Source organism: Arachis hypogaea, chromosome 9 (genome assembly GCF_003086295.3).
Source record: "Arachis hypogaea cultivar Tifrunner chromosome 9, arahy.Tifrunner.gnm2.J5K5, whole genome shotgun sequence".
NCBI classification, from domain to species: domain Eukaryota; kingdom Viridiplantae; phylum Streptophyta; class Magnoliopsida; order Fabales; family Fabaceae; genus Arachis; species Arachis hypogaea.
This window is the reverse complement of record NC_092044.1, coordinates 114,458,076-114,527,371: the sequence shown is the minus strand read 5'-3', so window position 1 is coordinate 114,527,371 and position 69,296 is coordinate 114,458,076. Positions and strand designations below refer to the sequence as shown.

The window sequence follows — 69,296 nt, the reverse complement described above, 5'->3', positions numbered from 1 at the left end:
TAGTGTGGTCTTGTAACATTCATTTATACTGTGTATGTGGTACTGCTGTACGTTACTAACGTTTGCATTTCGGACCAAAAAGCAAAGGCAGCCACAAATTCCATTAATAGTGGTTCTTGCTAACTTGGGTTCGCTACTGGGTTGTCAGATTCAAAATTGAACTACGCAGCCTTTGAAGAAAAGAAAATTAAAGGGTGGTTGACCTTTATAATAAATTTAAAGGGTGGTTGATCTATAGAGTATAGAGTATAGAGAACTGCATGTTGTTCTTACTAGCTAGTAGTGCTAGCTAGCTTGGTGCCTTTGAATTTTTAGTATGCTATATCGTGTCTCATTGGATTTGTCCCCTATTTGGATATTAACAATTGAAGTTGGTAGGTTAGGTTTAATTTCAGCCTTTTCATTTAGTGCTTGTCTTGATTGCTTACTATGCAATTATCATTTTGTCAAAGTACCTTCAAGAATGAATATAAAAAAAATCATCATCTAAGGTAAGGAGATTTGGGAAGGGAATGATGTGAAGGCAGTGAAGTGTACACTAAGACTACGTTTCATTTCTGTCTCTAAAAAATTGAGATAGAGACACAAAGACAAAAATAATAAGACATGTATATTATACATAAATAAGACTTTTTTGCGCGCATGCACACATACAAACACATATATATATAACATTTATGAAAGGAAAAATATTAAAAATAAAAACGGAAAATGATGAACAAAGAAAAAAAAAGAGCAGATCTATAAGGTGGAGTACATCATTGACATTGTTGCAAGTCAGAGGTGGCGAATGAAGACAAAGCTGGCGGCAACGTCATTGGCATTGATGGAGGGAGAACGGGCGAAACAAAAAATGGAAAAGAAGAGGACGAAGAGAGGACTGAGGAGGATGCAATGGTGGCGCTAGCGTCGGCGATGGAAAGAGAGCCGGGGGACAATGTTAGAGAGAGAGAGGGACAAGGGAGGTGGGAAGAAAGAGAAAGAAGGAACACCAAAGGATAAAAGAGGGGTTAGGATTAAGATAAATTTCATATTTAAAAAAATAATTGAAGGTAAAAGTATAAATATTTGTGTCTCTTAGATTGTGTCTCATTTTTTAGGAGAGATACTAAATACATGTATTTTGTGTGTTAGCGTGTCCATCAAAATTGTATTTTATGAAACAAACAGTAAACGTGTATCATCGTATCTATGTTTCTAACCAAAAGCAGCCTAAAGGATGAATTTTTAGGAAGCACAGAGTGAAAAATAGATATTAAGATTTGATGTTATTTTATTTGAAATATATATTTTTTAAGTTGACTATGCAACTTTATTAATTAGAGATATGTAACAACCTACTACACAAACCTTTACGCTTAAGCCGTAAAACAGAGGTGGTGTGGTATTATGACCTCCAAAACAAAATATATACATAATAGTATCTGAAATAGAATAATATACGAGGAGCCTTGGAAAACAGATAAAACAAAATCGCAAAATAAAAAGCGCATCGCTCAGAAAACGAGATTACTTGCGTGCTAAGAAACCTAGAGATCATAGGTGTAACTAAGTAGAAAGTGGGAATGGAGGGTCAAAAGATTTGGATCCTCTAAAGTTTGAATTTTACTTTAGAGAGTAAAGTATAATCTTCTATCCTTGAATAGTTTCTCTTTCATATTTATTCTTGATCCCACCTATGAAATCAATGGTGAGAGATCACACTTTACTCTCTAAAGTGAAATTCAAACTTTAGAGGATCCAAATCTGAGGGTCAAAAGTACAGAATAACAAGCTCCTAACTTAGCTTGCGAAGCTAAGGCTGGCGGAAGAATATTTACATATATATACATATCCCGAAAACGCAAAATACATAACTGAAAACTTAACTCTCCTCAACCTTCTAGGAGGGACAAAATAAACAAGTTTCTTTGAGAGAAAGCTAAGTACATATATATAAAGTTGTACATCAAAATAAACCCAGAGACTACTCCACTTTAGAAGTCCAGACGCCTAGCGAGGAACCTCTCGACCTGCAAATAATATATAAGGTCCGGGGAATGCAAGAGGCAATCCTTGAACGCCGACACTCAGATTATAAAACTTAATTTATCAAACAGATACCATAAAAAGTGGGGTAGGGGTTCTAAGGAGTTCCAAACTCAACTTAAACCTATCTTTAACACTAAACCTGTCCACCTTTCCTTCGTTCTTCCATCTCTAATGATATTTCACAGACAAACAAACAGACAAGTTCAAGCACAAGTAGAAGGCAGGTAGTGCAAATAACAAGTATAACAATTAGCATAATATATATATTCAGTTAAGCAATCTCAAGTAATGCATAACAGACAAAACAAACAGAATGCACATGATGTATGCCTGTCCTATGGATGATGAGGCTCATCTGTCAGTTATCAAGCCAATCCGACAAGTCCGGTTTGCTAAACCATGGATTGTCCCCCGACGCGCATCCTCAAGAGTCTATTCATTGTTTTTTCTCAATTATATATATAAAATTGCTCAATGGGGGTTAACTTTTCCGGGAATTTAGAGTGCACGGTTACATCTTACGTCATAGGGTCAACAGAGTATCGAGTGTCGACCTGAAACATGTGGTGGCAAGCCAATGTACTTTACCCAGGAAAACTTGTATCTCAGATCAGTTGAGTATATAATGCCACAATAATATTCATAATCATAGTAATCTTTGCAAAATCATATCATAAATGCCATAATATCATAATACCACTTTTCCTACTTTACTTCACCTCCAAGTTATCTGAATTTCCTATCTCCATCCTAATACTAGACCTCATACTATGATTTGAGGCTAAAAGGATGAAAATAGAGGTTTAGAAGTTTAAAATTCGATTTAAAAACTGAAAATCTTGTTTTGCAGAAAACAGGACCGCACGTACGCGTGGGTATGCGTTTAGGCCAAGACGCGTACGCATCCCCTAATTACACGTACGCATTAGTGCCAGGCAGTAGCGCATGGTCGCGCATGAGGATCTTGCGTACGCAAAAACCTCAAGTCACGCGCACGCATCGGCCATGCGTACGCATGAGCATGCAAATTTTAGTCCATTACGCTTACGCATAGGCTCATTCGCGCACGCATGCGCAAGAGGCAGTAGCTACCATCCGCAAATGAGGGTTATGCGTACGCAAAGTCTCATGTCACGCGTACGCGTGGGCATACGTTTTTCCAAAATTTTTACCAAGTTTGAAATTTGCAGATTTGCCATTTTAAATCCTAAACTTCCAACGCACATAACTTTTTCCTTTTAAATCATTTTTCATTCATTCTTCAAACAACGTAAACTTCACAGACCCAATTTTTATACAAAATTTTGAAACCATTTGAGGGTTCGGAAGCCAAGTTATGGGTCGCCGAAATTCGGCCAAAAACCAAATTTCACAAAAGACCTCAAAAACCTCACTTTCTTTTTAAAACTCTTTCCAACCCAACTCATCATACCTATAATCATTAATATAACACACTTTTGACAATATCACAATAATCTCTATAATCTTACCATTTCTCAATTCAATAACATCTCACTTCAACCTAAACTTCACAAGTTTATCATCAAACATCAACAAACCAACCCATATTTACATAATGCCATAATCACAAGTTCTTTAAACATCATCACATCATCATTCATCATTCCAATACCAACAAAACCAAAGGAACACCACACATACTCAAACCATATAATTATCACTAAACATTCAATACACATGATCATTCCAGCTTATCCTATGGTTCTCTAGCCTAAATTTTTATCACGACATTATATATTATATACATGAAATCTAAACCATACCTTGGACGCTTTTTACGTATTAATCAAGGCAACCCACTAAGCCAAAACATAGCTCCAAGGTCCAAAATCACCCAATTAAAAGCACTTAGCCTCCACCAAGTTCCAAGGCTTACAATCCAAGCTCTAACATATACATATATACACCTAATACATATATACATTACATACATACCCAAATTCAATACCCAACTCACATATGCTAAGAAATTATAGAATTTGAGAGTCTTCACCTTGTCTATGTCTTGATTGAACAAAGAACCACAAGTTCCTCAAGCTAAACTTAAACCTAGAGAACCAAAATCACAAATTCTCAACATGGATTCTCACTAATTTTTGAAAATTAAGGGGGTAGAGGGGTTGGAGTGTTAGAGTGACTTATAAGAGAAATTGTTCTGATGAAATCTTAGAGCTCGACGCGCTGAACGCGTAGCCGCAAACGGTGCAACGATCGGAACTCGGATGAAGGAGATATAGTGTTTTGAATTTTGCTAAAGGGTTTTGGGCTTTGTTGTGTTCTCCTTCCCCTTGTGTTGTGTTCTCCTTCCCCCTTGTGTTGTGTTTCAGCGTTCTTGGCTGAATGGGGAAGAAGAATGGCATGTCATTAAGCCACTTGGGCTGACTTGTTGGGCCTTGGGCCCATTTTGGGTTCGGTTCGACTGATTCGGTCCGTTCGGTCCAATCTTGGACCAAATTCTTTGAAATTAGTGTCAAAATTCTCGTTTTAAAGGGCTCTATTCTATTTTAATATAAGATTTTCATTTCTAACTTTTCTTATTAAAATTAAATTTATTGACTAATTATTTACTAATTTTAGCGAGATTTACAAGATATACTTTATTGATATTAATATAAATATATTAGTTTATTTGACAATTATATTTTCATGAGTTTTTGTCCTCACTTTAGATTTTTAGAGAAAAATTAATAGGATTTTTAATATTAAAAAATAAATTCCAAAAAACACAAAGGATATACCTAGAATATTTAAAGAAAAACAAATTAATATATTTTAATTTAAAAAATTAGCAACAACAAATAGCGGCAGTTTGTAACTGACGAAAATAAACACAAAAAATTGTGAGGTTTTTCATATAGCGGTGGTTCGTAATTGCTAAAAATAATTAAAAAAAATTAGCAGCACCAAATAGCGGTAGTTTGTGTTTGTCGCAAAACAACAAGAAAATCCTGTTTGGACATAATGTGTCGGTTTATAACCACTGCTATACAATCCGACGCGAAATATCTGAACAACGGTGGTTATATCAGCGGTTTTTAAAAACTGCCGCAATAATTAATCCCCGCACGCTAAAAGATGCCCGTTGGAGAACTACTAGAGATCGGTTTTGTTTTGCGACAATTTATAACTACTGCTATTATCTGCATTTGTTGTAGTGTGTTTATAATTTAGGAGAGTACCATATTTTGAAACTCTTATTTCATTGTTGATTGAAAGTTGATCACCATTTATTCACCACATGAACATTGTTGGGTTCGGTGGCCTTTGTGATTTTGATTCACCAGATGAATGTTATTCGGTTCGGTGGCCTCCTTTTACTTTGTTCAGTGTTTAAGATTATTGTGATAGTATGCAGCAATCATTCCCTAGCTGTCTCAACGTAATAACCTCATTCAACTGATTTGAAGTTGAATTATTCAATGTTTCCATTCAGAAGTGTAGATCGAAGAATAAAACAAAGAAGAAGAAGAACGACAGAGCTTATTACGTTGAATTCAATGCAAATCAATAATAAAGAATGCGAGCAAAGAAGAAAAACACAAACAGAGGAGAACGACAAATTTTTTTAGGTTGAAGAAGAAGCACAGGGGAGAAGAAGAAAAAGATAAAGTGCATATTTTCATTCGTCATTAATGCGCGTGACTCTATTTGAGTTTGGGCTAACTTGGTTACATGGTTGCATCTTTTCACACTAATGTCTTTGGCATAAATGAAATGAGGGGCCAACATCTATTGAACAAAATACGTCTTCACATATATGGATCATTCTGTTTTGAAATTTTTGTTTGGAGAAGAGTGAAGTTGTAACAAATTTTTTTATAATTTACATTGAACATAATGTCTTTTTCTTTTTATTTTAGTGTAAAAAGAATAATTTTCACTCTATATAAAAAAACACTCCTCATTATAACATTACCCAAATTTTGCATCCAAGATTGGTTATACATCCACTAAAAACGTACGACAATGAAATGTGTATACTAAAATTAGTTATTAAATTAGCTATTAGTATAAAATACATGTTAAAATATAAATACAAATTGAAAATAAATTAAACCACATATGTATTTATACACAAATACATTAGTGACTAATTTTAATAACTGATTTTGATGTACAAGTAGCATTTTTTAAAAAAAATATTCGTCGTCTAGTAAAATTTTATTTTATATTTTTCACTATTTAACGTTGACTCTCATTTAATGTCTTTTTCTTATGTTTATTCTCATTTAATGCTCGTTATATTTTTCTAAAAGATTATCAAAAATCTTAATTTAATCTCTTAATTATTTTCTAAACTTTTAAATAAAGGAATAATATATATTTAAAATTTGTTAATTAAGTATTCTAATGATAATTAGAAAAATGAATTACAATTCACAATAATTTTTTGCTCAAATTTTTGGAGTCAATTCATCATTCATGTTTTCATTTATTTCAAATACCCAATAAAATTATGAATTTAAAGTTTTACAAAAGTACGGCTTCACACATGATTCATTATATTTTGCAAGAAATTTTTTGCGAACAGTAGAAATTATAACAAACTTTTTTATGGTTTACATTAGACATGATGTCTTTGTTTTTTTGCTCTGTTGTAAAAGAAACAATTTTGGCTTTTCATTAAAAAACACTCCTTACCATAACATTATCCATACTTCGTACCATAGATGTCAGAGTCGGACCGAACCACTTTGTCTGACTAAAAAACTGACAAACCAATCACAAAATCGGTTCAGTTGAGGTGTCCGAACTTTAAAGAAAAAGAACCGGTGAGAATTGATTCGAATTGGTCAATTCTCACCTGTCAATTTTGGCCAATCAGTGAACCGACAATTTTAAATAATCTGGCCCGTTCAAAATGCATTTTTGTTGTACACCTACACAAATGACGTTTTTGTTGGTAGTGTAATATATATGTTAAATAGTGGATCGTTGTTTTTTTTTTTGTTTGATTATTGGTGTATATGGTTTGTTTTTGTTACTGTGCTATATTGTTGTTGTAAATTTGTAATTTTATATTGTTGGATGGGGGATAGGTTCCGAAAATTTAGGATACCTGCTGCTTTTATATTATTGCTGTTCCATATTATTTCTGACTATTTTATATTTTTTATTTACTTGAAATCGGTTCAACCAATGACTCACCAGTTGAATCCATTAACCAATTAACCAATAGTATGACTGGTTTGATTACCAATTCAGTTCTAACTACTATGCTTTGCACCCATTGTTGGCTATATACTGGCTAAAGATTTGTTGGTCATCATATAAACTTCTATTTTATATTATTTTTCACTGTTTTACATTGGCTCATTTAATGCGTGGTTATCTTTTCCTGAAAAATGATCGAGAATCCTGGCTTATTTTTCTCTCATTATAACATTACCCATATTTTTCACCCAATGTTGGTTATACGTCCACTAAAAAAGTATGATTATGTAACGTGTACACCAAAATCAGTCACTTAGTCAGCCACCACTATAAAATACATGTTAGATTACAAATAAATATTGAAAAAAATTAAACCATATATGTATTTGTACACAAATATATTGGTGACTAATTTTAGTGGTTGATTTTGATGTATAAATAACAATTTTAAAAAAATATTGGTCGTCTAATAAAATTTTATTTTATATTTTTCATTATTTAATGTTGACTCTCATTTAATGTCTTTTTATTCTGTTTATTCTCATTTAATGTTTGATTAATTTTTTTTTGAAAAATGATAAAAAATCTTAATTTAATCTCTTAATTATTTTCTAAACTTTTAAATAAAGAAATAATATATATATATATATAATTTTGTTAATTAAGTATTCTAATGATAATTAGAAATATGAATTACAATTCTCAATTATTATTTGCTCAATTTTTTGGAGTCAATTCATCATTCATGTTTTTGTTAAATTCAAATTCCCAATAAAATTATGCATTTAATGTTTTACAAAAATAAGTCTTCACACATGATTCATTATATTTTGCAAGAAAATTTTTTTGAACAGTAAAAATTATAACAATTTTTTTATGGTTTACATTGGACATGATGTCTTTGTTTTTTTTTTTGCTTTGTTGTAAAAGGAACAATTTTGGCTTTTCATTAAAAAACACTCCTTACCATAACATTATCCATACTTCGTACCATAGTTGTCAGAATTGAACCGAAATGCTAGGTCGGACAAAAAAATTGACAAACTAATCACAAAATCGGTTCAGTTGAGGTGTCTGAACGTAAAAGAAAAAGAACCAGTGAGAATTGATTCGAATCGGTTGATTTTGGCCAAAATTAGTGAACCGACGATTTTAAATAAACTGGCCAGTTCAAACTGCGTTTTTTTTTGTACATCTCCACAAATGACGTTTTTGTTGGTACTGTAATATATATGTTTAATAGTGGATCGTTGTTTTTTTTATTATTATTATTGGTGTCTATGGTTGCTTCTGTTGTTGTGGTATATTATTGTTGTGAATTTATAATTTTATATTGTTGGATAGGGGTAGGTTCTTTGAATTTAGGATACCTACTACTTTTATATTGTTGCTTTCCATATTATTTCTGACTTTTTTTTTTACGTGAGATCGGTTCAACCAATGACTCACCAGTTGAACCAATTAACCAATAGTTTGACTGGTTTGATTACCGATTTAGTTCTAAAAACTATGCTTTGCACCCAATGTTGGCTATATATTAGATAAAGATTTGTTGATCATCGTATAAACTTCTATTTTATATTATTTTTCACTGTTTAACATTGGCTCATTTAATGTTTGGTTATCTTTTCCTGAAAAATGATCGAGAATCCTGGCTTATTTTCCTCTCATATTATTTTTCCCCAATGTTGGTTATACATCCACTAAAAAAGTATGACTATGTAATGTGTACACCAAAATCAGTCACTAAGTCAGCCACAAGTATAAAATACATGTTAGAATACAAATATAGATTGAATATAAATTAAACCACATATGTATTTATACCCAAATACATTGGTCATTGATTTTAATGGCTAATTTTAACGTATAAGTAGCATTTTTTTAAAAAAAATATTGGTTGTCTAAGAAAATTTTATTTTATATTTTTCATTATTTAGCGTTGACTCTCATTGAATGTCTTTTTCTTATGTTTATTCTCATTTAATGCTCGGTTCTCTTTTTCTGAAAAATGATAAAAAAAATCTTAATTTAATCTCTTAATTATTTTCTAAACTTTGAAATAAAGAAAAAAATATATTTAAAGTTTTATTAATTAAGTATTCCAACGATAATTAGAAAGATGAATTACAATTCCCAATGATTATTTACTCAATTTTTTGTAGTCAGTTCATCATTCATGATTTTATTAAATTCAAATCCCCAATAAAATTATGCATTTAAAGTTTTACAAAACTACATCTTCACACATGATTCGTTATATTTTGCAAGAAATTTTGTGAACAGTAAAAATTATAACAAATTTTTTTATGGTTTACATTGGACATGATGTCTTTATTTTTTTGCTTTGTTGTAAAAGGAACAATTTTGCTTTTCAGTAAAAAACACTACTTACCATAACATTATCCATACTTCATATCATAGTTGTCAGAATCGGACTGAACTGCTTGGTCGGCCTAAAAAACTAATAAACGAACCACAAAATCGGTTCAGTTACGGTGTCCGAACGTAAAAGAAAAAGAACCGGTGAGAATTGATTTAAATTGCTCAATTTTGGTCAAAATCGGTGAGCCGACAATTTTAAATAATCTCGCCAGTTCAAAATGCTTTTATTTTCGTACACCTCCCCAAATGACTTTTCTGTTGGTAGTATAATATATATGCTTAATAGTGGATTTTTTTTATTATTATTATTGGTGTATATGGTTGTTTTTGTTGCTATGCTATATTGTTGTTGTGAATTTATAATTTTATATTGTTGGATAGGGGATAGGTTCTGTGAATTTAGGATATTGTTGTTGTTCCATATTATTTTTGACTATTTTATTTTTTTATTTACGTGAGATCTGTTCAACCAGTTGAACCAATTAACCAATTAACCATTAATATGATTGGTTCGATTATTGATTCAGTTCTAACTACTATGCTTTGCACCCAATGTTGGCTATATATTGGCTAAAGATTTGTTGGTCGTCCAATAAACTTCTATTTTATATTATTTTTTACTATTTAATGTTGGCTCATTTAATGCTTGGTTATCTTTTCCCGAAAAATGATCGAGAATCCTAGCTTATTTTACTCTCATTATAACATTACCCATATTTTTCACCCAATGTTGGTTATACATCCACAAAAAAAGTATGACTATGTAACGTGTACACCAAAATCAGTCACTAAGTCAACCACCACTATAAAATACATGTTAGAATACAAATACACATTGAAAATAAATTAAATCACATATGTCTTTATATACAAATACATTGATAACTGATTTTAATAGCTGATTTTGATGTATAAATAACATTTTTTTAAAAAATATTGGTCGTCTAATGAAATTTTATTTTATATTTTTCACTATTTAACGTTGATTCTCATTTAATGTCTTTTTCTTATGTTTATTCTCATTTAATGTTCGTTGTCCTTTTCTGAAAAATTATCAAAAATTTTAATTTAATCTCTTAATTATTTTCTAAACTTTTAAATAAAGGAATAATATATAATTAAATTTTTTTTAATTAAGTATTCTAATGATAATTAGAAAGATGAATTACAATTCACAATTATTATTTGCTCAAATTTTTGGAGTCAATTCATCATTCATGTTTTTATTAAATTCAAATCCCCAACAAAATTATGCATTTAAAGTTTTACAAAAGTACGTCTTCACATATGATTCATTATATTTTGTAGGAAATTTTTTGTGGACGGTAAAAATTATAACAAACTTTTTTATGATTTACATTGGGCACGATGTCTTTGTTTTTTTGCTCTGTTGCAAAAGGAACAATTTTGGCTTTCCATTAAAAAACACTCCTTACCAAAACATTATCTATATTTTGTACCATAGTTATCAGAATCAGACCAGACCACTTGGTCGGACTAACAAATTGGCAAACCAATCACAAAATTGGTTCAGTTGAGGTATCTGATCGTAAAAGAAAAAAAACCAATGAGAATTGATTGGAATCGGTCGATTTTGACCAAAATCGATAAATCAACAATTTTAAATCATCTGGCCAGTTCAAAATGCTTTTTTTTTGTACACCTCCCCAAATGACATTTTTGTTGGTAGTGCAATATATAGGTTTAATAGTGGATCATTGTTTTTTTTCTAATTATTAGTGTATATGGTTGTTTTTGTTGCTGTGCTATATTGTTGTTGTGAATTTATAATTTTATATTATTGAATGGGGTATACGTTCAATGAATTTAGGATACTTGCTACTTTTATATTGTTGCTGTTACATATATTTAAATTTTTATTTATTTAAAGTATTAAAATAATAATAAAAATGTTTAGCTAATATGTGCTTTTAAAGCTCATATAAGACTACAATTAGTGAAAATTTTTTAATTTTTTTAAAAAAATGTAAAACAAATGCATTGCAAACTTAAAATTATATATTTTTAATAAAAACTTCTTTAATTTATAATCTTAACAGCTGTCCTTAGAACACAGGTTAGCAAAACCCTAATTATAAAGATGAATTACAATTCTCGTTCATCATTTACTCATTTTTCAAGTCAATTCATCATTTATGTAGTCTATTAAATTCAAATCCACAATGAGATTATACATTTATGGTGTTACCAAAATACGTTTGAAACTGCTCTGCATGAAAAAAGGTTAGGATTTTCACCCTACACTATAAATTACGAACTTCTCCTTTCTTGCATTGTCGCGGTTTTCACATTGGTGTCTTCGGCGAAAATGAAGCCAACGCCATTGTTCTTGGAAGTTGACCTCAAATGCACGGTCCTAAAATTCAAGGAGAGGCTGCAAACGCTTCTTACGCTTCCCATTTCAGACCAACATCTGTTGTTCAACACGCAGATCCTTGAACATGATCAGGTCTTGGAGTCATATGGCATCGCTGAACACTCTCGCATTCATGTGATCTTCGCATTGGTGCCGGGTAGTGTGTATGTTAAGGTTCGAGGTGGTAGCAGTAGCACCACCGATCCTGCAGCAGAGACTTTCTCAGTGCTGGTTTCATCCAGGAATATTCCAAGCTTCAAGTTTAATGTTCGAGTCACTGCTAGAGATATGCTTCGCAAGTTGAGTGAAAATCTGCAGAATTTCGGAGAGAATATTACTCCTGCTGTTAAGGATGGGTGCCACATTCTTCACCATGGTAGGGTGATGGAACGTGATAGATCCATGGAGTGGCAACAGGTTGAGCTTGGTGACAAGATTGAGATTATCCCTAGAGCCACTGATTAAGCCGAAGGAATATGATTTGCTTGTTTATTGCTGAATATGATTTGATATTGAGCCGAAAATAATTGGACCATGTAGTTTTGGTCCTTAATAATAATATTATTTAAGATTGAGAAATCTTGTGTGTTCTGATGCATGGTAATTTTTTGGGTTTTGCATTATTGTCGAAATCATCTCTGATCTTCCTTGTTCACACAATCCCTTGTGAGACTGCTATTTCTCGTGTTAAATCTATGTGGTTTCCAACAAAATAGAGAATACAGTTGATCCATCAAAATTCCATGATGCTAATATGCTATAGTCGTAACTTACAAGTTACAAAACATAATGTTTATTGTTTCTCTCATTTTTCAAAACCAGATTCACATTATTATTAAGTCGCTTATATTGCGTGTTTTCATATGAAAACAGTAGATATACATAACAATTAGAATAAAATTCTACAATCAAGTAAAATACTTAACCCAATTCAACCAAGTTGTTATAATCGTTTTCCAGCTTCTTCTCCTTTTCCTTCTCATTCTCTTTTATTATCGTCGTTGTTACTACCACCACACCACCACCTTCATTTCCATCTCCTCCTCTTCTTTTTCTCATATGAATTTCTTTGATATCCTCCTTCTTTTTCCTCCTCCTCTTCTATTATCATCATTGTTATTGTTATTGTCATCATCGCCGTCTTCTTTTTATATGTAGAACAGTTCAAATTCAGAATGCACTAAAATTAATGATGATGACACACAAACAAACTCAGTTCAAAACAAGCACATACCAAGTGCACCTTATTTAAATCCAGAATGCACCGAAATTACTTAATAATGACGACATACAAGCAAACTCAGTTCAAAATAAGTACATAAACTAGATTCAATCATTCACAAAAATACATGCATGTAAATTTTAAATCCAGAAAAATCATCAATAATGGCACCAGATGTACTACAATTATCTTGCATGAACTAATTAACCAAATCCAAGTCAATAAAACCAAGCGCACCTTATTTAAATTCAAAATGCACCGAAATTACTTAATGATGACGACACACAAACAAACTCAGTTAAAAAAAAAAGACTAAGTGCAACTTATTTAAATCCAGAATGCACCGAAATTACTTAATAATAATGACACACAAGCAAATTCAACTTAAAACAAACACACAAACTAGATTCAATCATCCACAAAAATACATGCATGTAAATTTTAAATCCAAAAAAGTCATCAATATGGCTTATATGACACCAGAAATACTACAATTAACTTACATGAACTAATTACATCAAATCCAATTCAATGAGACCAAATGCACCTTATTTAAATCCAGAATGCACCGAAATTACTTAACGATGACGACACACAAACGAACTCAGTTCAAAACAAACACAAACCAAATGCACCTGATCTAAATCCAGAATGCACCGAAATTATTTAATGATGATGATACAAAAACAAATTTAATTCACAACAAGCATACAAACAAGATTCAATCAATCACAAAAACACAAGCATGTAAATTTTAAATCTAGCTAATATATTCTGCATAACTCAAAACATCACCTTCTCATTCTTCATCATTATCTTCTTCTTTTCTTGTTAATCTTCTTCTTGTTTTACCTTCTCATGATTCTTCTAGTATTACTCTCTTAATAAGAATAAAAACAAGAAAAAATCAAACAAAAAAGAAGAAGAAACACATAATGCTACAAAATCACTCGGAAGAGGAAGAGGAAAAGAAAAAAAAAACGCAGCGGCAACAGTAACAATAAAAGAATGACGATGAGGAGGAAACACGCAAAGGAGGAGGAGCGCGGGAACGCTCTATGTAGTTGGAGCGTGTATTCACGCTTTCACTAATGAAACTAATTTTTTTTTAGTTTGGACCAACTTGGTTAGACTTAGTAGTTGGAGCGTGTAGCATAACTGTAATAATTAACTTATGGATTATGACAATTAAACAAAGAAATAAACAAATATATACTGCATAACATGCTTATTACCACATTAATTGTCAAATTTATGGACCTCAGCTTGTAAGAAATAAGCTTTCTAACATGGTTTAATTACACCTGGACTACTGAATTGACTATACATCATGCATATCAGAAAATTCTATATCAAATGCAAACTATTTTTGGTTTCATCAATATACCATAAGATATAAAATTGGTGAAGCACAACAAATAAACCCACTCATGTATCACAAGACAATAGGGTTCCATTGTGTTTCAGTTTTGTTCACAAAACACATTCAATTGACATAATAGCCACATTATAAATGGGTGCGAAATTGACAGCAGGTTCTACTTGTTAACAGAGTCAGTATAATTTGTTAGGCTATTGCTCATACCTTCAGCCGAGTTTGAGAGGGGCTACTTTTAGTTGTATCAAAGAGTCATAAGGGACATGCCATGTATTCCAGCATAAGCCATCTGAAAGAATCACCGGCACTTCTCATTCAGCCATACACCCTTCCTTTGTATTTGAATTCAAGGCCCTGACGCAGAGCCGAGGCTTCGTACTAACAAGGTTCCTAGGGAGGACAGAGACAGCAACCACTATCGACCCGTTTGGCACTCCGGAAATGGGGAGCACTTCAACAAGAACACACAACTGCAACAATAGAGTCAATACTGAGAGTATGCACAAATGTGAGTAGCACAAGCTAGACTATGTTTGGGGGCGTACAACATGTTTACCTCTGGAGTCCTGAGGTCAACTACTGAATCTCCCACCACACGATTGACTGCAGAAGCCACTATGCCAAAGCACTTATTGCGGTCTAGCAAACTGAATGCATTGGAATCCTATGATTTTTCTTTCACAGACTTCGTCTCTTCAATTCCTCTTCAATTCCTCTTCGGTTGTACCCAACAGCAAACTACAGAATAAAAGTCAATACTGCTAAACATGGACTTTGATTGTCTAAACTCTAAAACTTTCATCGTACGAGATTGGTTTAAGATTTTAATTCATCTACAAATATCAAGACTTATTGATGAGTACAGGACTTATCATGAGGTGAGGCTCATTTGCATCAGAAAGGTAATATTGTATTGCACCTTTACAGGTCGGTCAAGTATGTTCTGTTTATCATCCACAAACTTTTTAACTAGCATTGATAATACTTCTTCAAGCTCTTTTTCATTTAAACCACAGGTAGCCTGGGAAAATGCGATGGCACCAGCTGCAGAGAAAATATGCTCACCATTAGTGCCAGAAAAGATGTGAACTGAAATCACTCACTAAAAGCTAGTCTCCGTTCGCAAAACTAATATGCCCACTCAACAAAAATTAGAAGCAAGATATGCAATTCCACATTTTTATCAATCATTTCAAAAGCTTAAAGTTACTGCATCAATGGTTGTTAGGGCTTGAAGGCTGAACAAATGTATCAGTGGATAGTCAACCAATTATCAAACTTGTTTAACCACTTAGATTCAAAAAGTCAATCAGTGTTTTCTTGAACAAAAATCTTGGCTCAGCTTTTCTTCAAGAAATACGTCTTCGTTTTCTTCCATGGCCAGGAAGGAATGGCATAAATCCACATCACCATTTACTTCCTAGAACCATGAACACAACATTTTGAACTAACACTAAAAGCATAAGCAAATTTACTTGCGCTGGCGATTTAACACTCCCAGATTCATAAGCTTGAATGATATTTGACACAATATCAACAGTGTCCGGCAATGCGTCCTCCGGATATGTAAAGAGAAGCAAACCACTCCTTGTAAGCTTAACTAGGGAAAGACCAGGAACTCCTTCGGCGTCTGTCTCTGCTCTATTACCGCTCCCGCTTAAATTCCTGCCACCATTGAGGCCATGAATTTTCAGTTCAACAAACCAAAAACACTATCTTCTTCTCCCTCCCAAAACTGGAAGACAAAAAAAAGGTCCAACTATATACACCAATACCGTCTCCAGAGTGAGCAGTGGCAGAGGCTGTTTCCTTTACCTTGTTGTCCAAACACTCCCCAGCATCATCTTCTGTGCATACCCTTGTTTTCTTAGAAGCATTATCATCTTTAAGGTCGTTCAAAATGTTATAAGAACCCTTGCTGAAGGGCCTGGCAAACTGTATGAAAAGTTAGAAGGTCTTGTTTGTGCATTAATATACTCCAATCTCTCTAATGACACAGAATCATTATTTGGTAATCAATCATGCTACGTTTACATCAGTCACCAATCCGCCACTGCGTATAAAAATCTGTATTTGACATCTCAATTTTTTTTTATTATACTACTCAAAAAAAGTTCGATTATTCTACTATGGCTGATTATTCCAGTAGCTAATTATTTAGTTAGAAAAAATATGTGAATCAACGTGTATAAATTTACACAAATAACGACTCTTTTTGTGTGCATGTAGCATTTTCTTTTGTTAATTAATAGCATTTAACATTGAAACATGAGAATAATAACGGTTAAGAGAAGAGGGTAAAGAAAGGGGGAACCTTGTGGAGTATAGAGATTGCTTCCTTGGTAGCGCTTTTCTCCCGTTCTGTAAAACATGATTCCAAATTGGTATATATATATATAGAAAAGAGAGCTAACTGAACAGTGGGAAAATGGAGAAAGAAGAGAAGAGAAGGAAGTAACTGACTGATAGTACAAGTGATAAGAAAGCCCGAATGGGAGCCATGAAGGAGAGTGGAGGGGGCGTTGTAGTCGAACCGGGGAAGCTTGATCACCGCCGAGTGCTGCTCCCATGGAGACATCTCTTTCTTCTCTTTCGGTGTTTCTCTTTCGTCTTCTCTTTCTTCGTGTTCATTCCTTCCAATTATTGTTGCTGCTCCGCCATCCTCCGCCATTATCTGCGTTTGTTGTACTCCCCGTCCGCCGCTACCTTCCTCGTCTTAAATGACAAACCGTCGCGTCGAAAAGGAAAACTGAACCCTTTCTTAACTTCCAAAAATTACTTTGTTGTTGCAAAATAAATAAACAAGGAAGATATAATACAAAATAAAAGAAATTTAAATAGAAGAGTATAGTATTAATATTTACTAATATAATTATCTCATTTTATTATAATATAAGTAATTTATATATTTATTAGTATATTGTAATTTAAAAAAATTCACCAAAAAAGAAAATTTTATATGTTATTGCAATATAAAGAGAAAGAAAAAAGTATTTATTATTGTTATTTTACTATGTATTATTAACAGAGGTTTAATCTCTTATATATATATATATATATATATATATATATATATATATATATATATATATATATATATATATTAGGCTTTAATTTTTTAAATTTTATTAAAACCTTTTTTTATTGAGAAATTAAGCTGCCCAAGTATTAATAGGCATTCAACTCATTCCTTATCACAACACTTCTCTTTGGACGACCATTTAAGATTATGCCTCGTCAAAATTTTAATTAAAAAAAAAACCAATGAAAAAATGAATTTACTCAATTTAGTAAAGGAAAAAGTGCACAATATCCTTTGAGATGTGACTGTCTCGTTAAAAACTTTGTCAAGAAAAATACGTTAGGGACAAAAACCTGACCAAGGAAAAAAGAGTAGATTCTCCCCCTCTGGTCAACATTGTTTAATGTCTTGGAATCGGCGCATCCCAATCTGATGTACCAATCTTTCAAATGAGGATTTTGGAAGTGACTTTGTAAATAGATTTGCCAGATTATCGCTTGAGCGGATCTGTTGCACATCAATTGTTTATTGATTTGAAGATCATGAGTAAAGAGGAATTTGAGAGAAATATGCTTTGTTCTATCACCTTTGATGTATCTGCCTTTAAGTTGCACAGTGCATGCTGCATTATCTTCAAACATAACAGTTGGAGCTATCTTATGATCGATCAGTCTACATGATGATAGAATATATTGGATCAAACTTCTGAGCCAAAAACACTCGCGACTTGCTTCATGTATCGCTAGTATTTCAACATGATTAGAAGATGTTGCTGCTATCGTCTGTTTCATTGACCTCTATGATATAGCTGTATCACCATATGTGAATAAATATCCTGTTTGAGATCTTCCTTTGTGTGGATGAAACAAGTATCCTGCATTTGCATAGCCAACTATTTGTGACTTGGATCCACATAGATAGAACAATCCCATATCAACCGTCCCATGAAGATATCGAAAGATTTGTTTGATTTCATTCCAATGTCTTTTGGTTGGAGAGGTATTATACCTTGCTAATAAATCACAGAAAATGATATATCAAGTCGTGTGTTATTAGCAAGATTCATCAGTGCCCCAATGACATTAAGATATGGTACTTCAGGACCAAGGATATCTTTATTTTTTTCTTTAGGATGGAATTGATCATTTTCCACATCTAAAGACCTTACGATCATTGGGGTACTCAAGGGATGTGATTTATCCATATAAAATTTCTTCAAAATCTTTTCTGTGTATGCTGTTTGATGAATAAAGATCCCATTTTTTGTATGCTCGATCTGCAGGACGAGATAAAATTTAGTCTTTCTAAGATCTTTTATCTCAAACTCTTCTTTTAGAACTTTTATAATTATTGGAATCTCTTCAGGGGTTCCAATGATATTTAAATCATTAACGTACACAGCAATTATAATGAAGTCAGATGCAGATTTCTTTATGAAAACACATGGGCAGATATCATAATTCTTGAATCCGTTTTTGGCCAGATACTATGTAAGACGATTGTACCACATTCATCCAGATTGCTTTTAACCATATAAATATCTTTACAATTTGACTGAGTATAATCCCTGTGAATACTCATTGGACGATTTATATATCTTTACTTCTTCAGGAATTTTTATATAGATATCACGATCTAATGATTCGTATAAGTAGGTTGTTATCACATTCATTAAATGCATATGTAGTTTATGGTATGTGGATAAACTGATCAAATAATGCAATATTATTTCAACCACTACAGGAGAATATGTTTCTTCATAATCTATACCAAGCTTTTGTGAAAAATCTTGTGCCACGAGTCGAGCTTTGTAATGTACAACTTTATTTTTCTCATTTTGTTTTCTCACAAATACCCATCTGTATCCAACAGGTTTTACATCATATGGTGTACGGACTACAGGTCCAAAGACTTCACGTTTTGCAAGTGAGTCTAACTCAGCCTTCATAACTTTTTCCCATTTTAGCCAATCATTTCTTTGTCGATATTCTTCGACTGTTCTTGGCTCAAGATCTTTACTTTTATGCATGATATTTAGTGCCACATTATATGCAAATATTTCATTGACAATTGTCTTATTTCGGTCCCATTTTTCTCCTGTAAAGACACAATTTATCGAGATCTCGTCATTTTCACAATTTTCAGGTACCTGAACGTCTTTTGGCGTTGAAACTATATCAGAATTTTAGACAACTGCATGTGTCTTTACTATGTCTTTATCTTTTTCAACAGAATAGTATTTACCTCTTTTCTTTTTTGAGGATTTTTGTCTTTAGAACCGACAGGCCTAACACGCTTCTGACGTGAATTTATTTCGGTGGCTCTTTGTCTGACTGAGACATCAATTCGAATTGGAGCATTTTTAGCTGGTATATAGGATTTAGTTATCCTTTTCATATCAAAAAATGTATCAGAAAATTCATTTGCTATTCTTTACACATGTATAATCTTTTGAACTTCTAGTTCACATTGTCTTGATAGAGGATCTAAATGTATCAAGGATGATGCATTCCAATTAATTTCCCTTTTAGGAAGCTTATTCTATTTCCCTAATGTTGAAAATTTTGATTCATCAAAATGACAATCTGCAAATTGGACTTTAAATATATCTCTAGAGATACCTCATTATAGAGGGAGAATCATATCCAACATATATTCTCAATTTTCTTTGGAGTCCCATTTTGGTGTGAGAAGATGGTGCAATGGGAATATATATCGCACACCCAAATATTCTTAAATGAGAAATATTTGGCTGCTAGCCAAAACTAATTGCATGGGAAAGAACTGATGGTAACTTGTTGGCCTCAAACGAAGAAGTGCTGTGGCATGTAAAATAGCATGCCTCCAAACCGGGGTTGGGAGATTTGTTCTCATAAGTAAAGGTCTAGCAATTAATTGGAGGCATTTAATAAGTGATTCCGCTAACCTATTTTGTGTGTGAACATGAGCTACTGAATATTCAATGCTTATTCCGTTATCCATACAATAAGCATCAAAGGCTTGGTAAGTAAATTCACCAACATTATCAAGACAAATTGCTTTGATTGGATTTTCTGGAAATTGTGCTTTTAATTGAATAATTTGAGCAAGTAATCTCGCAAACGCCAAATTGCGAGAAGACAATAAGTACACATGTGATCATCTCAAAGATGCATCTATTAGGACCATAAAATATCTAAAAGATCCACATGATAGATGAATAGGTCCACATATATCGCCGTGAATCCTTTCTAGGAATGCAGGAGACTCAAATCCAATCTTTACTAGTGATGGCCTTAAAATTAACTTTCCCTGAGAACGTGCAGCACAAAAAAATTCACTAGATTTAAGAATCTTCTAGTTCTTTAATGAATGTCCATGGAAGTTTTCAATAATTCTCAGCATCATAGTTGTTCCCGGATGACCCAATCGCTTATGCCAAGTTATGAATTCATTTGAGCTGGTAAACTTCAGGTTTACAATGGCATGTGATTCAATTGCACTAATTTTAGTATAATATAATCCAGATAAAAGTGAGGGTAAGTTTTCTAATATAACCATTTTATTTGAATCATGAGTTGTGATACATAAGTACTCATAATTTTCCTCATTCATTATTTCAATATGATACCCATTTCGGCGAATATCTTTAAAACTCAGTTTCTTAGAGACTTGGTAGACAATAGTGCATTATTTATTATGAATTTTGTTCTTCCGAGAAAAATATTATTTCTCTTCTGGAGCCTTCTATCATATTGTCTGAGCCAATAATAGTATTAACATATTCTTCTTTTGGTACAATATGTGTAAAATATATATTACTTTTGAGAATGGTATGCGAACTGACACTATCTGCAAGGCAAACATCTTCATTATATGTCCTTGTTATTTTCTTCAAAGACAAATAATAATAATAATAAAATGAGTAAAAGTATATGTGTAGTAAAATTATTTTCTTGATTGTTTTTCTAAAAAATACTATGCATAGTATCATATACTAAAAATTTTATTATTATTATTTTAGAACTTGGCATATTTAGTAATTTTGAAATTCATAAACATAAATATTTTATTAAATATTATTTATATACATCACACTTGAAATTCAAATACATAGGGAATAAAACTTAATTTTTATTTTATTTTATTTATTTACATGAGTACTTAACAAACCCACATATTAAATTTTTTATCATTGATTAAATGACCAATATTTCCTTCAGGACCATCAAAGAAATAAGATACATCATAATGAGTGGTATAATTTTCAGCAGCATCATTTGAAACAAATTTCGTCTCCTTTCCTTTGTCGTCCTTTTTCAAAGATGCTTGATAAAGATTGACTAAGTGCCTTGGAGTATGATAAGTACGCGACCAATGACTCTTTCCATCACAACGAAAATATTTATCCTCTGTTGATTTATTTTTCCCATTGTTTCTTTCTTTATCCGACTTTTGGTGATATCCTTTATTGTGAACATAATTTTTCTTCCTTCTATAATTTTTCTTGTTTCCAAAACCTTGCCATTCACCTCTTATGGGGTTATGATTTGCAACATTTGCTTCAGGAAATGGGATGGCGCCAGCTGGACGCGCTTCATGATTTTTTGAAAGCAACTCATTGTTGCCTTCAGTAACAAGAATGTAAGAAATTAATTTAGAATATTTTTTAAATCCTTTTTCTCGATACTACTGCTGCAGGAGCACATTCGAGGCATGGAAGATCGAGAAAGTTTTCTCTAACATATCATTATCAGTTATCTTTTCTCCACATAATTTCATTCGTGAGGAGATTCGAAACATTGCTGAATTATATTCATTTATGGATTTAAAATCCTATAGACGCAAGTGCGTTCATTCATATCGGGCTTGAGGAAGTATCACTGTCTTTTGATGATTATACCTTTATTCAAGATTTTTTCACAGATCTATAAGATCTTTTAATGTGAGATATTCATTTTTCAATCTTTCGTCAAGATGACGATGAAGGAAGATCATGGCTTTGGCTTTATCCTTTTGGGATGCATTGTTTTCAGCCTTAATAGTATCTCCAAGATCCATTGAATCAAGATGGATTTCAACATCTAATATCTATGATAAGTAGTTATTTCCAGATATATCAAGAGCATTAAATTCAAGATGAGTGAGTTTTGACATAATGAAAATTTATTACCTGAGTCTTCCTAAATTTTGATCAAGTCTCGTACTGATAACGTGTTGTAAAATAAATAAACAAGGAAGATATAATATAAAATAAAAAATATAAATAGAAGAGTAGAGTATTGATATTCACTAATATAATTATCTCATTATAATATAAGTAATTTATATATTTACTAGTATATTGCAATTTTAAAAAATTCACGAAGAGAAAAGAGAATTTTATATGTTATTGCAATGTAATGCGAGAGAGAGAGGAAAGTATTTGTTATTATTATTTTTCTGTGTTATTAACGGAGATTTAACTTCCTATTTATACACATATTAGGCTTTGATTTTTCAAACTTCATTAAAGCCTTCTTTCATTAAGAAACTCACCCACCCAAATATTAATGAACATCCAACTCATCCCTTATCACAACATTTATTTCTAATTTCGTGAGTTTTAACTTTTATTGACAAAATTATTGATAGATTCTTGATTCTATCATTGGAATTTCATTAAAAATTCATCATCTTACTTTTTTATTGATGGAAAATCTGTTGCAAATCTTGACGATAATTTCAATTGCCAAAATTTGTCGGTAAAATCCATCGGGATAGTTAGTTATTTTCTAATAGCGATTACCATTAAATTTTGGAATAATTCTCCACATACAAGTGTTTTTTTATACAAGTCTTTACAAGTCATTTATATTAACGCACTTCGAACCATTACTACACTTTTTCACTGGACTTTCTTCTTCTTCTTCTTGCACGTTCTTCTTCCTCTTCCTCTTCTTCTTCTTCTTCTTCTTTTCTTTCGTTTCTTACATTCTCTTTCTCCTTCTTCATTTACGTGTTTTTTCTCTCTGTTTTCTTTCTTCGTTATTCTTGATTTCCATTGTTTTTTGACATCAAGCTCTGAAATCATTTTTGAAGAAGAAGAAGCAGCTGAAGATGAGGAAGAGAAAGAGGAAGAGTTCTGAATTATGCATAAGGTGTACTTCAACAAATTTTGGGTGTATTTCTTAAATCCTTTGGGTGTATTTCTTAAACCCTTTGGGTATATTTTTGTAATCGTTTAGGTGAATTTTTGTAATCCTTTGGGTGTATTTCTGTAATCCTTTGGGTGTATTTTTGTAATCGTTTGGGTGTATTTCTGAAGTTCCATTATCTTCAAAACGATTGGCAAGAAACTCGTTTTCATGGAGGAAGAAGAAGAGTCATTCATAATGCATGGTGAGTAGCGCGCTTTGGAAACAAGAAGTGGTTGAATAACATGCATGTATTTATTCTTGAATGTGGGAGTGTAATGCGTGTGTGTTTTATTGGGCTTGTGCCAACTTGTAAGACTTGTAAACCAAAAAGGCTTGTATGTGTAGCAGGCCTCTAAATTTTGTAATTTTATCATGTGCAAATACTAAAACTTTAATTTAAAGGTAATTATTCATTTTTTTTTATTTCATCAACTTTCTCGATCGTTTTAGAAAAACTTAATTTCAATGGCTATTGGAGTAATTTTTTTACTCATTAGTAAAACTTTTACTAAGGTCCCTAATTAATTTCCATCTTTTCTTCATGTGAACTAAAACATTCTCTTGCTTTGTTATAAGAGTGAGACTTTTGGATTTATTGATTAATCAAATAAACAATAGAAGTCATGTTTATAGTGTGATCAAAATTAGGAATGTTCAAAACCGATCCAATCCGAACAAAATCGACTAACCGAACCAAAAAAACTGATAACCGAATAAACTAAAAACCGAAAAAACTGAAAAAATGAGATTTTGCAGTTTTTTTGCGGTTCGGTTTGGTTTTCGGTTCTTATAAGGAAAATTCTAACCAAACCGAACTGAACCAATTTTATGAAAAATCCTAAATTAAACCTACCCCAAGCCCAAATGACCTAACAGCCGTAGCAACAACATAACCCTAACTCTTCTTGCCCCCTTTGCCTCCAATCCTCTGAACCTTCAGCAACGCCTTTTGCTCTCCCTTTACCTTCCTGTTCCTTCTTCTGCTCCGCGCCTCCACCATTGTTGCCGGCCTGCCGCTGGACAACACCAACCCTGACTCGCGTCCCGCGGCCCTGTTCTCTCCTTCTCCCTTCCTCGTAGCACCGCTCTCTCTCCGTCGTCCTTCCCGGCACAGCTCCACGCAACACATCATCGTCCTCTCCCAGCAGCACGCCATCACCATAGAGTATTGGTGTATATATGAAAGGAACCGGATGGTAAGTCAAGTCGGCATCGTGTGTTTCTATTTTTCTGAACATAAATAAACATTTTTTTTTAAAATCCCTAAATACTAAGAACCTCTTTCTGGGCTATTGTGTTGTGTGTGTGTTTTTGATTCAATCGTGTTTGCACATACTTGTCTCTGGTTTTTGCTGTTTGCTTTTTTTGATGGATAAAGGTAAAGCTTCCAAGGAATTAGAAACCTCTCTGCAAAACCTCGATTTGAATCCCCAATCCAACGTCAAGAACAAAATTTCCATTGCAACTAACCACCATCAATTTCAAGGTAATTTGGTTTTGTATGTAATCAATTTTATTTTTTCCTGAGGTGGGGTGTTTTGTTTTTGTTTGTTTATTGGTAAAGCTTCAAACTTTCTGAGCTCTATGATGAATTGCACTTGCTTTGTTTTTGGGGTATGGTCAATGAAAATTAGAAGAAAAAAAGAGGGAGGGGGGTTGGACAATTAATTAGCTTGTGTGACAATTTCAGATTCAGTTCCAATTTACAGAAAATTTGGGAATGGTGAATAAAATTCATTTGGAGCTTTTATTGAAGTTTGATTCCATATGATTATATACCTGTTTTGATTATGGTAGCTGATGTTGTGAAAGTAGCAGATTGTATACTTAGGGATTTTCCTTTGAGGCTTAGAATCTGTGTTTGTTTATTGTGACTTGTGCTAATGATATTCAAGGAAGTTCAGTTTGAGTTTTGCACCTTAATAGGATTGTTAAAATGTGTTTTATATTATTTGATGGAGCCAGTATGTATGTTCTTGGTTGTCTTGAGGTTTAGGTAGTTAACTCACGGATCATAGGTTTTGAGCCATGGCAGCGCCTTAATATGGTTCGATTTCGGGATAAAATTATATGCAGGACTACTGCCTAAGAAGATGAAGCCTCCAAGTTTGGTTAGCCTATGCATTGGAGTTATTGGAAAACATTTGGAGGATATTATTACGGATTTGCCGGAGATTGCTATCGGTTTGCCAGCTGAGATAAAGGTAGTTTTCTAGAGAATGATTCTACCTGTTAAATCTATTGATTGGTCATTTATTCATGCATATATTTCTGTAAAGAAAAATTTCGAAGTTGTAGCCTGCGCAATGCGAATGCACGTAAGAAATGTTTGTAAATTTTTTCTCTAGGAGAGCCTTTTTGTGGGTAAAAAAAAAAAACTGCTTTATTGCTTAATTTCATGAACAGCTTTATTCTTAAGAATCTTTTATTGTGCTTTGTACGGAAAAAGAGATCATGCATAAGATGCATTCTTACGGTTAAAGAATTAATTCTAAATGATAGACGGCAGTGGCAGCTATTGCGAGACGGAGAAAGTTGTTGAATGATGATGTCCTGATTGCATTAGCTGATACTTCTTGGGAATACCTTGATGTCTCTGGATCAGATGTTTCCGACGTTGGCTTGATTAAAGCAGCCGAAGTATGCAGATCAATTAAAGCTCTGGATATAAGGTATAGGATTATGATTCTGTCGAAACAATTACCAAGCAAACACGTTTGCCGCCGTGTCTAGTGTGCTTTTTTTTATATTATACTTCTCTCTCTTTTTCAGAGTCACTTGATATATTGAGACTATTTGCAGCCGATGTACCAAAATCACTGCTACTGGTATATCCGAACTTGTGAAGCACTGCCGTTTATTAGAGACATTGAGATGCGGGTACGTATCTCTCATCATTCATTGTTAGTCATATTTCTATGTTATAACGTTTGCCTATTTTCAATGCTCAGAAGTTGAAAACCAGAAATTTTCTTAAATGGCCCATTTTAGTATCATGTTCATATGCCGGATTTCAATAGTTCGTATAAGTAAATTGAATTCTTTAAAAATGATCAAGATTCATGACATTATTACTTGCTTTTCTGTTCATAATGTCAAGATTTGACTTTGGTGCTTGATTTCTCCTCACAATGGTAACATTCTCTAAACTGGTGACTGGTGAGAGTTGTAGATAGCGAAAAAGTTCTCTCTTAACCTTTTTAAAAAATAAAGTATATTCAGAAAGTGGAATTTTTTTTTATGTAATTGAAGATTTAAGACAAGATTATTGGATAATGTTGCAGAGGGTGTCCGAGGAGCGATCATACAGCTCGGAGGTGCTTGAGTATATTTAAACCGAGGCTGGACTATGTCGAGGAGGATTCCTGGGAGGAGCTCGATACGAAAGAAATTTCAAGTGGCGCGCAATCACTCCGGTGGCTAGTATGGGTATGAACTATTAAATCTTTCTCTTTTGTAATTGAATGCAGATCTTTGTCCTCACTAATGCATGAGTCACGAGACGCTTAATTTTATGGTTTTCTTTCTGCAGCCAAACATCGACAATAATTCGTTAGACGAGATATCTACCGAGTGTCCGCGGATCATAGTGAACCTGAAGTCATCTCCGTTCGGGTTTATGGGAACTCAGGTTCCTTGGGAAGCGTTACGAAATACTGTATTGGATGATGTGGCTGTGAAGGATATTGATCCCAAGACATGGAGAGGGCGTGGTTTTGCAGTGAAGCCCGCTTCGCCCTCTCCTTCAACCTCCCCTGAATTATCAGTGGCCGAGAAATTCCGGCTCGCCTTTGAGGAAAGGGACAACCGGTTAGCTCCAAAGCGAGCGAAAAATGCACGGCAACACCAGCGTCGCGCAGTGCGAGAGTTGATGTTGATGAGCACAAGGGCTAAGGCAATGGTCTTGGCTTCACAAGCAAGCAAGTCTCTTCACAGCAGAAGCTCATAAAATTATCAGATCATGTGGTGTTTTATTACTCTGTATATATATAAGAAATTTCAATAGTTCTTCACTAAATTTTTAGAAAATTTCCTTCAACAAGTTGGAAACATCACAGGCTTGAGATGAATGGAGGTGTGAGGTTTTGACAAAAGTGCAAATTTATTTGCATGCTGCTTGGTTTTGATGAAATTGATAAATTTAAGATGAAATCTAAACAGAGTACTCAGATAATTCAATATCCATTCTCTAGAGACTATTAACAATTTTTTTTCTTTTAATGTCAAATTTACAATAATAAATTAGCAAATGCTTGGTTTATATTCTTGTTATGGAGTTGTAAAAGCAAAGATCAAACATGACAACACAAAATATCACACATTGTTTGTACATAATAATAATGAGAAATATAAAAATTAAAAAATATTGAGTTCAATCGCATATTTATTTTTATTTCTTCCAGTATTTTCTAATTCGGTATTAGGCTGTGTTTGTTTCTGAAAACAGGATAAGACAAACTCTAAAAACAAGATATAAAGGCCAGAAATACAAAATTTTGTATTATTCTATTTGGTGATAAATTAGAACAAAGGATGAAAATATAATTTATTCTCATTTTTTTATTCAAAAAATTTGAGACGAAAATATAATAATAAAAAAGTATAATTATAAAAAATTAACAAGAATAATGAAAGAAAAAATAAAAAATAAGTTGTGTTTTTTGTTAGTGTCTTCATGTCTTTTTTGGACACAAAATACAATAATTCACTATTCTTTGGACATATTGTCTTTGTCTATATCTCCTTTGTCAAATACAATTTTGTGTTTTTGTCTAAGTGTCTTGTCTCTTCAACAAAGACAGCCTTAATAGCTAGTTTATTGTAAATTTAAACTTTATTTAAGAGTATATTATTATTCAATGAATAAATTAATTATTTAACTAACTCAAATCGGTGAATTATAGAAACAAAATTATATATTCATGTATTAATACAATAATAAAATAATATTTTATGTAATGATGCCCTAAAAAATAAAATTTAATTGAAAAAATCGTAAAAAATGTTTTACAAAATGACAAAATTAAACTCAAAAAATATAACCACCTAGTCGTGAAGGCAGTATAAATTTAAAACTTTTAATTTTTGTAAACTTTTTTTTCAATTACTAGTTAATATTAGTCACCAAAAAAAAATTACTAGTTAATATTAAGCTGAAGCTTAGAAGCAAGCAAGGCAGAAGAGTAGTAGTAGTAACTAGAAACACACCAAGATGTGGAAGAGAGCCTTCGTCGGCGCCGCCACGGCCGCCGCCCTCCGCCGTCCATTCCCCTCGTTAATCCGCAGCGCCACCAGCAGCTCATCGTCCAACTCAATCTCTTCTGCCGTTAACTCGATGCTCCTCCGCTCCCTCAAAGACCACTATCTCGAAGTCGCCAAAATGAACATGCCCCCTGTAATGCTCTCTTCTTAAACCCTAAACCTCTCAAATTAGGTTTTATTTATTTATTTATTTTCTGATTCGTTATTTGTCGCAGAAAGTTGGACCTCCATCGCCGTTCACGATCGTAAAAGGCGCACTCGATTCTAACGGCCCCGTGCTGAAGCGGAACTACGGCGACGAAGAGATCACAATCTACGTCATGCGCTTGGCCGCCAACGACGACGAAGACGGCGACGGCGGCGGCGGCGGCGGAGTCATTGATCAACTGTTCATTCACGTGGATGTGTCGAAACCAAATCAGAACGAATGCTTGATGTTTCTGTGCGGATTATACGAAGATGCTCTGGGGATTCACTCAGTTTCAATGAGACCTAAGCTTCAAGAATCTGGTGGCGGTTACCTCCTCGTTCCTTCGCAATACGCTGGTCCATCTTTTGCGTAAGTTCACAATTTTTCTTTTTTAAATGTTATACCTTAAAAGTTTGTGTTTTTGGTTCAGTTCCTTTGCTAGGGCATGAAATGATGCAGCTAATTGTTTAATGATGTTAGTTTAAGCTCATTAGGAAGGTAATCAAACTCTGGTGTTCACAGGAACTGGAAAATTGAATTGCTGAACTCAAATTGTAAGCTCTTAAGAGTTTACTAGTAAAATTGTTACCTTGATTTGGGGACCTAAGCTTGTTATCAGTTTGATAAGCTTGCTAATTAGGGTTGGTTTTAGGTGGCAAATTAACAATTTTACCTTTTAGTGAAAATCGTAGGCAGCCCTTCATCTACTTGGATAAATGTTGAAGAGTTTCTAGTCTAAGATAACAGAGAAACTTAAGTATTAGTTTTCTAAAAGAAAAAGGGTGCCTATTTTCTTGTTACTATGCCCTAAGGCAAGGAGGAGTTTGGTCGAATTGGAAGGGATGAAGCTTGTGTAGTGTGATGCATTAGTGGCGTTGTAAAGCTTAGACAAAGATTGTTTAATGTCTTTTGCCAGAGTAACACTGGATTCCAAAACATGCCAACTCATTACCCCGTTCACAGAGATAATTCCAGGGGCAAACGTGAGTCACAATTGCATATTTGGGGGACTAGATTAGGTAAATTGAAATTTGGGGGTTGAAAATGAGGCTGGGCTCTAATTTCACGGGGGGCCAAAATGGGTATTAACTCGCCACATAGAAGAAGCATTCATTTTGGTTGAGAGTTTGTATGGTCTTATTCCATATAGTTTAGGGCAAATTACATTTACATGATCACCTCCTCTAAGGTTTCACGAAATTCGACTGGATTCTCCCCTATTTATGAAAACCTGTGCTAATTTCCCTCCAAGACTTAGAAAATAATGTAGTTCTAACTAAAACACAAACCAGAGCTAGGTGGAAATCAATGGCACTTGAACGAATAGGAGAGTCGGGTTGAATTTTAGCAAACCTCAAGAAAGATTAATGCAAATGTAAATTTTGAAATTTTATATTTTGATGTTTGTAAGTGAGAATGGTTCATGCTATATTTGACTGATGAACTGTGTGAATTGACAGAGACTTAGATGAATCCATGAGGGATGCATTTCACAGTTACATAGAGGAGAGAGGAATAAACGATCTCTTCAAGTTTCTACAAGCATGGCTCTATGTTAAAGAACATCGAAATCTATTGCGTTGGTTCAAAACCATGGGCTTGTTCATTGATGGCAAGAAGCCTCCTACGCCTTCCTCCTAATCCTCTCTGTTAGAGCATGTATTTTTGAAATTGACTCGTATAGTGTTCAGTTTTCACAATATGAAATTATGAATTTAGAACTTGTTGAGTTTTGATTATATCTTATTTTTTGTTTAGAGGCCCTAAGGTTTCTTAGTGGACTATTTGAGTTAATTATTTATTTTGGAGGCACTCTAAACAAATATAGTTACATGATTCATTGATCATACTACTAATAATAACAAGTAGTACATCAATTTTAAATTCTAAATGTTATAGAATCTTCTATTACCATTTTGGTTTTCCCCTTTGTGAGATGAATAAAGAGAAGGAACGCAATGATCAAGCAAAATAGCTCAGAAAATGATGAATGGTGTATCGAAGAAGTTATTGAGTCCAAAAAAGGAGGGATTTTTCAAAAAGAAAAGGGGTTATGGCGGCATGGCGTCTTCGATAATCTTTCGGATTAATAATTTGATACATTACAAATATCAATTTTTTATTTTTAATACTTAAAATATTAAGAATAATTAAACATAATTTTTTTTAACCTTGTTTATAAAAAGAGAAAGTTTGTTGAATAGAGAACAAATATCAATTTATAGCCAAACTTCAAAATTTTAAAAATAATATAATCATATTTAATTCATACTTGTAATTTTGAATTTTTAAAAATAAATCTATATCTTTTGGACAATTTTAAATTCTAAATGTTAACCATGTTCCTTTAATTTGATTTTTTTTTTTCTGTTCTCAATCATTCTAAATTTTAAGAATTAGTATACTATATATAGATATACACTCGTGATTAAATTATAAGTTAATAAAATGCTTCAACAATTTCCTTATTAGTTTCCATGAATTTTTCATAAACTATAATGCACATGTTCATGACTTAAACAAATAATAATAATAATAATAATAATAATAATAAATTACCTCGAGATTTTGAATATTATTGTTATATAAAGGGTTTTTTTTTTTAATTTGATGTACTACTTGTTATTATTAGTAGTATGATCAATGAATCATGTAACTATATTTGTTTAGAGTGCCTCCAAAATAAATAATTAACTCAAATAGTCCACTAAGAAACCTTAGGGCCTCTAAACAAAAAATAAGATATAATCAAAACTCAACAAGTTCTAAATTCATAATTTCATATTGTGAAAACTGAACACTATACGAGTCAATTTCAAAAATACATGCTCTAACAGAGAGGATTAGGAGGAAGGCGTAGGAGGCTTCTTGCCATCAATGAACAAGCCCATGGTTTTGAACCAACGCAATAGATTTCGATGTTCTTTAACATAGAGCCATGCTTGTAGAAACTTGAAGAGATCGTTTATTCCTCTCTCCTCTATGTAACTGTGAAATGCATCCCTCATGGATTCATCTAAGTCTCTGTCAATTCACACAGTTCATCAGTCAAATATAGCATGAACCATTCTCACTTACAAACATCAAAATATAAAATTTCAAAATTTACATTTGCATTAATCTTTCTTGAGGTTTGCTAAAATTCAACCCGACTCTCCTATTCGTTCAAGTGCCATTGATTTCCACCTAGCTCTGGTTTGTGTTTTAGTTAGAACTACATTATTTTCTAAGTCTTGGAGGGAAATTAGCACAGGTTTTCATAAATAGGGGAGAATCCAGTCGAATTTCGTGAAACTTTAGAGGAGGTGATCATGTAAATGTAATTTGCCCTAAACTATATGGAATAAGACCATACAAACTCTCAACCAAAATGAATGCTTCTTCTATGTGGCGAGTTAATACCCATTTTGGCCCCCCGTGAAATTAGAGCCCAGCCTCATTTTCAACCCCCAAATTTCAATTTACCTAATCTAGTCCCCCAAATATGCAATTGTGACTCACGTTTGCCCCTGGAATTATCTCTGTGAACGGGGTAATGAGTTGGCATGTTTTGGAATCCAGTGTTACTCTGGCAAAAGACATTAAACAATCTTTGTCTAAGCTTTACAACGCCACTAATGCATCACACTACACAAGCTTCATCCCTTCCAATTCGACCAAACTCCTCCTTGCCTTAGGGCATAGTAACAAGAAAATAGGCACCCTTTTTCTTTTAGAAAACTAATACTTAAGTTTCTCTGTTATCTTAGACTAGAAACTCTTCAACATTTATCCAAGTAGATGAAGGGCTGCCTACGATTTTCACTAAAAGGTAAAATTGTTAATTTGCCACCTAAAACCAACCCTAATTAGCAAGCTTATCAAACTGATAACAAGCTTAGGTCCCCAAATCAAGGTAACAATTTTACTAGTAAACTCTTAAGAGCTTACAATTTGAGTTCAGCAATTCAATTTTCCAGTTCCTGTGAACACCAGAGTTTGATTACCTTCCTAATGAGCTTAAACTAACATCATTAAACAATTAGCTGCATCATTTCATGCCCTAGCAAAGGAACTGAACCAAAAACACAAACTTTTAAGGTATAACATTTAAAAAAGAAAAATTGTGAACTTACGCAAAAGATGGACCAGCGTATTGCGAAGGAACGAGGAGGTAACCGCCACCAGATTCTTGAAGCTTAGGTCTCATTGAAACTGAGTGAATCCCCAGAGCATCTTCGTATAATCCGCACAGAAACATCAAGCATTCGTTCTGATTTGGTTTCGACACATCCACGTGAATGAACAGTTGATCAATGACTCCGCCGCCGCCGCCGCCGTCGCCGTCTTCGTCGTCGTTGGCGGCCAAGCGCATGACGTAGATTGTGATCTCTTCGTCGCCGTAGTTCCGCTTCAGCACGGGGCCGTTAGAATCGAGTGCGCCTTTTACGATCGTGAACGGCGATGGAGGTCCAACTTTCTGCGACAAATAACGAATCAGAAAATAAATAAATAAATAAAACCTAATTTGAGAGGTTTAGGGTTTAAGAAGAGAGCATTACAGGGGGCATGTTCATTTTGGCGACTTCGAGATAGTGGTCTTTGAGGGAGCGGAGGAGCATCGAGTTAACGGCAGAAGAGATTGAGTTGGACGATGAACTGCTGGTGGCGCCGCGGATTAACGAGGGGAATGGACGGCGGAGGGCGGCGGCGGCGGCCGTGGCGGCGCCGACGAAGGCTCTCTTCCACATCTTGGTGTGTTTCTAGTTACTACTACTACTCTTCTGCCTTGCTTGCTTCTAAGCTTCAGCTTAATATTAACTAGTAATTTTTTTTTGGTGACTAATATTAACTAGTAATTGAAAAAAAAGTTTACAAAAATTAAAAGTTTTAAATTTATACTGCCTTCACTACTAGGTGGTTATATTTTTTGAGTTTAATTTTGTCATTTTGTAAAACATTTTTTACGATTTTTTCAATTAAATTTTATTTTTTAGGGCATCATTACATAAAATATTATTTTATTATTGTATTAATACATGAATATATAATTTTGTTTCTACAATTCACCGATTTGAGTTAGTTAAATAATTAATTTATTCATTGAATAATAATATACTCTTAAATAAAGTTTAAATTTACAATAAACTAGCTATTAAGGCTGTTTTTGTTGAAGAGACAAGACACTTAGACAAAAACACAAAATTGTATTTGACAAAGGAGATATAGACAAAGACAATATGTCCAAAGAATAGTGAATTATTGTATTTTGTGTCCAAAAAAGACATGAAGACACTAACAAAAAACACAACTTATTTTTTATTTTTTCTTTCATTATTCTTGTTAATTTTTTATAATTATACTTTTTTATTATTATATTTTCGTCTCAAATTTTTTGAATAAAAAAATGAGAATAAATTATATTTTCATCCTTTGTTCTAATTTATCACCAAATAGAATAATACAAAATTTTGTATTTCTGGCCTTTATATCTTGTTTTTAGAGTTTGTCTTATTCTGTTTTCAGAAACAAACACAGCCTAATACCGAATTAGAAAATACTGGAAGAAATAAAAATAAATATGCGATTGAACTCAATATTTTTTAATTTTTATATTTCTCATTATTATTATGTACAAACAATGTGTGATATTTTGTGTTGTCATGTTTGATCTTTGCTTTTACAACTCCATAACAAGAATATAAACCAAGCATTTGCTAATTTATTATTGTAAATTTGACATTAAAAGAAAAAAAATTGTTAATAGTCTCTAGAGAATGGATATTGAATTATCTGAGTACTCTGTTTAGATTTCATCTTAAATTTATCAATTTCATCAAAACCAAGCAGCATGCAAATAAATTTGCACTTTTGTCAAAACCTCACACCTCCATTCATCTCAAGCCTGTGATGTTTCCAACTTGTTGAAGGAAATTTTCTAAAAATTTAGTGAAGAACTATTGAAATTTCTTACATATATACAGAGTAATAAAACACCACATGATCTGATAATTTTATGAGCTTCTGCTGTGAAGAGACTTGCTTGCTTGTGAAGCCAAGACCATTGCCTTAGCCCTTGTGCTCATCAACATCAACTCTCGCACTGCGCGACGCTGGTGTTGCCGTGCATTTTTCGCTCGCTTTGGAGCTAACCGGTTGTCCCTTTCCTCAAAGGCGAGCCGGAATTTCTCGGCCACTGATAATTCAGGGGAGGTTGAAGGAGAGGGCGAAGCGGGCTTCACTGCAAAACCACGCCCTCTCCATGTCTTGGGATCAATATCCTTCACAGCCACATCATCCAATACAGTATTTCGTAACGCTTCCCAAGGAACCTGAGTTCCCATAAACCCGAACGGAGATGACTTCAGGTTCACTATGATCCGCGGACACTCGGTAGATATCTCGTCTAACGAATTATTGTCGATGTTTGGCTGCAGAAAGAAAACCATAAAATTAAGCGTCTCGTGACTCATGCATTAGTGAGGACAAAGATCTGCATTCAATTACAAAAGAGAAAGATTTAATAGTTCATACCCATACTAGCCACCGGAGTGATTGCGCGCCACTTGAAATTTCTTTCGTATCGAGCTCCTCCCAGGAATCCTCCTCGACATAGTCCAGCCTCGGTTTAAATATACTCAAGCACCTCCGAGCTGTATGATCGCTCCTCGGACACCCTCTGCAACATTATCCAATAATCTTGTCTTAAATCTTCAATTACATAAAAAAAAATTCCACTTTCTGAATATACTTTATTTTTTAAAAAGGTTAAGAGAGAACTTTTTCGCTATCTACAACTCTCACCAGTCACCAGTTTAGAGAATGTTACCATTGTGAGGAGAAATCAAGCACCAAAGTCAAATCTTGACATTATGAACAGAAAAGCAAGTAATAATGTCATGAATCTTGATCATTTTTAAAGAATTCAATTTACTTATACGAACTATTGAAATCCGGCATATGAACATGATACTAAAATGGGCCATTTAAGAAAATTTCTGGTTTTCAACTTCTGAGCATTGAAAATAGGCAAACGTTATAACATAGAAATATGACTATCAATGAATGATGAGAGATACGTACCCGCATCTCAATGTCTCTAATAAACGGCAGTGCTTCACAAGTTCGGATATACCAGTAGCAGTGATTTTGGTACATCGGCTGCAAATAGTCTCAATATATCAAGTGACTCTGAAAAAGAGAGAGAAGTATAATATAAAAAAAAGCACACTAGACACGGCGGCAAACGTGTTTGCTTGGTAATTGTTTCGACAGAATCATAATCCTATACCTTATATCCAGAGCTTTAATTGATCTGCATACTTCGGCTGCTTTAATCAAGCCAACGTCGGAAACATCTGATCCAGAGACATCAAGGTATTCCCAAGAAGTATCAGCTAATGCAATCAGGACATCATCATTCAACAACTTTCTCCGTCTCGCAATAGCTGCCACTGCCGTCTATCATTTAGAATTAATTCTTTAACCGTAAGAATGCATCTTATGCATGATCTCTTTTTCCGTACAAAGCACAATAAAAGATTCTTAAGAATAAAGCTGTTCATGAAATTAAGCAATAAAGCAGTTTTTTTTTTTTACCCACAAAAAGGCTCTCCTAGAGAAAAAATTTACAAACATTTCTTACGTGCATTCGCATTGCGCAGGCTACAACTTCGAAATTTTTCTTTACAGAAATATATGCATGAATAAATGACCAATCAATAGATTTAACAGGTAGAATCATTCTCTAGAAAACTACCTTTATCTCAGCTGGCAAACCGATAGCAATCTCCGGCAAATCCGTAATAATATCCTCCAAATGTTTTCCAATAACTCCAATGCATAGGCTAACCAAACTTGGAGGCTTCATCTTCTTAGGCAGTAGTCCTGCATATAATTTTATCCCGAAATCGAACCATATTAAGGCGCTGCCATGGCTCAAAACCTATGATCCGTGAGTTAACTACCTAAACCTCAAGACAACCAAGAACATACATACTGGCTCCATCAAATAATATAAAACACATTTTAACAATCCTATTAAGGTGCAAAACTCAAACTGAACTTCCTTGAATATCATTAGCACAAGTCACAATAAACAAACACAGATTCTAAGCCTCAAAGGAAAATCCCTAAGTATACAATCTGCTACTTTCACAACATCAGCTACCATAATCAAAACAGGTATATAATCATATGGAATCAAACTTCAATAAAAGCTCCAAATGAATTTTATTCACCATTCCCAAATTTTCTGTAAATTGGAACTGAATCTGAAATTGTCACACAAGCTAATTAATTGTCCAACCCCCCTCCCTCTTTTTTTCTTCTAATTTTCATTGACCATACCCCAAAAACAAAGCAAGTGCAATTCATCATAGAGCTCAGAAAGTTTGAAGCTTTACCAATAAACAAACAAAAACAAAACACCCCACCTCAGGAAAAAATAAAATTGATTACATACAAAACCAAATTACCTTGAAATTGATGGTGGTTAGTTGCAATGGAAATTTTGTTCTTGACGTTGGATTGGGGATTCAAATCGAGGTTTTGCAGAGAGGTTTCTAATTCCTTGGAAGCTTTACCTTTATCCATCAAAAAAAGCAAACAGCAAAAACCAGAGACAAGTATGTGCAAACACGATTGAATCAAAAACACACACACAACACAATAGCCCAGAAAGAGGTTCTTAGTATTTAGGGATTTTAAAAAAAAAATGTTTATTTATGTTCAGAAAAATAGAAACACACGATGCCGACTTGACTTACCATCCGGTTCCTTTCATATATACACCAATACTTATCAACATCAATAGGGTGAGACAAAGTGCCTACAATACTGCATGCATAGGCTTCAACATCCAAAGGGTTGCATAAAGTTCCTTTAGCAAGTTTTACTCTCCCTTTTTCATCACTAAGCAATCCTGCAAAATCTCCAACCACATTTTTTATACGATCTATCTGAGAAGGTTCATCATCCTTCAAGTTCAACCTCATTCCATTGATCTCACCCTCTTGTTTCTCTTGATTCACCTTTGATGCTCGCCACCAGTTGAGGTACTCCAATGACACACAAGGCTTGTAAGCTCTTGAAGGAACATAAAACATAAAATTTTCCCTGCAATTTGAGTTCATAACAGCAAAATCCCCAGGAAGATGTTGATCGAAGCCGAATTGCATTGCAACCCGGTACGGCATATACTTCTCAATGCAACCTCCCAAACCAACAAGCTCATTTGCAAACAAACACTGCCCAAAGGACTTTAACTCGTCGTTCGAGTTTGAAGCAACATGAACAAATTGCTCATTGTCCTTGTAAGGGGACACAAAACACCAATTTTTCAAATCAGCAGCATAAGGACGCCATTGGAAACTCCTTGCAAATTTCAAAGCTGACGAAATTGGGCAGCCATTAGCATTCGATATCACTCCATGCCACCTTGCAGCTCTAGGCTCCCCTGGCTTTAGTTCTATGGGACAATTTGATCCGAAAATCGAAAACCTTTCATTAGCCCATAGCTGCACAAGTTGGAATAGGCCTAGAGCCTTCACGGATTCACCCAAAGAAGAGGTTACTTGTTGCTTAAGCAACCTCAAACTCTCATAGATACCAGCTAGAACAGCAGGGGCCAGAGCCAATTTTGTCCCACGAGCCAGGCGAATCGCAATTGGAAAGACACGCGTCGCAATTACCTCGTAGGGAAGCGAGGGAAACACGAATCTTGACAACCACAGGGAGAGAAAACCTACATGCTCAAGATCATGACTTTGCCCCTCCTCCATAAAAAACTTCATCCATGTCCTTTGGTCTCTCCTTGATTTTCCACCATCCATTTCCCTCGAAAGCCGTAACATCTCGGCTTCCATCGCAACCATATCCCCGGTGAGAGGAAGATTCACCGGCTCGCCAAGGACCGAAAATCCACCAAGAACCATAACATCTTCTAGGGTGATTGTGGCTTCACCCCATGGAAAAACAAAAGTATTTGTCTCTATACACCAATACTCAACAATTCCAAGAATCAAACTTTGATTACATTGAATCTTATACATAGAACTCAAAATAGCATCGCATATACCTGTTTGGTTCCACATGAATCCGTATTTTCCCGCCATAATTTCAATCCAATCGTTCCATTTCCTCTGAGGATTTTTCCACCCTTTGAACTGAACAGCTGGATGCACCTCTTCGCCGTTACGCGGCGGCGAAGAAACCGTTGGGAATCTTGTGGCTTCGCCGGTGTTCTTTGCACATGGCTTGAGGAAATTGGCCACTCTTACAGTGTTGTTTCCACCTTCATCAACCATTGTTGTATTCAGAGACTCGAATACGCAGAATCTTATAGAATCTTCTATTACCATTTTGGTTTTCCCCTTTGTGAGATGAATAAAGAGAAGGAACGCAATGATCAAGCAAAATAGCTCAGAAAATGATGAATGGTGTATCGAAGAAGTTATTGAGTCCAAAAAAGGAGGGATTTTTCAAAAAGAAAAGGGGTTATGGCGGCATGGCGTCTTCGATAATCTTTCGGATTAATAATTTGATACATTACAAATATCAATTTTTTATTTTTAATACTTAAAATATTAAGAATAATTAAACATAATTTTTTTTTAACCTTGTTTATAAAAAGAGAAAGTTTGTTGAATAGAGAACAAATATCAATTTATAGCCAAACTTCAAAATTTTAAAAATAATATAATCATATTTAATTCATACTTGTAATTTTGAATTTTTAAAAATAAATCTATATCTTTTGGACAATTTTAAATTCTAAATGTTAACCATGTTCCTTTAATTTGATTTTTTTTTTCTGTTCTCAATCATTCTAAATTTTAAGAATTAGTATACTATATATAGATATACACTCGTGATTAAATTATAAGTTAATAAAATGCTTCAACAATTTCCTTATTAGTTTCCATGAATTTTTCATAAACTATAATGCACATGTTCATAACTTAAACAAATAATAATAATAATAATAATAATAATAATAATAAATTACCTCGAGATTTTGAATATTATTGTTATATAAAGGGTTTTTTTTTTTAATTTGATGTACTACTTGTTATTATTAGTAGTATGATCAATGAATCATGTAACTATATTTGTTTAGAGTGCCTCCAAAATAAATAATTAACTCAAATAGTCCACTAAGAAACCTTAGGGCCTCTAAACAAAAAATAAGATATAATCAAAACTCAACAAGTTCTAAATTCATAATTTCATATTGTGAAAACTGAACACTATACGAGTCAATTTCAAAAATACATGCTCTAACAGAGAGGATTAGGAGGAAGGCGTAGGAGGCTTCTTGCCATCAATGAACAAGCCCATGGTTTTGAACCAACGCAATAGATTTCGATGTTCTTTAACATAGAGCCATGCTTGTAGAAACTTGAAGAGGCTATCGTTTATTCCTCTCTCCTCTATGTAACTGTGAAATGCATCCCTCATGGATTCATCTAAGTCTCTATCAATTCACACAGTTCATCAGTCAAATATAGCATGAACCATTCTCACTTACAAACATCAAAATATAAAATTTCAAAATTTACATTTGCATTAATCTTTCTTGAGGTTTGCTAAAATTCAACCCGACTCTCCTATTCGTTCAAGTGCCATTGATTTCCACCTAGCTCTGGTTTGTGTTTTAGTTAGAACTACATTATTTTCTAAGTCTTGGAGGGAAATTAGCACAGGTTTTCATAAATAGAGGAGAATCCAGTCGAATTTCGTGAAACCTTAGAGGAGGTGATCATGTAAATGTAATTTGCCCTAAACTATATGGAATAAGACCATACAAACTCTCAACCAAAATGAATGCTTCTTCTATGTGGCGAGTTAATACCCATTTTGGCCCCCCGTGAAATTAGAGCCCAGCCTCATTTTCAACCCCCAAATTTCAATTTACCTAATCTAGTCCCCCAAATATGCAATTGTGACTCACGTTTGCCCCTGGAATTATCTCTGTGAACGGGGTAATGAGTTGGCATGTTTTGGAATCCAGTGTTACTCTGGCAAAAGACATTAAACAATCTTTGTCTAAGCTTTACAACGCCACTAATGCATCACACTACACAAGCTTCATCCCTTCCAATTCGACCAAACTCCTCCTTGCCTTAGGGCATAGTAACAAGAAAATAGGCACCCTTTTTCTTTTAGAAAACTAATACTTAAGTTTCTCTGTTATCTTAGACTAGAAACTCTTCAACATTTATCCAAGTAGATGAAGGGCTGCCTACGATTTTCACTAAAAGGTAAAATTGTTAATTTGCCACCTAAAACCAACCCTAATTAGCAAGCTTATCAAACTGATAACAAGCTTAGGTCCCCAAATCAAGGTAACAATTTTACTAGTAAACTCTTAAGAGCTTACAATTTGAGTTCAGCAATTCAATTTTCCAGTTCCTGTGAACACCAGAGTTTGATTACCTTCCTAATGAGCTTAAACTAACATCATTAAACAATTAGCTGCATCATTTCATGCCCTAGCAAAGGAACTGAACCAAAAACACAAACTTTTAAGGTATAACATTTAAAAAAGAAAAATTGTGAACTTACGCAAAAGATGGACCAGCGTATTGCGAAGGAACGAGGAGGTAACCGCCACCAGATTCTTGAAGCTTAGGTCTCATTGAAACTGAGTGAATCCCCAGAGCATCTTCGTATAATCCGCACAGAAACATCAAGCATTCGTTCTGATTTGGTTTCGACACATCCACGTGAATGAACAGTTGATCAATGACTCCGCCGCCGTCGCCGTCTTCGTCGTCGTTGGCGGCCAAGCGCATGACGTAGATTGTGATCTCTTCGTCGCCGTAGTTCCGCTTCAGCACGGGGCCGTTAGAATCGAGTGCGCCTTTTACGATCGTGAATGGCGATGGAGGTCCAACTTTCTGCGACAAATAACGAATCAGAAAATAAATAAATAAATAAAACCTAATTTGAGAGGTTTAGGGTTTAAGAAGAGAGCATTACAGGGGGCATGTTCATTTTGGCGACTTCGAGATAGTGGTCTTTGAGGGAGCGGAGGAGCATCGAGTTAACGGCAGAAGAGATTGAGTTGGACGATGAACTGCTGGTGGCGCCGCGGATTAACGAGGGGAATGGACGGCGGAGGGCGGCGGCGGCGGCCGTGGCGGCGCCGACGAAGGCTCTCTTCCACATCTTGGTGTGTTTCTAGTTACTACTACTACTCTTCTGCCTTGCTTGCTTCTAAGCTTCAGCTTAATATTAACTAGTAATTTTTTTTTGGTGACTAATATTAACTAGTAATTGAAAAAAAAGTTTACAAAAATTAAAAGTTTTAAATTTATACTGCCTTCACGACTAGGTGGTTATATTTTTTGAGTTTAATTTTGTCATTTTGTAAAACATTTTTTACGATTTTTTCAATTAAATTTTATTTTTTAGGGCATCATTACATAAAATATTATTTTATTATTGTATTAATACATGAATATATAATTTTGTTTCTACAATTCACCGATTTGAGTTAGTTAAATAATTAATTTATTCATTGAATAATAATATACTCTTAAATAAAGTTTAAATTTACAATAAACTAGCTATTAAGGCTGTTTTTGTTGAAGAGACAAGACACTTAGACAAAAACACAAAATTGTATTTGACAAAGGAGATATAGACAAAGACAATATGTCCAAAGAATAGTGAATTATTGTATTTTGTGTCTAAAAAAGACATGAAGACACTAACAAAAAACACAACTTATTTTTTATTTTTTCTTTCATTATTCTTGTTAATTTTTTATAATTATACTTTTTTATTATTATATTTTCGTCTCAAATTTTTTGAATAAAAAAATGAGAATAAATTATATTTTCATCCTTTGTTCTAATTTATCACCAAATAGAATAATACAAAATTTTATATTTCTGGCCTTTATATCTTGTTCTTAGAGTTTGTCTTATCCTGTTTTCAGAAACAAACACAGCCTAATACCGAATTAGAAAATACTGGAAGAAATAAAAATAAATATGCGATTGAACTCAATATTTTTTAATTTTTATATTTCTCATTATTATTATGTACAAACAATGTGTGATATTTTGTGTTGTCATGTTTGATCTTTGCTTTTACAACTCCATAACAAGAATATAAACCAAGCATTTGCTAATTTATTATTGTAAATTTGACATTAAAAGAAAAAAAATTGTTAATAGTCTCTAGAGAATGGATATTGAATTATCTGAGTACTCTGTTTAGATTTCATCTTAAATTTATCAATTTCATCAAAACCAAGCAGCATGCAAATAAATTTGCACTTTTGTCAAAACCTCACACCTCCATTCATCTCAAGCCTGTGATGTTTCCAACTTGTTGAAGGAAATTTTCTAAAAATTTAGTGAAGAACTATTGAAATTTCTTACATATATACAGAGTAATAAAACACCACATGATCTGATAATTTTATGAGCTTCTGCTGTGAAGAGACTTGCTTGCTTGTGAAGCCAAGACCATTGCCTTAGCCCTTGTGCTCATCAACATCAACTCTCGCACTGCGCGACGCTGGTGTTGCCGTGCATTTTTCGCTCGCTTTGGAGCTAACCGGTTGTCCCTTTCCTCAAAGGCGAGCCGGAATTTCTCGGCCACTGATAATTCAGGGGAGGTTGAAGGAGAGGGCGAAGCGGGCTTCACTGCAAAACCACGCCCTCTCCATGTCTTGGGATCAATATCCTTCACAGCCACATCATCCAATACAGTATTTCGTAACGCTTCCCAAGGAACCTGAGTTCCCATAAACCCGAACGGAGATGACTTCAGGTTCACTATGATCCGCGGACACTCGGTAGATATCTCGTCTAACGAATTATTGTCGATGTTTGGCTGCAGAAAGAAAACCATAAAATTAAGCGTCTCGTGACTCATGCATTAGTGAGGACAAAGATCTGCATTCAATTACAAAAGAGAAAGATTTAATAGTTCATACCCATACTAGCCACCGGAGTGATTGCGCGCCACTTGAAATTTCTTTCGTATCGAGCTCCTCCCAGGAATCCTCCTCGACATAGTCCAGCCTCGGTTTAAATATACTCAAGCACCTCCGAGCTGTATGATCGCTCCTCGGACACCCTCTGCAACATTATCCAATAATCTTGTCTTAAATCTTCAATTACATAAAAAAAAATTCCACTTTCTGAATATACTTTATTTTTTAAAAAGGTTAAGAGAGAACTTTTTCGCTATCTACAACTCTCACCAGTCACCAGTTTAGAGAATGTTACCATTGTGAGGAGAAATCAAGCACCAAAGTCAAATCTTGACATTATGAACAGAAAAGCAAGTAATAATGTCATGAATCTTGATCATTTTTAAAGAATTCAATTTACTTATACGAACTATTGAAATCCGGCATATGAACATGATACTAAAATGGGCCATTTAAGAAAATTTCTGGTTTTCAACTTCTGAGCATTGAAAATAGGCAAACGTTATAACATAGAAATATGACTATCAATGAATGATGAGAGATACGTACCCGCATCTCAATGTCTCTAATAAACGGCAGTGCTTCACAAGTTCGGATATACCAGTAGCAGTGATTTTGGTACATCGGCTGCAAATAGTCTCAATATATCAAGTGACTCTGAAAAAGAGAGAGAAGTATAATATAAAAAAAAGCACACTAGACACGGCGGCAAACGTGTTTGCTTGGTAATTGTTTCGACAGAATCATAATCCTATACCTTATATCCAGAGCTTTAATTGATCTGCATACTTCGGCTGCTTTAATCAAGCCAACGTCGGAAACATCTGATCCAGAGACATCAAGGTATTCCCAAGAAGTATCAGCTAATGCAATCAGGACATCATCATTCAACAACTTTCTCCGTCTCGCAATAGCTGCCACTGCCGTCTATCATTTAGAATTAATTCTTTAACCGTAAGAATGCATCTTATGCATGATCTCTTTTTCCGTACAAAGCACAATAAAAGATTCTTAAGAATAAAGCTGTTCATGAAATTAAGCAATAAAGCAGTTTTTTTTTTTTACCCACAAAAAGGCTCTCCTAGAGAAAAAATTTACAAACATTTCTTACGTGCATTCGCATTGCGCAGGCTACAACTTCGAAATTTTTCTTTACAGAAATATATGCATGAATAAATGACCAATCAATAGATTTAACAGGTAGAATCATTCTCTAGAAAACTACCTTTATCTCAGCTGGCAAACCGATAGCAATCTCCGGCAAATCCGTAATAATATCCTCCAAATGTTTTCCAATAACTCCAATGCATAGGCTAACCAAACTTGGAGGCTTCATCTTCTTAGGCAGTAGTCCTGCATATAATTTTATCCCGAAATCGAACCATATTAAGGCGCTGCCATGGCTCAAAACCTATGATCCGTGAGTTAACTACCTAAACCTCAAGACAACCAAGAACATACATACTGGCTCCATCAAATAATATAAAACACATTTTAACAATCCTATTAAGGTGCAAAACTCAAACTGAACTTCCTTGAATATCATTAGCACAAGTCACAATAAACAAACACAGATTCTAAGCCTCAAAGGAAAATCCCTAAGTATACAATCTGCTACTTTCACAACATCAGCTACCATAATCAAAACAGGTATATAATCATATGGAATCAAACTTCAATAAAAGCTCCAAATGAATTTTATTCACCATTCCCAAATTTTCTGTAAATTGGAACTGAATCTGAAATTGTCACACAAGCTAATTAATTGTCCAACCCCCCTCCCTCTTTTTTTCTTCTAATTTTCATTGACCATACCCCAAAAACAAAGCAAGTGCAATTCATCATAGAGCTCAGAAAGTTTGAAGCTTTACCAATAAACAAACAAAAACAAAACACCCCACCTCAGGAAAAAATAAAATTGATTACATACAAAACCAAATTACCTTGAAATTGATGGTGGTTAGTTGCAATGGAAATTTTGTTCTTGACGTTGGATTGGGGATTCAAATCGAGGTTTTGCAGAGAGGTTTCTAATTCCTTGGAAGCTTTACCTTTATCCATCAAAAAAAGCAAACAGCAAAAACCAGAGACAAGTATGTGCAAACACGATTGAATCAAAAACACACACACAACACAATAGCCCAGAAAGAGGTTCTTAGTATTTAGGGATTTTAAAAAAAAAATGTTTATTTATGTTCAGAAAAATAGAAACACACGATGCCGACTTGACTTACCATCCGGTTCCTTTCATATATACACCAATACTTATCAACATCAATAGGGTGAGACAAAGTGCCTACAATACTGCATGCATAGGCTTCAACATCCAAAGGGTTGCATAAAGTTCCTTTAGCAAGTTTTACTCTCCCTTTTTCATCACTAAGCAATCCTGCAAAATCTCCAACCACATTTTTTATACGATCTATCTGAGAAGGTTCATCATCCTTCAAGTTCAACCTCATTCCATTGATCTCACCCTCTTGTTTCTCTTGATTCACCTTTGATGCTCGCCACCAGTTGAGGTACTCCAATGACACACAAGGCTTGTAAGCTCTTGAAGGAACATAAAACATAAAATTTTCCCTGCAATTTGAGTTCATAACAGCAAAATCCCCAGGAAGATGTTGATCGAAGCCGAATTGCATTGCAACCCGGTACGGCATATACTTCTCAATGCAACCTCCCAAACCAACAAGCTCATTTGCAAACAAACACTGCCCAAAGGACTTTAACTCGTCGTTCGAGTTTGAAGCAACATGAACAAATTGCTCATTGTCCTTGTAAGGGGACACAAAACACCAATTTTTCAAATCAGCAGCATAAGGACGCCATTGGAAACTCCTTGCAAATTTCAAAGCTGACGAAATTGGGCAGCCATTAGCATTCGATATCACTCCATGCCACCTTGCAGCTCTAGGCTCCCCTGGCTTTAGTTCTATGGGACAATTTGATCCGAAAATCGAAAACCTTTCATTAGCCCATAGCTGCACAAGTTGGAATAGGCCTAGAGCCTTCACGGATTCACCCAAAGAAGAGGTTACTTGTTGCTTAAGCAACCTCAAACTCTCATAGATACCAGCTAGAACAGCAGGGGCCAGAGCCAATTTTGTCCCACGAGCCAGGCGAATCGCAATTGGAAAGACACGCGTCGCAATTACCTCGTAGGGAAGCGAGGGAAACACGAATCTTGACAACCACAGGGAGAGAAAACCTACATGCTCAAGATCATGACTTTGCCCCTCCTCCATAAAAAACTTCATCCATGTCCTTTGGTCTCTCCTTGATTTTCCACCATCCATTTCCCTCGAAAGCCGTAACATCTCGGCTTCCATCGCAACCATATCCCCGGTGAGAGGAAGATTCACCGGCTCGCCAAGGACCGAAAATCCACCAAGAACCATAACATCTTCTAGGGTGATTGTGGCTTCACCCCATGGAAAAACAAAAGTATTTGTCTCTATACACCAATACTCAACAATTCCAAGAATCAAACTTTGATTACATTGAATCTTATACATAGAACTCAAAATAGCATCGCATATACCTGTTTGGTTCCACATGAATCCGTATTTTCCCGCCATAATTTCAATCCAATCGTTCCATTTCCTCTGAGGATTTTTCCACCCTTTGAACTGAACAGCTGGATGCACCTCTTCGCCGTTACGCGGCGGCGAAGAAACCGTTGGGAATCTTGTGGCTTCGCCGGTGTTCTTTGCACATGGCTTGAGGAAATTGGCCACTCTTACAGTGTTGTTTCCACCTTCATCAACCATTGTTGTATTCAGAGACTCGAATACGCAGAATCTTATAGAATCTTCTATTACCATTTTGGTTTTCCCCTTTGTGAGATGAATAAAGAGAAGGAACGCAATGATCAAGCAAAATAGCTCAGAAAATGATGAATGGTGTATCGAAGAAGTTATTGAGTCCAAAAAAGGAGGGATTTTTCAAAAAGAAAAGGGGTTATGGCGGCATGGCGTCTTCGATAATCTTTCGGATTAATAATTTGATACATTACAAATATCAATTTTTTATTTTTAATACTTAAAATATTAAGAATAATTAAACATAATTTTTTTTTAACCTTGTTTATAAAAAGAGAAAGTTTGTTGAATAGAGAACAAATATCAATTTATAGCCAAACTTCAAAATTTTAAAAATAATATAATCATATTTAATTCATACTTGTAATTTTGAATTTTTAAAAATAAATCTATATCTTTTGGACAATTTTAAATTCTAAATGTTAACCATGTTCCTTTAATTTGATTTTTTTTTTCTGTTCTCAATCATTCTAAATTTTAAGAATTAGTATACTATATATAGATATACACTCGTGATTAAATTATAAGTTAATAAAATGCTTCAACAATTTCCTTATTAGTTTCCATGAATTTTTCATAAACTATAATGCACATGTTCATAACTTAAACAAATAATAATAATAATAATAATAATAATAATAATAAATTACCTCGAGATTTTGAATATTATTGTTATATAAAGGGTTTTTTTTTTTAATTTGATGTACTACTTGTTATTATTAGTAGTATGATCAATGAATCATGTAACTATATTTGTTTAGAGTGCCTCCAAAATAAATAATTAACTCAAATAGTCCACTAAGAAACCTTAGGGCCTCTAAACAAAAAATAAGATATAATCAAAACTCAACAAGTTCTAAATTCATAATTTCATATTGTGAAAACTGAACACTATACGAGTCAATTTCAAAAATACATGCTCTAACAGAGAGGATTAGGAGGAAGGCGTAGGAGGCTTCTTGCCATCAATGAACAAGCCCATGGTTTTGAACCAACGCAATAGATTTCGATGTTCTTTAACATAGAGCCATGCTTGTAGAAACTTGAAGAGGCTATCGTTTATTCCTCTCTCCTCTATGTAACTGTGAAATGCATCCCTCATGGATTCATCTAAGTCTCTATCAATTCACACAGTTCATCAGTCAAATATAGCATGAACCATTCTCACTTACAAACATCAAAATATAAAATTTCAAAATTTACATTTGCATTAATCTTTCTTGAGGTTTGCTAAAATTCAACCCGACTCTCCTATTCGTTCAAGTGCCATTGATTTCCACCTAGCTCTGGTTTGTGTTTTAGTTAGAACTACATTATTTTCTAAGTCTTGGAGGGAAATTAGCACAGGTTTTCATAAATAGAGGAGAATCCAGTCGAATTTCGTGAAACCTTAGAGGAGGTGATCATGTAAATGTAATTTGCCCTAAACTATATGGAATAAGACCATACAAACTCTCAACCAAAATGAATGCTTCTTCTATGTGGCGAGTTAATACCCATTTTGGCCCCCCGTGAAATTAGAGCCCAGCCTCATTTTCAACCCCCAAATTTCAATTTACCTAATCTAGTCCCCCAAATATGCAATTGTGACTCACGTTTGCCCCTGGAATTATCTCTGTGAACGGGGTAATGAGTTGGCATGTTTTGGAATCCAGTGTTACTCTGGCAAAAGACATTAAACAATCTTTGTCTAAGCTTTACAACGCCACTAATGCATCACACTACACAAGCTTCATCCCTTCCAATTCGACCAAACTCCTCCTTGCCTTAGGGCATAGTAACAAGAAAATAGGCACCCTTTTTCTTTTAGAAAACTAATACTTAAGTTTCTCTGTTATCTTAGACTAGAAACTCTTCAACATTTATCCAAGTAGATGAAGGGCTGCCTACGATTTTCACTAAAAGGTAAAATTGTTAATTTGCCACCTAAAACCAACCCTAATTAGCAAGCTTATCAAACTGATAACAAGCTTAGGTCCCCAAATCAAGGTAACAATTTTACTAGTAAACTCTTAAGAGCTTACAATTTGAGTTCAGCAATTCAATTTTCCAGTTCCTGTGAACACCAGAGTTTGATTACCTTCCTAATGAGCTTAAACTAACATCATTAAACAATTAGCTGCATCATTTCATGCCCTAGCAAAGGAACTGAACCAAAAACACAAACTTTTAAGGTATAACATTTAAAAAAGAAAAATTGTGAACTTACGCAAAAGATGGACCAGCGTATTGCGAAGGAACGAGGAGGTAACCGCCACCAGATTCTTGAAGCTTAGGTCTCATTGAAACTGAGTGAATCCCCAGAGCATCTTCGTATAATCCGCACAGAAACATCAAGCATTCGTTCTGATTTGGTTTCGACACATCCACGTGAATGAACAGTTGATCAATGACTCCGCCGCCGTCGCCGTCTTCGTCGTCGTTGGCGGCCAAGCGCATGACGTAGATTGTGATCTCTTCGTCGCCGTAGTTCCGCTTCAGCACGGGGCCGTTAGAATCGAGTGCGCCTTTTACGATCGTGAACGGCGATGGAGGTCCAACTTTCTGCGACAAATAACGAATCAGAAAATAAATAAATAAATAAAACCTAATTTGAGAGGTTTAGGGTTTAAGAAGAGAGCATTACAGGGGGCATGTTCATTTTGGCGACTTCGAGATAGTGGTCTTTGAGGGAGCGGAGGAGCATCGAGTTAACGGCAGAAGAGATTGAGTTGGACGATGAACTGCTGGTGGCGCCGCGGATTAACGAGGGGAATGGACGGCGGAGGGCGGCGGCGGCGGCCGTGGCGGCGCCGACGAAGGCTCTCTTCCACATCTTGGTGTGTTTCTAGTTACTACTACTACTCTTCTGCCTTGCTTGCTTCTAAGCTTCAGCTTAATATTAACTAGTAATTTTTTTTTGGTGACTAATATTAACTAGTAATTGAAAAAAAAGTTTACAAAAATTAAAAGTTTTAAATTTATACTGCCTTCACGACTAGGTGGTTATATTTTTTGAGTTTAATTTTGTCATTTTGTAAAACATTTTTTACGATTTTTTCAATTAAATTTTATTTTTTAGGGCATCATTACATAAAATATTATTTTATTATTGTATTAATACATGAATATATAATTTTGTTTCTACAATTCACCGATTTGAGTTAGTTAAATAATTAATTTATTCATTGAATAATAATATACTCTTAAATAAAGTTTAAATTTACAATAAACTAGCTATTAAGGCTGATTTTGTTGAAGAGACAAGACACTTAGACAAAAACACAAAATTGTATTTGACAAAGGAGATATAGACAAAGACAATATGTCCAAAGAATAGTGAATTATTGTATTTTGTGTCCAAAAAAGACATGAAGACACTAACAAAAAACACAACTTATTTTTTATTTTTTCTTTCATTATTCTTGTTAATTTTTTATAATTATACTTTTTTATTATTATATTTTCGTCTCAAATTTTTTGAATAAAAAAATGAGAATAAATTATATTTTCATCCTTTGTTCTAATTTATCACCAAATAGAATAATACAAAATTTTATATTTCTGGCCTTTATATCTTGTTTTTAGAGTTTGTCTTATCCTGTTTTCAGAAACAAACACAGCCTAATACCGAATTAGAAAATACTGGAAGAAATAAAAATAAATATGCGATTGAACTCAATATTTTTTAATTTTTATATTTCTCATTATTATTATGTACAAACAATGTGTGATATTTTGTGTTGTCATGTTTGATCTTTGCTTTTACAACTCCATAACAAGAATATAAACCAAGCATTTGCTAATTTATTATTGTAAATTTGACATTAAAAGAAAAAAAATTGTTAATAGTCTCTAGAGAATGGATATTGAATTATCTGAGTACTCTGTTTAGATTTCATCTTAAATTTATCAATTTCATCAAAACCAAGCAGCATGCAAATAAATTTGCACTTTTGTCAAAACCTCACACCTCCATTCATCTCAAGCCTGTGATGTTTCCAACTTGTTGAAGGAAATTTTCTAAAAATTTAGTGAAGAACTATTGAAATTTCTTACATATATACAGAGTAATAAAACACCACATGATCTGATAATTTTATGAGCTTCTGCTGTGAAGAGACTTGCTTGCTTGTGAAGCCAAGACCATTGCCTTAGCCCTTGTGCTCATCAACATCAACTCTCGCACTGCGCGACGCTGGTGTTGCCGTGCATTTTTCGCTCGCTTTGGAGCTAACCGGTTGTCCCTTTCCTCAAAGGCGAGCCGGAATTTCTCGGCCACTGATAATTCAGGGGAGGTTGAAGGAGAGGGCGAAGCGGGCTTCACTGCAAAACCACGCCCTCTCCATGTCTTGGGATCAATATCCTTCACAGCCACATCATCCAATACAGTATTTCGTAACGCTTCCCAAGGAACCTGAGTTCCCATAAACCCGAACGGAGATGACTTCAGGTTCACTATGATCCGCGGACACTCGGTAGATATCTCGTCTAACGAATTATTGTCGATGTTTGGCTGCAGAAAGAAAACCATAAAATTAAGCGTCTCGTGACTCATGCATTAGTGAGGACAAAGATCTGCATTCAATTACAAAAGAGAAAGATTTAATAGTTCATACCCATACTAGCCACCGGAGTGATTGCGCGCCACTTGAAATTTCTTTCGTATCGAGCTCCTCCCAGGAATCCTCCTCGACATAGTCCAGCCTCGGTTTAAATATACTCAAGCACCTCCGAGCTGTATGATCGCTCCTCGGACACCCTCTGCAACATTATCCAATAATCTTGTCTTAAATCTTCAATTACATAAAAAAAAATTCCACTTTCTGAATATACTTTATTTTTTAAAAAGGTTAAGAGAGAACTTTTTCGCTATCTACAACTCTCACCAGTCACCAGTTTAGAGAATGTTACCATTGTGAGGAGAAATCAAGCACCAAAGTCAAATCTTGACATTATGAACAGAAAAGCAAGTAATAATGTCATGAATCTTGATCATTTTTAAAGAATTCAATTTACTTATACGAACTATTGAAATCCGGCATATGAACATGATACTAAAATGGGCCATTTAAGAAAATTTCTGGTTTTCAACTTCTGAGCATTGAAAATAGGCAAACGTTATAACATAGAAATATGACTAACAATGAATGATGAGAGATACGTACCCGCATCTCAATGTCTCTAATAAACGGCAGTGCTTCACAAGTTCGGATATACCAGTAGCAGTGATTTTGGTACATCGGCTGCAAATAGTCTCAATATATCAAGTGACTCTGAAAAAGAGAGAGAAGTATAATATAAAAAAAAGCACACTAGACACGGCGGCAAACGTGTTTGCTTGGTAATTGTTTCGACAGAATCATAATCCTATACCTTATATCCAGAGCTTTAATTGATCTGCATACTTCGGCTGCTTTAATCAAGCCAACGTCGGAAACATCTGATCCAGAGACATCAAGGTATTCCCAAGAAGTATCAGCTAATGCAATCAGGACATCATCATTCAACAACTTTCTCCGTCTCGCAATAGCTGCCACTGCCGTCTATCATTTAGAATTAATTCTTTAACCGTAAGAATGCATCTTATGCATGATCTCTTTTTCCGTACAAAGCACAATAAAAGATTCTTAAGAATAAAGCTGTTCATGAAATTAAGCAATAAAGCAGTTTTTTTTTTTTACCCACAAAAAGGCTCTCCTAGAGAAAAAATTTACAAACATTTCTTACGTGCATTCGCATTGCGCAGGCTACAACTTCGAAATTTTTCTTTACAGAAATATATGCATGAATAAATGACCAATCAATAGATTTAACAGGTAGAATCATTCTCTAGAAAACTACCTTTATCTCAGCTGGCAAACCGATAGCAATCTCCGGCAAATCCGTAATAATATCCTCCAAATGTTTTCCAATAACTCCAATGCATAGGCTAACCAAACTTGGAGGCTTCATCTTCTTAGGCAGTAGTCCTGCATATAATTTTATCCCGAAATCGAACCATATTAAGGCGCTGCCATGGCTCAAAACCTATGATCCGTGAGTTAACTACCTAAACCTCAAGACAACCAAGAACATACATACTGGCTCCATCAAATAATATAAAACACATTTTAACAATCCTATTAAGGTGCAAAACTCAAACTGAACTTCCTTGAATATCATTAGCACAAGTCACAATAAACAAACACAGATTCTAAGCCTCAAAGGAAAATCCCTAAGTATACAATCTGCTACTTTCACAACATCAGCTACCATAATCAAAACAGGTATATAATCATATGGAATCAAACTTCAATAAAAGCTCCAAATGAATTTTATTCACCATTCCCAAATTTTCTGTAAATTGGAACTGAATCTGAAATTGTCACACAAGCTAATTAATTGTCCAACCCCCCTCCCTCTTTTTTTCTTCTAATTTTCATTGACCATACCCCAAAAACAAAGCAAGTGCAATTCATCATAGAGCTCAGAAAGTTTGAAGCTTTACCAATAAACAAACAAAAACAAAACACCCCACCTCAGGAAAAAATAAAATTGATTACATACAAAACCAAATTACCTTGAAATTGATGGTGGTTAGTTGCAATGGAAATTTTGTTCTTGACGTTGGATTGGGGATTCAAATCGAGGTTTTGCAGAGAGGTTTCTAATTCCTTGGAAGCTTTACCTTTATCCATCAAAAAAAGCAAACAGCAAAAACCAGAGACAAGTATGTGCAAACACGATTGAATCAAAAACACACACACAACACAATAGCCCAGAAAGAGGTTCTTAGTATTTAGGGATTTTAAAAAAAAAATGTTTATTTATGTTCAGAAAAATAGAAACACACGATGCCGACTTGACTTACCATCCGGTTCCTTTCATATATACACCAATACTTATCAACATCAATAGGGTGAGACAAAGTGCCTACAATACTGCATGCATAGGCTTCAACATCCAAAGGGTTGCATAAAGTTCCTTTAGCAAGTTTTACTCTCCCTTTTTCATCACTAAGCAATCCTGCAAAATCTCCAACCACATTTTTTATACGATCTATCTGAGAAGGTTCATCATCCTTCAAGTTCAACCTCATTCCATTGATCTCACCCTCTTGTTTCTCTTGATTCACCTTTGATGCTCGCCACCAGTTGAGGTACTCCAATGACACACAAGGCTTGTAAGCTCTTGAAGGAACATAAAACATAAAATTTTCCCTGCAATTTGAGTTCATAACAGCAAAATCCCCAGGAAGATGTTGATCGAAGCCGAATTGCATTGCAACCCGGTACGGCATATACTTCTCAATGCAACCTCCCAAACCAACAAGCTCATTTGCAAACAAACACTGCCCAAAGGACTTTAACTCGTCGTTCGAGTTTGAAGCAACATGAACAAATTGCTCATTGTCCTTGTAAGGGGACACAAAACACCAATTTTTCAAATCAGCAGCATAAGGACGCCATTGGAAACTCCTTGCAAATTTCAAAGCTGACGAAATTGGGCAGCCATTAGCATTCGATATCACTCCATGCCACCTTGCAGCTCTAGGCTCCCCTGGCTTTAGTTCTATGGGACAATTTGATCCGAAAATCGAAAACCTTTCATTAGCCCATAGCTGCACAAGTTGGAATAGGCCTAGAGCCTTCACGGATTCACCCAAAGAAGAGGTTACTTGTTGCTTAAGCAACCTCAAACTCTCATAGATACCAGCTAGAACAGCAGGGGCCAGAGCCAATTTTGTCCCACGAGCCAGGCGAATCGCAATTGGAAAGACACGCGTCGCAATTACCTCGTAGGGAAGCGAGGGAAACACGAATCTTGACAACCACAGGGAGAGAAAACCTACATGCTCAAGATCATGACTTTGCCCCTCCTCCATAAAAAACTTCATCCATGTCCTTTGGTCTCTCCTTGATTTTCCACCATCCATTTCCCTCGAAAGCCGTAACATCTCGGCTTCCATCGCAACCATATCCCCGGTGAGAGGAAGATTCACCGGCTCGCCAAGGACCGAAAATCCACCAAGAACCATAACATCTTCTAGGGTGATTGTGGCTTCACCCCATGGAAAAACAAAAGTATTTGTCTCTATACACCAATACTCAACAATTCCAAGAATCAAACTTTGATTACATTGAATCTTATACATAGAACTCAAAATAGCATCGCATATACCTGTTTGGTTCCACATGAATCCGTATTTTCCCGCCATAATTTCAATCCAATCGTTCCATTTCCTCTGAGGATTTTTCCACCCTTTGAACTGAATAGCTGGATGCACCTCTTCGCCGTTACGCGGCGGCGAAGAAACCGTTGGGAATCTTGTGGCTTCGCCGGTGTTCTTTGCACATGGCTTGAGGAAATTGGCCACTCTTTACAGTGTTGTTTCCACCTTCATCAACCATTGTTGTATTCAGAGACTCGAATACGCAGAATCTTATAGAATCTTCTATTACCATTTTGGTTTTCCCCTTTGTGAGATGAATAAAGAGAAGGAACGCAATGATCAAGCAAAATAGCTCAGAAAATGATGAATGGTGTATCGAAGAAGTTATTGAGTCCAAAAAAGGAGGGATTTTTCAAAAAGAAAAGGGGTTATGGCGGCATGGCGTCTTCGATAATCTTTCGGATTAATAATTTGATACATTACAAATATCAATTTTTTATTTTTAATACTTAAAATATTAAGAATAATTAAACATAATTTTTTTTTAACCTTGTTTATAAAAAGAGAAAGTTTGTTGAATAGAGAACAAATATCAATTTATAGCCAAACTTCAAAATTTTAAAAATAATATAATCATATTTAATTCATACTTGTAATTAAATTTTAAAACTAATATAATTGGATATCTTTATTTTTTTTCTTTAGGATGGAATTGATCATTTTCCACCTCTAAAGACCTTACGATCATTGGGGTACTCAAGGGATGTGATTTATCCATATAAAATCTCTTCAAAATCTTTTCTGTGTATGTTGTTTGATGAATAAAAATCCCATTTTTTGTATGCTCGATCTGCAGGACGAGATAAAATTTAGTCTTTCTAAGATCTTTTATCTCAAACTCTTCTTTTAGAACTTTTATAATTATTGGAATCTCTTCAGGGGTTCCAATGATATTTAAATCATTAACGTACACAGCAATTATAATAAAGCCAGATGCAGATTTCTTTATGAAAACACATGGGCAGATATCATAATTCTTGAATCCGTTTTTGGCCAGATACTATGTAAGACGATTGTACCACATTCATCCAGATTGCTTTTAACCATATAAATATCTTTACAATTTGACTGAGTATAATCCCTGTGAATACTCATTGGACGATTTATATATCTTTACTTCTTCAGGAATTTTTATATAGATATCACGATCTAATGATTCGTATAAGTAGGTTGTTATCACATTCATTAAATGCATATGTAGTTTATGGTATGTGGATAAACTGATCAAATAATGCAATATTATTTCAACCACTACAGGAGAATATGTTTCTTCATAATCTATACCAGGCTTTTGTGAAAAATCTTGTGCCACGAGTCGAGCTTTGTAACGTACAACTTTATTTTTCTCATTTCGTTTTCTCACAAATACCCATCTGTATCCAACAGGTTTTACATCATATGGTGTACGGACTACAGGTCCAAAGACTTCACGTTTTGCAAGTGAGTCTAACTCAGCCTTCATAACTTCTTCCCATTTTAGCCAATCATTTCTTTGTCGACATTCTTCGACTGTTCTTGGCTCAAGATCTTTACTTTTATGCATGATATTTAGTGCCACATTATATGCAAATATTTCATTGACAATTGTCTTATTTCAGTCCCATTTTTCTCCTGTAAAGACACAATTTATCGAGATCTCGTCATTTTCACAATTTTCAGGTACCTGAACGTCTTTTGGCGTTGAAACTATATCAGAATTTTAGACAACTGCATGTGTCTTTACTATGTCTTTATCTTTTTCAACAGGAATAGTATTTACCTCTTTTCTTTTTTGAGGATTTTTGTCTTTAGAACCGACAGGCCTAACACGCTTTTGACGTGAATTTATTTCGGTGGCTCTTTGTCTGACTGAGACATCAATTCGAATTGGAGCATTTTTAGCTGGTATATAGGATTTAGTTATCCTTTTCATATCAAAAAATGTATCAGAAAATTCATTTGCTATTCTTTACACATGTATAATCTTTTGAACTTCTAGTTCACATTGTCTTGATAGAGGATCTAAATGTATCAAGGATGATGCATTCCAATTAATTTCCCTTTTAGGAAGCTTATTCTATTTCCCTAATGTTGGAAATTTTGATTCATCAAAATGACAATCTGCAAATTGGACTTTAAATATATCTCTAGAGATACCTCATTATAGAGGGAGAATCATATCCAACATATATTCCCAATTTTCTTTGGAGTCCCATTTTGGTGTGAGAAGATGGTGCAATGGGAATATATATCGCACACCCAAATATTCTTAAATGAGAAATATTTGGCTGCTAGCCAAAACTAATTGCATGGGAAAGAACTGATGGTAACTTGTTGGCCTCAAACGAAGAAGTGCTGTGGCATGTAAAATAGCATGCCTCCAAACCGGGGTTGGGAGATTTGTTCTCATAAGTAAGGGTCTAGCAATTAATTGGAGGCATTTAATAAGTGATTCCGCTAACCTATTTTGTGTGTGAACATGAGCTACTGAATATTCAATGCTTATTCCGTTATCCATACAATAAGCATCAAAGGCTTGGGAAGTAAATTCACCAACATTATCAAGACAAATTGCTTTGATTGGATTTTCTGGAAATTGTGCTTTTAATTGAATAATTTGAGCAAGTAATCTCGCAAACGCCAAATTGCGAGAAGACAATAAGTACACATGTGATCATCTCAAAGATGCATCTATTAGGACCATAAAATATCTAAAAGATCCACATGATAGATGAATAGGTCCACATATATCGCCGTGAATCCTTTCTAGGAATGCAGGAGACTCAAATCCAATCTTTACTAGTGATGGCCTTAAAATTAACTTTCCCTGAGAACGTGCAGCACAAAAAAATTCACTAGATTTAAGAATCTTCTAGTTCTTTAATGAATGTCCATGGAAGTTTTCAATAATTCTCAGCATCATAGTTGTTCCCGGATGACCCAATCGCTTATGCCAAGTTATGAATTCATTTGAGCTGGTAAACTTCAGGTTTACAATGGCATGTGATTCAATTGCACTAATTTTAGTATAATATAATCCAGATAAAAGTGAGGGTAAGTTTTCTAATATAACCATTTTATTTGAATCATGAGTTGTGATACATAAGTACTCATAATTTTCCTCATTCATTATTTCAATATGATACCCATTTCGGCGAATATCTTTAAAACTCAGTTTCTTAGAGACTTGGTAGACAATAGTGCATTATTTATTATGAATTTTGTTCTTCCGAGAAAAATATTATTTCTCTTCTGGAGCCTTCTATCATATTGTCTGAGCCAATAATAGTATTAACATATTCTTCTTTTGGTACAATATGTGTAAAATATATATTACTTTTGAGAATGGTATGCGAACTGACACTATCTGCAAGGCAAACATCTTCATTATATGTCCTTGTTATTTTCTTCAAAGACAAATAATAATAATAATAATAAGAGGAATGATAGGGGACCAGCAATATTTAGAATTTATAGCCATCAAATAGCCATCAATAAGGCTTTTAATGGTGTGAGATTAATGTGAGATTTCATCCAATGGCTCACTCTTCTTTGATGGTTACATGCTGGCCAGAATTTGATAAAATTGCTGGTCTCCTAGACTTTTCCTAATAATAAAATGAGTAAAAGTATATGTGTAGTAAAATTATTTTCTTGATTGTTTTTCTAAAAAATACTATGCATAGTATCATATACTAAAAATTTTATTATTATTATTTTAGAACTTGGCATATTTAGTAATTTTGAAATTCATAAACATAAATATTTTATTAAATATTATTTATATACATCACACTTGAAATTCAAATACATAGGGAATAAAACTTAATTTTTATTTTATTTTATTTATTTACATGAGTACTTAACAAACCCACATATTAAATTTTTTATCATTGATTAAATGACCAATATTTCCTTCAGGACCATCAAAGAAATAAGATACATCATAATGAGTGGTATAATTTTCAGCAGCATCATTTGAAACAAATTTCGTCTCCTTTCCTTTGTCGTCCTTTTTCAAAGATGCTTCATAAAGATTGACTAAGTGCCTTGGAGTACGACAAGTACGCGACCAATGACTCTTTCCATCACAACGGAAATATTTATCCTCTGTTGATTTATTTTTCCCATTGTTTCTTTCTTTATCCGACTTTTGGTGATATCCTTTATTGTGAACATAATTTTTCTTCCTTCTATAATTTTTCTTGTTTCCAAAACCTTGCCATTCACCTCTTATGGGGTTATGATTTGCAACATTTGCTTCAGGAAATGGGATGGCGCCAGCTGGACGCGCTTCATGATTTTTTGAAAGCAACTCATTGTTGCCTTCAGTAACAAGAATGTAAGAAATTAATTTAGAATATTTTTTAAATCCTTTTTCTCGATACTACTGCTGCAGGAGCACATTCGAGGCATGGAAGATCGAGAAAGTTTTCTCTAACATATCATTATCAGTTATCTTTTCTCCACATAATTTCATTCGTGAGGAGATTCGAAACATTGCTGAATTATATTCATTTATGGATTTAAAATCCTATAGACGCAAGTGCGTTCATTCATATCGGGCTTGAGGAAGTATCACTGTCTTTTGATGATTATACCTTTCTTCAAGATTTTTTCACAGATCTATAAGATCTTTTAATGTGAGATATTCATTTTTCAATCTTTCGTCAAGATGACGATGAAGGAAGATCATGGCTTTGGCTTTATCCTTTTGGGATGCATTGTTTTCAGCCTTAATAGTATCTCCAAGATCCATTGAATCAAGATGGATTTCAACATCTAATATCCATGATAAGTAGTTATTTCCAGATATATCAAGAGCATTAAATTCAAGATGAGTGAGTTTTGACATAATGAAAATTTATTACCTGAGTCTTCCTAAATTTTGATCAAGTCTCGTACTGATAACATGTTGTAAAATAAATAAACAAGGAAGATATAATATAAAATAAAAAATATAAATAGAAGAGTAGAGTATTGATATTCACTAATATAATTATCTCATTATAATATAAGTAATTTATATATTTACTAGTATATTGCAATTTTAAAAAATTCACGAAGAGAAAAGAGAATTTTATATGTTATTGCAATGTAATGGGAGAGAGAGAGGAAAGTATTTGTTATTATTATTTTTCTGTGTTATTAACGGAGATTTAACTTCCTATTTATACACATATTAGGCTTTGATTTTTCAAACTTCATTAAAGCCTTCTTTCATTAAGAAACTCACCCGCCCAAATATTAATGAACATCCAACTCATCCCTTATCACAACATTTATTTCTAATTTCGTGAGTTTTAACTTTTATTGACAAAATTATTGATAGATTCTTGATTCTATCATTGGAATTTCATTAAAAATTCATCATCTTACTTTTTTATTGATGGAAAATCTGTTGCAAATCTTGACGATAATTTCAATTGCCAAAATTTGTCGGTAAAATCCATCGGGATAGTTAGTTATTTTCTAATAGCGATTACCATTAAATTTTGGAATAATTCTCCACATACAAGTGTTTTTTTATACAAGTCTTTACAAGTCATTTATATTAACGCACTTCGAACCATTACTACACTTTTTCACTGGACTTTCTTCTTCTTCTTGTTGCACGTTCTTCTTCCTCTTCCTCTTCTTCTTCTTCTTTTCTTTCCTTTCGTTTCTTGCATTCTCTTTCTCCTTCTTCATTTACGTGCTTTTTCTCTCTGTTTTCTTTCTTCGTTATTCTTGATTTCCATTGTTTTTTGACATCAAGCTCTGAAATCATTTTTGAAGAAGAAGAAGCAGCTGAAGATGAGGAAGAGAAAGAGGAAGAGTTCTGAATTATGCATAAGGTGTACTTCAACAAATTTTGGGTGTATTTCTTAAATCCTTTGGGTGTATTTCTTAAACCCTTTGGGTATATTTTTGTAATCGTTTGGGTGAATTTTTGTAATCCTTTGGGTGTATTTCTGTAATCCTTTGGGTGTATTTTTGTAATTGTTTGGGTGTATTTCTGAAGTTCCATTATCTTCAAAACGATTGGCAAGAAACTCGTTTTCATGGAGGAAGAAGAAGAGTCATTCATAATGCATGGTGAGTAGCGCGCTTTGGAAACAAGAAGTGGTTGAATAACATGCATGTATTTATTCTTGAATGTGGGAGTGTAATGCGTGTGTGTTTTATTGGGCTTGTGTCAACTTGTAAGACTTGTAAACCAAAAAGGCTTGTATGTGTAGCAGGCCTCTAAATTTTGTAATTTTATCATGTGCAAATACTAAAACTTTAATTTAAAGGTAATTATTCATTTTTTTTTATTTCATCAACTTTCTCGATCGTTTTAGAAAAACTTAATTTCAATGGCTATTGGAGTAATTTTTTTACTCATTAGTAAAACTTTTACTAAGGTCCCTAATTAATTTCCATCTTTTCTTCATGTGAACTAAAACATTCTCTTGCTTTGTTATAAGAGTGAGACTTTTGGATTTATTGATTAATCAAATAAACAATAGAAGTCATGTTTATAGTGTGATCAAAATTAGGGATGTTCAAAATCGATCCAATCCGAACAAAATCGACTAACCGAACCAAAAAAACTGATAACCGAATAAACTAAAAACCGAAAAAACTGAAAAAATGAGATTTTGCATTTTTTTGCGGTTCGGTTTGGTTTTCGGTTCTTATAAGGAAAATTCTAACCGAACCGAACTGAACCAATTTTATGAAAAATCCTAAATTAAACCTACCCCAAGCCCAAATGACCTAACAGCCGTAGCAACAACATAACCCTAACTCTTCTTGCCCCCTTTGCCTCCAATCCTCTGAACCTTCAGCAACGCCTTTTGCTCTCCCTTTACCTTCCTGTTCCTTCTTCTGCTCCGCGCCTCCACCATTGTTGCCGGCCTGCCGCTGGACAACACCAACCCTGACTCGCGTCCCGCGGCCCTGTTCTCTCCTTCTCCCTTCCTCGTAGCACCGCTCTCTCTCCGTCGTCCTTCCCGGCACAGCTCCACGCAACACATCATCGTTCTCTCCCAGCAGCACGCCATTGTTCTCCATGGATCCACAAAGGCTGCAGCAACAAGCCGTCGTCCTCGTAGTGCCTCTCTCTCCATCGTCCTCCCTGCCCTCATCCAGTCTGTTTGCATCAGCAAATTATCAAGAATGGAGCCTGAGTCAGGTTGGTTCTTCTACTTCTGATATGAGCTCTTGCTATCTTTTGCTTTTTGATTTTCTATGTTCTATTGATTTTTTACTTCTTGATTTATTGTTCTCTCTTTTAATATTTGCTGGTTGCTGCTACTATTATCTTTTTTTCTAACAACTATGCTTTGCACCCAATGTTGGCTATATATTGGCTAAAGATTTGTTGGTCATCTGATACGTGGTCAGGAGTACATTTTCGTCATCTTAGAGCTAAGGGCTGGAATGATAATCTTATCATATTCAAGGATCTGAATGCTAGAAGAATTGTGTCATGCCAGTCTTGGACATCAAGAAGACCAAGAGTCCGTTTCAAAAACAGTGGTGCTGAAAGGGCAACAATTCATAAGGCCCATTGGGCTACGGCAAGATAACAAGAAGCCCAATAAAGCTTTTCAAATTCAATGGGAGGCATAATTTTTATTACTTTTCGAATTTTTAGTAATTTATTTTTAATTTGTTTTGCTGTCAGAGTTTGTTGGAAGATTTGAATTACTTTTGATTTGCTTAGTAGTATTGTTAGGGATTTTAAATTTAAATCAAATCTGATCTAATTTAATAAGATCAAATCTGATTTAAATTAGTTATCATATCTTTAGGATTTTAAAATTTAAATCAAATCTGATATAATCCAATAAGATCAAATTTGATTTAAATTAGTTATCTTATCTTTAGGAGATTTAAATTAAGTTATCTTATCTTATCTTTTAGTTAGCTTGTTAGGAGCCTATTTAAACACCTCAGGTGAGACCATTTGGAATAACTTTGATGAATAAAATTTTCTTAGTGCTTTATGCACGTTTTTTTAGTGTGATTAAGTGAGGTGAGTGATTTGCTTCGCTTGTCGCATGGAGAAGATTGAGTGATTCAATTTTCATCTCTCTGATCTAGATTGTCAAGGATAGGTTCTTTGAAGGTCTAGTAGGGAGCCCCTTCCGCTGACCTAGGTTGCCAAGAACAGGTATCTTAGAGGTATAGTAGGAAAACCTTTATCTATCTTTTATGTTTCCGCTGTGTCTTTGGGTCCTTTTATTTAATAATCCTTATCTATTGTGATATAACCCTTAACTCCCAATTAATTCTTATCATCATCGAATAAACTTCTATGTTATATTATTTTCCACTATTAAATGTTGGCTCATTTAATGCTTGGTTATCTTTCTCCGAAAAATGATCGAGAATCCTGGCTTATTTTCCTCTCATTATAACATTACCCATATTTTTCACCCAATGATGGTTATACATCCACTAAAAAAGTATGACTATATAACGTGTACAACAAAATCAGTCACTAAATCAGCCACCACGATAAAATACATGTTATAATACAAATACATATTGAAAATAAATTAAACCATATTTGTATTTATACACAAATACATTGGTGACTGATTTTAATGATTGATTTTGATGTATAAATAGTATTTTAAAAAAAATATTGGTCGTCTAATAAAATTTTATTTTATATTTTTCACTATCTAACGTCGACTCTCATTTAATGTCTTTTTCTTAAGTTAATTCTCATTTAATGTTTGGTTATTTTTTTCTAAACAATGATAAAAAAATCTTAATTAAATCTCTTAATTATTTTCTAAATTTTTAAATGAAGAAATAATATATATTTAAATTTTTGTTAATTAAGTATTCTAATGATAACTAGAAAGATGAATTACTATTCTCAATTATTATGTGCTCAATTTTTTGGAGTCAATTCTTCATTCATGTTTTTATTAAATTCAAATTCCCAATAAAATTATGCAATTCATGTTTTACAAAAATACGTCTTCACACATGATTCATTATATTTTGCAATAAATTTTTTTTTGAACAGTAAAAATTATAACAAACTTTTTTATGGTTTACATTGGACATGATGTCTTTGTTTATTTGCTCTATTGCAAAAGGAACAATTTTGGCTTTTCATTAAAAAACACTCCTTACCATAACATTATCCATACTTCGTACGATAGTTGTCAAAATCGGACCGAACTGCTTGGTCGGACAAAAAAATTGACAAACTAATCACAAAATCGGTTCAGTTGAGGTGTTCGAACGTAAAAGAAAAAGAACCTGTGAGAATTGATTCGAATCGGTCGATTTTGGCCAAAATAAGTGAACCAACGATTTTAAATAATCTGGCCAGTTCAAAATGCTTTTATTTTTGTACACCTCCCCAAATGTCGTTTTTGTTGGTAGCGTAATATATATGTTTAATAGTTTATTGTTTTTTTTCTGTTTATTGGTGTATATGGTTGTTTTTGTTGCTGTTCTATATTGTTGTTGTGAATTTATAACGTTATATTGTTGGATAGGGGATAGGTTCTGTGAATTTAGGATACCTCTTGCTTTTATATTGTTGTTGTTCCATATTATTTCTGACTATTTTATATTTTTGATTTACGTGAGACCGGTTCAACTAGTGACTCACTAGTTGAACCAATTAACCAATAATATGACTGGTTCGATTACCAATTCAGTTCTAACTACTATGCTTTGCACCCAATGTTGGCTATATATTGGCTAAAGACTTGTTGGTCATTATTTGTTGCTGTTTAATGTTGGCTCATTTAATGCTTGGTTATCTTTTCCCTAAAAATGATCGAGAATCCTGGCTTATTTTTCTCTCATTATAACATTACCCATATTTTTCACACAATGTTGGTTATACATCCACTAAAAAAGTATGACTATATAAAGTGTACACCAAAATCAGTCACTAAGTCAGCCACCTCTATAAAATACATGTTAGAATACAAATACACATTAAAAATAAATTAAATCACATATGTTTTTATATACAAATACATTGATAACTGATTTTAATAGCTGATTTTGATGTATAATTAGCATTTTTTTTAAAATATTGGTCGTCTAATGAAATTTTAGTTTATATTTTTCACTATTTAATGTTGACTCTCATTTAATGTCTTTTTCTTATGTTTATTCTCATTTAATGTTCGTTATCTTTTTCTAAAAAATATAAAAAATCTTAATTTAATCTCTTAATTATTTTCTAAACTTTTAAATATATATTTAAAATTTTGTTAATTAAGTATTCTAATGATAAATAGAAAGATGAATTACAATTCACAATAATTTTTTGCTCAAATTTTTGAAGTCAATTCATCATTCATGTTTTCATTAAATTCAAATCCCCAACAAAATTATGCATTTAAAGTTTTACAAAAGTACGACTTCACACATGATTCATTATATTTTGCAAGAAATTTTTTGTGAACAGTAAAAATTATAACAAACTTTTTTATGGTTTACATTGGACATGATGTCTTTGTTTTTTTGCTCTGTTGTAAAAGAAACAATTTTAGCTTTTCATTAAAAAACACTCCTTTCCATAACATTATCCATACTTCGTACCATATTTGTCAGAATCGGACCGAACTCCTTGGTCGGACTAAAAAATTGACAAACCAATCACAAATTCGGTTCAGTTGAGGTGTCCAAACTTTAAAGAAAAAGAATCGGTGGGAATTGATTCGAATTGGTCGATTCTCACTTGTCGATTTTGGCCAATCAGTGAACCGACAATTTAAATAATCTGGCCTATTCAAAATGCATTTTTGTTGTACACCTACACAAATGACGTTTTTGTTGGTTTGTAATATATATGTTTAATTGTGGATCGTTGTTTTTTTTTGTTTGATTATTGGTGTATATGGTTGTTTTTGTTACTGTGCTCTATTGTTGTTGTGAATTTATAATTTTATATTGTTGGATGGGGGATAGGTTCTGTGAATTTAGGATACCTGCTACTTTTATATTATTGCTGTTCCATATTATTTCTAACTATTTTATATTTTTTATTTACTTGAAATCGGTTCAACCAGTGACTCACCAATTGAACCCATTAACCAATTAACCAATAGTATGACTGGTTTGATTACCGATTCAGTTCTAACTACTATGCTTTTCACCCATTGTTGGCTATATATTGGCTAAAGATTTGTTGGTCGTCGTATAAACTTCTATTTTATATTATTTTTCACTGTTTTACATTGACTCATTTAATGCTTGGTTATCTTGTTGATCTCCTTATCACCATAGAGCACATGCAGACCATCCTCGAACTCAATAATAGTTGGGTCGTGCCAGTAGATTTGTTTGTATGTCAAGTACCTCAAACCCTTGAAAAGTTCCTCCAAGTCCTTCTTGTTTACGAAATCAATATCCATTGGAGGAAACTTCTCTACCTTCCCGTCTAAGTATTGTAGCTTACCATTAGCTCTAACAAGCTTTCTGCCATGGTTAAATACAGGGATCACAAACACAGACATCTGCAACATTTAAAAATAGTTTTACCGTAATGCACAACAATGCCACCAACATTATCATCACTAAAACCACTACATACAAATTTCATTACCCGGATTACTAACTACGTTTATCAACCCCTAGCATTATCAAACCCTAATTAAAAACAGTGTTTCTTCTTAACCACTTTATCCATTAATCATACTAATCATTTCGAACGTAAAGATCCTCACATCACACCCCGCATAAACATGCATGGAAAACAACTACATTCTTAACTAACACAATGTGAAAATCGAAAAACTGAACTAACCTTTCACTGCCGTCTCACATAGTGAACGTCTATGCCCTGCACACGTTCGTCGCAGATTCGTTTATACCAGACTTCCGTTCTAGCGTCGTGCAAAGGTTCTAGAGGGAAACAATGGTGGAAGATGAAGTGTTAGGGCTTTTTAGTGAATGAATGAAAAGAAGAGGGATATTACAGTAAATGTACTTCGAAAGTGAAGGGGAATATTAACCCAATGCAACGACGCCGTTTGAGTTGCAGGGAGGGGGTTTTAAGTCCCTGCAAGTCTGCAACAACTTCTACTTACACGTGGCACATTTAATTGACACCTCAGCCTCCACCTGACATGTCATCCAGGCAACCTATTAGCAACTGGTCACAGGGGTCGATTCGTTCACTTTTGTCGTTGGTTGAGGATCGGGTAGAGATTTCTGGATGATAAAGGTGCGATATATCCCAGTTTAAAATGTTCAGGGGCCGGAAAGGGTATTTATCCTTATTATTATTATTATTATTATTATTATTATTATTATTATTATTATTATTATTATTATTATACGTGTTTATGGTTGTCTTTGTTGTTGTGGTATATTATTGTTGTGAATTTATAATTTTATATTGTTGGATAGGGGATAGGTTCTTTGAATTTAGGATACCTTCTACTTTTATATTGTTGCTTTTCATATTATTTCTGACTTTTTTTTTGTGAGATCGGTTTAACCAATGACTTACCAGTTGAACCAATTAACCAATAGTCTGACTGGTTTGATTACCGATTCAGTTCTAACAACTTTGCTTTGCACCCAATGTTGGCTATATATTGGCTAAAGATTTGTTGGTCATGGTATAAACTTCTATTTTATATTATTTTTTCACTGTTTAACATTGGCTCGTTTAATGTTTGGTTATCTTTTCCTGAAAAATGATCGAGAATCCTGGCTTATTTTCCTCATGTTATTTTTCTCTAGTGTTGGTTATACATCCACTAAAAAAGTATGACTATATAATGTGTACACCAAAATTAGTCACTAAGTCAGCCACAAATATAAAATACATGTTAGAATACAAATACAGATTGAAAATAAATTAAACCACATATATATTTATACCAAAATACATTGGTCATTGATTTTAATGGCTGATTTTAATGTATAAGTAGCATTTTAAAAAAAATATTGGTCGTTTAATGAAATTTTATTTTATACTTTTCACCATTTAGCGTTGACTTTCATTCAATGTCTTTTTCTTATGTTTATTCTCATTTAATGTTCGGTTCTCTTTTTCTGAAAAATGATAAAAAAATCTTAATTTAATCTCTTAATTAATTTCTAAACTTTGAAATAAAGAAACAAAATATATTTAAAATTTTATTAATTAAGTATTTTAACGATAATTAGAAAGATGAATTACAATTCCCAATG

At 33.9% G+C, this 69,296-nt stretch overlaps 11 protein-coding genes and 1 pseudogene across 16 annotated transcripts; 3 read left to right on the top strand and 9 right to left on the bottom strand.

Annotated features, from left to right (window-relative positions):
• The first annotated feature begins 11,920 nt into the window (after window positions 1-11,920).
• LOC140175239 (uncharacterized) lies at window positions 11,921-12,433 on the top strand. The gene has a single exon (XM_072202195.1). It carries the CDS (start codon window positions 11,921-11,923, stop codon window positions 12,431-12,433), a length of 513 nt encoding a protein of 170 aa, XP_072058296.1.
• A 343-nt stretch (window positions 12,434-12,776) lies between these two features.
• On the bottom strand, window positions 12,777-17,358 carry LOC112712186 (uncharacterized; annotated as a pseudogene).
• A 7,184-nt stretch (window positions 17,359-24,542) lies between these two features.
• On the top strand, window positions 24,543-27,842 carry LOC112712185 (uncharacterized). 2 transcript variants are annotated; one of them, XM_025765004.3, is made up of 7 exons: window positions 24,543-24,944; window positions 25,127-25,234; window positions 25,825-25,952; window positions 26,251-26,420; window positions 26,551-26,628; window positions 27,033-27,177; window positions 27,281-27,842. In XM_025765004.3, the coding sequence occupies exons 3-7, from the start codon at window positions 25,842-25,844 to the stop codon at window positions 27,695-27,697; spliced, it is 921 nt and encodes a 306-aa protein (XP_025620789.1). In that variant the 5' UTR covers window positions 24,543-24,944; window positions 25,127-25,234; window positions 25,825-25,841; the 3' UTR covers window positions 27,698-27,842. The 2 variants fall into 2 exon arrangements, with proteins under 2 accessions (XP_025620789.1, XP_025620788.1); XM_025765003.3 differs by having other exon boundaries at window positions 24,566-25,234.
• A 999-nt stretch (window positions 27,843-28,841) lies between these two features.
• On the top strand, window positions 28,842-30,939 carry LOC112712182 (uncharacterized). The gene is made up of 3 exons (XM_025764998.3): window positions 28,842-29,143; window positions 29,226-29,569; window positions 30,661-30,939. The coding sequence occupies exons 1-3, from the start codon at window positions 28,961-28,963 to the stop codon at window positions 30,839-30,841; spliced, it is 708 nt and encodes a 235-aa protein (XP_025620783.1). The 5' UTR covers window positions 28,842-28,960; the 3' UTR covers window positions 30,842-30,939.
• Window positions 30,940-31,945: 1,006 nt separating this feature from the next.
• LOC112712181 (uncharacterized) lies at window positions 31,946-33,997 on the bottom strand. Its single transcript, XM_025764996.3, has 3 exons — window positions 33,742-33,997; window positions 33,316-33,659; window positions 31,946-32,224 (listed from the first exon to the last, which is right to left on the bottom strand). The coding sequence occupies exons 1-3, from the start codon at window positions 33,928-33,930 to the stop codon at window positions 32,044-32,046; spliced, it is 714 nt and encodes a 237-aa protein (XP_025620781.1). The 5' UTR covers window positions 33,931-33,997; the 3' UTR covers window positions 31,946-32,043.
• Window positions 33,998-34,963: 966 nt separating this feature from the next.
• LOC112712180 (uncharacterized) lies at window positions 34,964-37,960 on the bottom strand. The gene is made up of 6 exons (XM_025764995.3): window positions 37,657-37,960; window positions 36,939-37,066; window positions 36,471-36,640; window positions 36,263-36,340; window positions 35,714-35,858; window positions 34,964-35,610 (listed from the first exon to the last, which is right to left on the bottom strand). Exons 1-6 carry the CDS (start codon window positions 37,772-37,774, stop codon window positions 35,194-35,196), a joined length of 1,056 nt encoding a protein of 351 aa, XP_025620780.1. The 5' UTR covers window positions 37,775-37,960; the 3' UTR covers window positions 34,964-35,193.
• Window positions 37,854-42,425, bottom strand: LOC112712183 (uncharacterized protein At2g39795, mitochondrial). Of its 2 annotated transcripts, none has more exons than XM_025765001.3 (3): window positions 42,164-42,425; window positions 41,747-42,081; window positions 37,854-39,473 (listed from the first exon to the last, which is right to left on the bottom strand). In XM_025765001.3, the coding sequence occupies exons 1-3, from the start codon at window positions 42,350-42,352 to the stop codon at window positions 39,374-39,376; spliced, it is 624 nt and encodes a 207-aa protein (XP_025620786.1). In that variant the 5' UTR covers window positions 42,353-42,425; the 3' UTR covers window positions 37,854-39,373. The 2 variants fall into 2 exon arrangements, with proteins under 2 accessions (XP_025620786.1, XP_025620785.1); XM_025765000.3 differs by lacking the exon at window positions 37,854-39,473 and adding an exon at window positions 40,374-40,655 and having other exon boundaries at window positions 42,164-42,418.
• On the bottom strand, window positions 37,900-39,294 carry LOC114924097 (protein MAINTENANCE OF MERISTEMS-like). Its single transcript, XM_029289064.1, has one exon. The coding sequence runs from the start codon at window positions 39,292-39,294 to the stop codon at window positions 37,900-37,902; it is 1,395 nt and encodes a 464-aa protein (XP_029144897.1).
• A 954-nt stretch (window positions 42,426-43,379) lies between the features above and the next one.
• Window positions 43,380-46,303, bottom strand: LOC112712177 (uncharacterized). Its single transcript, XM_025764991.3, has 6 exons — window positions 46,079-46,303; window positions 45,361-45,488; window positions 44,893-45,062; window positions 44,685-44,762; window positions 44,136-44,280; window positions 43,380-44,032 (listed from the first exon to the last, which is right to left on the bottom strand). The coding sequence occupies exons 1-6, from the start codon at window positions 46,194-46,196 to the stop codon at window positions 43,616-43,618; spliced, it is 1,056 nt and encodes a 351-aa protein (XP_025620776.1). The 5' UTR covers window positions 46,197-46,303; the 3' UTR covers window positions 43,380-43,615.
• On the bottom strand, window positions 46,276-50,889 carry LOC112712178 (uncharacterized protein At2g39795, mitochondrial). Of its 2 annotated transcripts, none has more exons than XM_025764993.3 (3): window positions 50,586-50,889; window positions 50,169-50,503; window positions 46,276-47,895 (listed from the first exon to the last, which is right to left on the bottom strand). In XM_025764993.3, the coding sequence occupies exons 1-3, from the start codon at window positions 50,772-50,774 to the stop codon at window positions 47,796-47,798; spliced, it is 624 nt and encodes a 207-aa protein (XP_025620778.1). In that variant the 5' UTR covers window positions 50,775-50,889; the 3' UTR covers window positions 46,276-47,795. The 2 variants fall into 2 exon arrangements, with proteins under 2 accessions (XP_025620778.1, XP_025620777.1); XM_025764992.3 differs by lacking the exon at window positions 46,276-47,895 and adding an exon at window positions 48,796-49,077.
• LOC114924096 (protein MAINTENANCE OF MERISTEMS-like) lies at window positions 46,322-47,716 on the bottom strand. Its single transcript, XM_029289063.1, has one exon. It carries the CDS (start codon window positions 47,714-47,716, stop codon window positions 46,322-46,324), a length of 1,395 nt encoding a protein of 464 aa, XP_029144896.1.
• A 918-nt stretch (window positions 50,890-51,807) lies between the features above and the next one.
• On the bottom strand, window positions 51,808-56,576 carry LOC112712175 (uncharacterized). Of its 3 annotated transcripts, none has more exons than XR_003157702.3 (6): window positions 54,501-56,576; window positions 53,783-53,910; window positions 53,315-53,477; window positions 53,107-53,214; window positions 52,558-52,702; window positions 51,808-52,454 (listed from the first exon to the last, which is right to left on the bottom strand). XR_003157702.3 is itself a non-coding variant. In XM_025764990.3 (6 exons), exons 1-6 carry the CDS (start codon window positions 54,616-54,618, stop codon window positions 52,038-52,040), a joined length of 1,056 nt encoding a protein of 351 aa, XP_025620775.1. In that variant the 5' UTR covers window positions 54,619-55,850; the 3' UTR covers window positions 51,808-52,037. The 3 variants fall into 3 exon arrangements, 1 of the variants encoding a protein (XP_025620775.1); XR_011866108.1 differs by having other exon boundaries at window positions 53,315-53,484; window positions 54,501-56,539; XM_025764990.3 differs by having other exon boundaries at window positions 53,107-53,184; window positions 53,315-53,484; window positions 54,501-55,850.
• Window positions 56,577-69,296: the final 12,720 nt, after the last annotated feature.

Coding starts and splice junctions, on each gene's coding strand:
- LOC140175239 (XM_072202195.1), top strand. CDS start 11,921: ATGAAGCCAACGCCATTGTTCTTGGAAGTTGACCTCAAATGCACGGTC.
- LOC112712185 (XM_025765003.3), top strand. CDS start 25,117: ATGGATAAAGGTAAAGCTTCCAAGGAATTAGAAACCTCTCTGCAAAAC. Junction 25,235..25,824: donor TAACCACCATCAATTTCAAG/GTAATTTGGTTT, acceptor AATTATATGCAG/GACTACTGCCTAAGAAGATG. Junction 26,421..26,550: donor ATTAAAGCTCTGGATATAAG/GTATAGGATTAT, acceptor GACTATTTGCAG/CCGATGTACCAAAATCACTG.
- LOC112712182 (XM_025764998.3), top strand. CDS start 28,961: ATGTGGAAGAGAGCCTTCGTCGGCGCCGCCACGGCCGCCGCCCTCCGC. Junction 29,144..29,225: donor CCAAAATGAACATGCCCCCT/GTAATGCTCTCT, acceptor TATTTGTCGCAG/AAAGTTGGACCTCCATCGCC. Junction 29,570..30,660: donor TACGCTGGTCCATCTTTTGC/GTAAGTTCACAA, acceptor GTGAATTGACAG/AGACTTAGATGAATCCATGA.
- LOC112712181 (XM_025764996.3), bottom strand. CDS start 33,930: ATGTGGAAGAGAGCCTTCGTCGGCGCCGCCACGGCCGCCGCCGCCGCC. Junction 33,660..33,741: donor CCAAAATGAACATGCCCCCT/GTAATGCTCTCT, acceptor TATTTGTCGCAG/AAAGTTGGACCTCCATCGCC. Junction 32,225..33,315: donor TACGCTGGTCCATCTTTTGC/GTAAGTTCACAA, acceptor GTGAATTGACAG/AGACTTAGATGAATCCATGA.
- LOC112712180 (XM_025764995.3), bottom strand. CDS start 37,774: ATGGATAAAGGTAAAGCTTCCAAGGAATTAGAAACCTCTCTGCAAAAC. Junction 37,067..37,656: donor TAACCACCATCAATTTCAAG/GTAATTTGGTTT, acceptor AATTATATGCAG/GACTACTGCCTAAGAAGATG. Junction 36,341..36,470: donor ATTAAAGCTCTGGATATAAG/GTATAGGATTAT, acceptor GACTATTTGCAG/CCGATGTACCAAAATCACTG.
- LOC114924097 (XM_029289064.1), bottom strand. CDS start 39,294: ATGGCGGGAAAATACGGATTCATGTGGAACCAAACAGGTATATGCGAT.
- LOC112712183 (XM_025765000.3), bottom strand. CDS start 42,352: ATGTGGAAGAGAGCCTTCGTCGGCGCCGCCACGGCCGCCGCCGCCGCC. Junction 42,082..42,163: donor CCAAAATGAACATGCCCCCT/GTAATGCTCTCT, acceptor TATTTGTCGCAG/AAAGTTGGACCTCCATCGCC. Junction 40,656..41,746: donor TACGCTGGTCCATCTTTTGC/GTAAGTTCACAA, acceptor GTGAATTGATAG/AGACTTAGATGAATCCATGA.
- LOC112712177 (XM_025764991.3), bottom strand. CDS start 46,196: ATGGATAAAGGTAAAGCTTCCAAGGAATTAGAAACCTCTCTGCAAAAC. Junction 45,489..46,078: donor TAACCACCATCAATTTCAAG/GTAATTTGGTTT, acceptor AATTATATGCAG/GACTACTGCCTAAGAAGATG. Junction 45,063..45,360: donor GTTTGCCAGCTGAGATAAAG/GTAGTTTTCTAG, acceptor TCTAAATGATAG/ACGGCAGTGGCAGCTATTGC.
- LOC114924096 (XM_029289063.1), bottom strand. CDS start 47,716: ATGGCGGGAAAATACGGATTCATGTGGAACCAAACAGGTATATGCGAT.
- LOC112712178 (XM_025764992.3), bottom strand. CDS start 50,774: ATGTGGAAGAGAGCCTTCGTCGGCGCCGCCACGGCCGCCGCCGCCGCC. Junction 50,504..50,585: donor CCAAAATGAACATGCCCCCT/GTAATGCTCTCT, acceptor TATTTGTCGCAG/AAAGTTGGACCTCCATCGCC. Junction 49,078..50,168: donor TACGCTGGTCCATCTTTTGC/GTAAGTTCACAA, acceptor GTGAATTGATAG/AGACTTAGATGAATCCATGA.
- LOC112712175 (XM_025764990.3), bottom strand. CDS start 54,618: ATGGATAAAGGTAAAGCTTCCAAGGAATTAGAAACCTCTCTGCAAAAC. Junction 53,185..53,314: donor ATTAAAGCTCTGGATATAAG/GTATAGGATTAT, acceptor GACTATTTGCAG/CCGATGTACCAAAATCACTG. Junction 52,703..53,106: donor TTAGAGACATTGAGATGCGG/GTACGTATCTCT, acceptor ATAATGTTGCAG/AGGGTGTCCGAGGAGCGATC.